Raw genomic sequence first — 58532 nt, forward strand, 5'->3', positions numbered from 1 at the left:
CATGAAGCCATTGCTGTGTTTGCATCTGATGTTAGGCCAATCACAGTACTCCTTGCAGGAGTTTTACACACCCACTGTGTCATATTTATATTGTACAAATATTGAGAGCTTATTCTGTTTCTGCTAAAGTTGTAAGAGCTTTACCTGAGTAACCTTTTAATCTTCACACACTACTCTTATTTTTTTTGGAGATGGAGTCTTGCTCTTGCTCTGTTGCCAGGCTGGAATGCAGTGGCACGATCTTGGCTCACTGCAACTTCCATCTCTCAGGTTCAAGTGATTCTCCTGCCTCAGCCTCCCGAGTAGCTGGAACTACAGGCACTCACCACCACACTGGGATAATTTTTTGTATTTTATATTTTAGTAGAGAAGGGGTTTCACTGTGTTGCCCAAGCTGGTCTCGAACTCCTGAGCTCAGGCAATCCACCCGCCTTGGCTTCCCAAAGTGCTAGGATTACAGGCGTGAGCCACTGCGCCTGTCCCACACACAACTCTTTAGGGGCCATTAATTTTATTTCTCATGTAAGAAAACAGCGACTCTGAGGGATGACAGAATGTGCCCAAAGTCATACAGCTACTAAGAAATCTAGCCAAGTTAGAAGCCAAGTCTCTCTATTCTTAATGATTATGTGACATGCCTCCCCTGGGTCATAGTCTCCTGCATGCTGCACTAGCTGGAACACAGTCTTGCATTCAGTTGTGGATACTGAAAAATTTATAATGTGTCCAGGAGAGCAGAGGAGAGAACTTGGAGGTCTTGTGGCTTCCTAACTCTGAATTAGGAATCAGACTCAGCTTTAATGTTGGCTATGAAAGAAAATCATTATTCTCGAAATCGAATATTATTGGTCAGTCCTACTCCCAATCACTCTTTGTGGTTCTGCTCTCTGAAATCCACCACGACTCTATCTTCTGGAGCATTGCAATAGTCTCCTTGCTTCTGTTCTTACCTCTCTAGAGTCAGATGTCCACCTAGCAGTGACCAGAATCAAAGATGTAAATAAAGTCGTATGACTGTCTTGCACAGAACCCTCTAATAGCTTTGCTTTATGCCCCAAATAATAACCAAAGCCCTCACCAAGCCCACATGATCTGGGTCCTCTTTATCTTTCTGCTGCCTTCTATCCCTGCCCATCTGACTTCCCTGCTCTGGATGTACTGGATTCTGCTGATTTTCTTGCCCTGCAAGCTTATCTTCGCCTGCAGGGAGTTTTTCCTGTTCCTCTGAAGGAACAGGCTTCCCCAGGTCAACATGTGGTCCACTCCCTTGCTTCTTCCATGCATATGCAAAAAAGCCAACTTCTCAATAAGGTATTCCCCAGCCAGCCTATCTCCAAGTGTCCCTCACCCATATCCTAGCCCCTTATTTTGCTCAATTATTTTCTTCATAAAATGCATGTTTCCATGGTTTTGGAAAATGTATTTATCTATTTATTTGTTTATTTATTATCTCCACTACCAAAATGCCAGTTCTGTGGGGCCAGGGAACATGTTTTGTCTTGAGGCCAGAAAACTATGTGCTCAGTGGCGGGAATGGTGCTGACCTCTTATGGGAACTAACAAATATTTTTTGATAAACAAATAAATGTATGTAGTATCTCATGAATAAGAGGAAGACAGGGAAGAGAGAAAGGGAGTGGGATGCTTTGTAGGAAAGGCATCACTTGGGATGCTTGTAGGAAAGGTGAGAGGTGAGTTCTTGACCTCCTCATGGAGAAGGGCCAGGGGATGCTCTCCTATCACATATCCAGGATGGAGCCTCCCAAGAGAATCACTCAAACAGGCAGTGAGGCTGGGAGCTTTGCCCCCATCTGGATGACTGGCGCACCTAGAGGCCCACAGGCTCACCTTGGCTCCTTGGCCAGGGCAGTGTGTGGTGAGGGAGTTCAGGGAGACCCTGATGTGATTTTACTGAAGTGTGGTGTACTCTAGGGATATAGACAAGGCTCTAACCTTCCCAGCACCAGCAGAGCCTAAAGAAACTGTGGGGTCACATTCCTTGGAAGAACTTGGCAGAAACTCCCACCCCAACTCAGAACTTTTAGACACTTAAAGTGTGGAAGACTGAAGGCTCTCATGACTCCGTGCAAAGAAGCCAGTGGTTGGCAGAAGGGTTGGAACCATGAGATTTTCCCCAAGGGATCAATGGGTCAAGTGATAGGATGTCCAACCATGAAAAGAATTTGAATCTGGGAGCTATTCAGGTCCTGAGAGCTCTTCATGATGAAGACAGACAGGGTGACACTGATGGTCAGTCACGCTGTTCAAGAAACTACACACACTGTGTACTGAATAAAAGGAAATCAGACTGTACCAGAAACTGTGGGAACCCCTCCCTCTGCAAACCCAAAGCCATTGCTGCCAGAACTCTGCCTTTCCTATGCTTTTTCTTGGCCCCCAGCATCTCAGCACTGGTAGGGGAACATGATCCATTCACCTATGCCCACCATCTTGAGAAGCTCTTCTGAAAAAAAAAAATAATAATAATAACAAGAAAGTTGTGAAGTTTGGCAGGGATGTTGTTAGAGGACCTGATATCCAGTGAGAAAAAAAGCAAGTGAATAGAGCAACATCGAAAGTAGAAATTAAAGAAGAAGAAAAGGAAAAAACAGAAAAATATTTTGATGTTTATACCTAGATGACTTGATGGTAAATAAATGGGTTAGATAAATAAATGAGTTAGAAAGAGAAATAGATTAAGAAGAAGGCAATCCCAAGAGTGATGGAATAATGGCTTCACCCAGGGAGGGGATGTGAAGATTCCCAGGATGAAGCTGTGTGTCTGGCATAGACAATGCCTTTTCTGACTGGATCAGAGGATTGGGGTAAAAGAAGGGAAGTGGTTGCCTCAGACGAATGGGATTTGGTGGGGAAGAAATGGGCAGGGCTCTGTTGTTTGTAATTTTGCACTCTTTGATTCTTTTTTTTTTTCTTTTGCTCTGTCGCCCAGGCTGGAATGCAGTGGGGCGATCTTGGCTCACTGAAACCTCCACCCCACCCAGGTTCAAGCGATTCTCCTGTCTCAGCCTCCCAAGTACCTGGGATTACAGGCATGCGCCACCACACCTGGTTAATTTTTGTATTTTTTTTGTAGAGATGAGTTTTGCCATGTTGGCCAGCCTGGTCTTGAATTCCTGACCTCAAATGATCTGCCTGCCTTGGCCTCCCAAAGTGCTGGAATTCAGGCTTGAGCCACTGCACCTGGCCTGATTCTATATTGTTTTTAAAGCAATATGCATGTGTTGTTATAAAAAAAGATTAAAACTAATTAGTCACGTTCCATGCCCTTATTTTATTTATCCGAAAACATCTTGCTTTTTTTTTTTTTTTTTTTTTTCATGAAGTGGGTGCTGATTCTCCTTTAAGGAGATAAATATGGGAAATTTAGGAGGGTGTATTCAGACACACCCCATGGCATCTTTTCTCTTTTCGCTCAGAGAGAAAAACCAAATATCTGATGAATGCAGCTGAGGGCACCCAACCCTTGATATGAAGCGCAGTTTTCATTCCCAGGTTGGAGATTCTGCCTCAGTCTCTGTCCTTCCTGGTGACAAAGTCAGTAATGAGCAGGATTTTCCTCTTCCTGCCCCCAGGAAGAACACATTTCTGTGGGTGCCAGAATAGCTTAATTCCTGGATAGTCCAAACTCAGGCCTTCAGAAGCCTGTGAGCCATAGAATGAATAAGCATTTGATCCTGCCCAGAGCACCTTGTCCTGATTCTTTAAGCTGAGAGCCCAGATATTCCTTTCCTGGTGTGAAGGTAGGTGGATGATGTTGGAGGCCCAGCCTTGGTGATTCAGCCAGTCAGAAGGGACTGCATCTGGACCAGACAAAATCTAGGATGGCACTGCCCTATGTAGCCTGCCTATCTTGCCTGAATTCTGCCTGCAGGGAATTTGTGCTGCTCCGATTCTCCAGTCTGGGGAATGTAATAGAGTCACAGTAACTGTGACAGCACAAGTGCTAAGACCCAGTCGAAACTATGGAGTTGAGGGAACTTTGGCTCTGAATTTCTCCTTTGACTCTTAGGTGTGCTCAGAAGTGCTTAAGAACCAGGTGGCCGCTCCCTCTGTACCTTCCCATGATGAGCATGAGCATCTGTGTGGATCAGCGACCACAGATGGAGGTACCTATGGCTCTCAACGTCCATGAGGCTGTGTGTCCACCTATCCATGTCCTTCCCTGTCACAGGCCCCAGGGATGTTCCCAGCATACAGTCACTTTCCTGTTACTTGGAGTTCCCTGATACTCCTTTGTGGATTCTCTGGAACAGAATAGAGAGTACAACTTTGTGGCTTTTTTAGAAGAGCCAGCTCATTTAGAAAATCCAATTGAGGCTGGGCATGGTGGCTCACACCTGTAATCCCAGAACTTTGGGAGGCCAAGACAGGCGGATCACCTGAGGTTGGGAGTTTGAGACCGGCCTGACCAACATGGAGAAACCCCATCTCTACTAAAAATACAAAATTAGCCAGGCGTGGTGGCACATGCCTGTAGTCCCAGCTACTCGGGAGGCTGAAGCAGGGGTACTGCTTGAACCCAGGAGGCGGAGGTTGCGGTGAGCTGAGATCACACCATTGCACTCCAGCCTGGGCAACAAGAGCAAAACTCTATCTCAAAAAAAAAAAAAAAATCCAAATGGTCTATACTTTCTGATTTTGTACAGTCTTTATATCATAATATGAATGATAGAGGATTTTTCTATATCCTTATGATTATCCTTTTATATTTTTTGTCATTTTGTACACATGTAAGTACTTTTTAGGCAATTGGCCTTAATAACCATCAGATTCTATGCTGTAGAGGTAAATTCTCATCAAATTATATACTACATTTTATGTGTTGATTCGAAATTAGGTCAGATTAATTAAAGAAGTGGGTGGCTGATACTACTAAATTTGCATAGATAATTTATGTGTCTTTCTTTAGTTTAATTTATGCTTCACAATTAGGGCAGATCTGAATAACAGGAGTTTTTGATGAGCATTTGACGCTGACATTTGAAGTCTGGTAGTACTGCTCCTCCTTAGGTTAAATTATAGCTTCAAAAGTCCTTCCCCGGAATTTACAAAACCTTAAGTGGGACTGAGATATTTCCGGAGAACAGATTGTACTGATAATTTGGGCCAGGAGGTAGTTTGGGCCAGGAGGTAGTTTGGGATCTGGGCTTTTCACTTTCCAGACAGGGATGATGCTTTTCTTCTTGCTACAAGTTGTTGAAAGAGAGGCCTTCTGAGAACAGGACCCCTGGACCAGATCCTCACTCCCAGTTCCAGAGTGCTCCTCACTGCTGACTGGGCTCAGACATCTGCCCAGTGTCTACTATGGTCATTCTGGGCCAGACTTCATCCTGTTCCACTTCTATTTCTGTGAAGATAGATGAGCCTTTATACTAGGAAGTCTGAAATGGTTCTAGGTTTTCCCATTTGCTTTCAGCAAATCTCTCCTTCATGCTTCCTCTTTAGAAGATCCAGTTCCTAAAAGTAAGTATTTTTCTGGTAGGAGATCTCAAGCGCAGCTGTGATTGCTGGTTGCTCCACTGTGGTAGTTTGTGCAGAGTGAGATGTGTGGTTCTGGGTGACATCCCCAAGTCTCAGTCCAATTTGGCCATGCACTGAGGAGGTTGGTTAATGTAGGGGCAGATACAGAACAGTAATGACTTCAAGCCTGAAGTTCAGATGGCAGCCTGTGGGGTTAGTTATTTTTGGAAGGTATAATCCCAGAGAGCTGAGAGAAGATGTAAACTTCATGGCTTCAAGGACTAGTGGTAGGAGAGGGAGACAAAGAGACAGAGATGAGGACGAAAGATAGAGCTGCAGAGCCAATTATTAATTCAGAGACATCCTGGAGAGAGGCTGTCCTCTCATTGCCTGATCTCCATCTGTGCTTGTTTCAGGTGATGGGTTCTACAGTGAGAGTGACTCAGTGGGAGACTGTCAGTTGCAGACTGGATTAACCATGTTTTCCCATGTCCCTTTCTCACCAGAGTGAAGGCAAGTCGTTGTGGGTTCTGTCCTTTAAGTTTAAGGGATGAGAAGGAAGGAAAAGTAGGTTGGCCTTGGATTTCTGCATCCAGCCTCCTCTCTCTAGATTGGGATATCAGCATAGTCCAGGTTGGCCCCTGGATATGAGACTCACTCTGGTCATCTTGGGAGTCCAAGGATATAGTCGGTGTCTGCTGTGAGGGATGAGACAGGCACAGAGCACTGGAACCTGCTCTTGCTTGACCCCTCACTAAGATCATTATAAGACAAAAAGAAGATCCCCAGTGTGTCCCAGTCACAAAACTCAGGGAACACCCAAAGACGGAAAAACCAAATACTCCAGGAAGTGGCCATTATCCCACCCCTGCAACCACCCTCACCGTGGCACAGTTCCCTGGCTTAAAGTATTGATTAACTTTGTGTTCAGTTAAGTCAAGGAGAACTGATAAAATAGAGTTTACAAATATTACAGTCTTAAGCTCACACTGATTTCTCATCTGAAGAGGCCTAGAAATAAATATACTAGCCATTATGTATCAAATTAATGGAGAGTATATAACTTCCAAACTAGAGGGGAGGATGAACAAAGGAAAAACAAACAAAACCACCTTACTCAATCCAGTTGAAGGCATAAAGGGAAGGAAAAACAGGAACAGAAAAAGAGGTATCAGGAAAAAAAGCAAAGAAAAAATGAAAGCATGGTAGGAATAAATCCACATATTTCAGAAACCACAGTCCATTTAAATGAATTTAATTCTCCATTAAAAGAGACCTTCTTAAAACAGAAAGGCACGAGTTTCTTTTTGTGTCACTCAGTTGGCTTGTATTGGATCAGGACGTTTACAAAAACAGCTATAAGACCTGGGTCAGATAGGGAAGGGGTGGGAAACTGCTGACATCAGTGAATAAGCATAAGACAAGGCATGCAGGCAGACCCTGGAGGGAGTAGTCACTTGGGGAAAATCATCTGCATGGGTCAATTTCCCATTTTTGAAAGTTTCATAAGGTGGGCAGGCTGAAGTTGCACAGTGTAGAAAATCCAATAGTCTTTCTTGAAGAATAAGGGAACAGATGTGACTCTGCATCAAGAATAAAGATCATCAATGAAGACCAATGCTGAAATTGTCCAGACAAGAATTGTAAAGCAGAACTATATTAATGGAATAAAGGAGAAATGCCACCTAAATCTTTTAATAGATAAAGTATTAGGCCAAAGGTAACATCTACTTAGGATATAAACTCCCAGCAAACTAGGAATAGAAGAAAACTTCAACATGTTAAAACAGCGTCCAAGAAAAAAAAGTCTACAGCTCATACTTAATGGTGAAAGAATTGATTTTTTCCCTAAGATTCATAACAAGTCAAGAATGTTTGCTTTCTCCACTTTTGTTCAACATCGTACTGGAAGTCCTAGTCATTTCGAGAAGTCTGCTAAAAATACACAAGAAATAAAAATCAGAAAATAAGTAAAACTGTCCTCAAATAGTATGATTGTTTATACAGAAAATCCTAAGAAATCCACATAGCAACTACTAGAACTAATAAGTGCAAGGCTGGAGGATACACTATTTTTTATAGAAAAGTTAATTGTATTTTTATATACGGGCAGCAGGCTATCAGAAAATGAAAGCAAAAATCAAATCCATTTACATAGCATCAAAAACTTAAAATACTTAGGAATAAATTTAACAAAGTATGTAAAAGACCTGTGCACCAAAAACTACAAAATGTTGCTGAGAGAGATTAAAGAATATCTAAATAATTGAAGGTACATACCATGTTTATGAATTAAAAGACTCAATATTTTTAAGATGTCAGTCTATAGATTCCATGACATCTCTACCATAATAGCACTAGGCTTTTTTTTTTTTTTGGTTGAAATTGCCAAGCTGGCCAGTTATAGTGGCTCACACCTGTAATTCTAATTCTAGCACTTTGGGAGGCCAAGGCGGGAGGATGGCTTGAGCTCAGGAGTTTGAGACCAGCTTGGGCAACTTAGCAACACCCTGTCTCTAAAAAAACACAAAGATTAGTGGGGCATGGTGGCTTGTGCCTGTGGTCCCAGCTACTTGGGAGGCTGAGGCAGAAGGATGACTTGAGTCTGCAGAGGTTGAGGTTGCAGTGAGCCAAGATTGAGCCATTGCACTCCAGCCCTGGGTGACAGAGCAAGACTCTGTCAAAAAAAAAAAAAAAAAAAAAAAAAAAAAAAAAAAAAAAAGGAAGAAGAAAGGAAAGAAAATGCCAAACAAGCTTGGAAAAAGATGATCCAAGAAATCACTATCTGTACCACAAAATGACAAAAATCAAGACAATGTCTTACTAGCAGCATGAGGAGTGATAAATAAAACAATCAAATTGAATAGAAAGCCTATATGCCAAAGTGATCCAGTGGGAGAAAGAGATACCTTTTAAACAAACAGTGCCAGAACAATTAGATATCCATGAGAAAATATGAATCTCAAACCCCACCTCACACATAATACTGAAAATTTAATCAAGGTGAATTACAGACCTAAACATGAAAGCTAAAACCTTAGCGCTTTTAGAGAAAAAAAGGTATTATTTCTTAAACTTGAGGGTGAGCAAAAGTTTCTTAGGCAGATCTCAGAAAGAAATAACCATGAAAGAAAATAAAGGTTAAACTAGACATTGTTAAAATAAAAACTTACTTATTAGGCTCATCAAATGACACCGTTAAGGAAACAAGTAGCAAGTCAAAGACATATATCTGATAAACAACTGATATTCAACATATATAAAGAACTGGTATAACTGACAAATAAAAAGTTAAACAATCTAATTTTTTTAGAGACAGGGTCTCACCTATGTTGCCTAGGCTGGAGTGCAGTGGCTATTCACAGGTGCAATCATAGTGCAAGGCAGCCTTGAACTCCTGGGCTCAAGAGATCCTCCTGCCTCAGCCTCCCGAGTTAACAATCTAATTTTTAAAATGGGCTGGCTTTCTGGGATGATGGTGACGAGGTCTCAGTGCCTGGAAAGGGGGTGGCATTACCCTCAAGGATGCTGGGAGGCTTTTTCCAGGGAGCTGACAGTAGTGAAAAAGGACATCTGATATAGAACATCAGGGGAAAGAGAGCAGGACTTCACCTCATAAGGACAACCACTAGGAGGTGCCTCTGACACCAGCCATGGGTTTCAGCAGCTGAAGTGTTTTGAGGGCTGTATCTGAGGCACCTGTTCATTCACCTGTCACCCTATGTTGTTGTATCCAGAATGGAACCTCTATTAGGGCAGGAGTCTTCTTGCCTTTCCGAGCTTCTCACTATTCAGGGACATATAATAGGTCATTCCTAGAATGCCTAAACTAGCTACATCCCTTAATCCTGCACTCAGAGTTTGAAAAAAATTTAACTTTATTGAGGAATAATTAGCACACAATAAACAGTGCATATTTAAAATATACAATTTGATAAGTTTTGACATATGTCTATGCTTGTGAAACCATCACCAAAATTAAAATCATGAACATATTCACCATCCCCCAAAGAGTCTTCATGTCTCCTGGAATCTGTCCTTCCCTCCCATTCCCCTTCTTATTCACGAGGAATCTACAGATCTGCTTTCTGTCACTATAGGTTTGTTTTCATTTGTTTTGTAATTTTATATAAAAGGGATCCCCCAGTATATAATTGATTTTGTCTGGCTTCCTTCACTCAGTGTACTTTCCTTGAGATCGATTCAAATTGTTCCAATAGTCATTCCTTTTAATTGTTGTCCATTCAGTTTTTAATAGAAATTTGGTTTCTTCCACTTTTTGGCTATTACAAATAGAGCTACTATGAACATTGATGTACAAATCTTAGTATGGACATATGCTTTCTTTTCTCTTAAATTAATACCTAGAAGTGGAATGGCTGGATCATAGGGTTGGTATATGTTAACTTTAACAGAAACTACCTTTTTTTTTCATTTTACATTTTCATCACTATTGTATGAGAGATCTGGTTCTCTAATATTCTCACCAAGACTTGGTATAGCTAGTCTTTTTAATTTTAGCAATACTAATAGGTAAGCAATACTAATAGCTCATTGCTATTTTATTTGCAGTTTCCCAATGACTAATTACATTGAACATCTTTTTGTAGGCTTTTTTTTGGTCATCTGTACATATTATTTGATACAAATATCTGTTCTAAGATTTTGCCCATTTTAAAAATTGTCTTTTTTGTTTTCTTTTTATTAAGTTTTGAGAGTTCTTTATATACTGTGGATACAAGTCCTTTCTCAGATATATGCATTACAAGTATTTTTTCCAGTCAGTGACTTCTCTTTTCATTCTCTGAATAGAACCTTTCAAAAAGAAATTTTTATTTTTAATAAAGTCAAATTTAGCAATTTAAAAAATCATACATACCATAATTTCTCACTGTATCTAAGAAATCCTTGCTTAATAGAATGAAAAAGGTTTTCTTCTATGCTTAATTATGAAGCATTGTAGATTATGTTTTCCATTTTGATTTATGATCAATTTTGAATTATTTTTCCATATGCTGCAAGAAATGGATCATAATTCACCATTTTGTTGTCATTATATGAATATCTCATTGATTTGTCACCATTTGTTGAACATAGTATTTTTTTCTCCACTGATTGTATTTGTTGTTGTTGTTTTTAAGTCAGAGTCTTGCTCTGTCGCCCAGGCTGGAGTGCATGGCGCAATCTCAGCTCTCTGCAACCTCCGCTCCCCAGGTTCAAGCAATTCTCTATCTTCCAAGTAGCTAGGATTACAGGCATGCACCACCACACCCAGTTAACTTTTGTATTTTTAGTAGAGAAGGGGTTTCACCATGTTGGCCAGGCTGGTCTTGGACTCCTGACCTCAGGTGATCCGCCCACCTAGGTCTCCCAAAGTGCTGGAATTACAGGTGTGAGCCACCACACCCAGACACACTGGTTGTATTTGTATGTTTGTTGAAAATCAGTTGTTCATATATGTGTAAGTCTATTTCTGGACTCTATCCTTTTTCATTGACCTATTTGTCTATCTTTTTGCCAATGCCACATGTAATAATCAGCATGTCAATTTCTTTAATAAAAGCCTGCTAGGATTTTGACTGGGATTGTATTGGATCTACGGGTCAAGTTGGGGAAAATTCACCTTTTAATAATATTGAATCCTCTGACCCTTGAGGAAGGCATATCCTTTTGGTTTTTTAGGCTTTTCAAAAACTTTCTTTTAGCAATGTTTTAAAATTTTCAGTGTGTCAGTGTACAGTTAATCATTGTGAAATAACCTTCTTATCCTTGGCAATATTCTTTATTCTGCAATTTACTTTGATATATCTATATCTGTATCTGTGTGTGTGTGTGTGTGTGTGTGTGTGTGTGTGTGTGAATTTAGAAACATTGCTCTGTTGCCCAGGCTGGAGTACAGTGGCATGATCATTAGTTCACTGTAACTTTGAACTCCTGAGCTCAAGTGGTCCTCCCACCTCAGCTTCCGGAGTAGCTGGGACTACAGGCGTGTGATACAGGATACAGCCACCATGTTCAGCTATTTTTTTTTATTTTTTGTAAAGACAAGGTCTTGCTATGTTTCCCAGGCTCACTTTGTCTAATGTTAATATAGCCACTCCAACTTGCTTTTTATTGGTGTTAACATGGTATATCATTTTCCATCATGTTCCTTTTAGCATAATTGTGTCTTTATCTTTAAAGTGCACTTCTTGTTGGTAGCATCTAGTAAGGTTTTGCTTTTTAATTCAATCTGACAATCTTTTAATTGGAGTGTTTAGGCTACTTATATTTAATGTTGCTATTGCTGTGGTTAGGTTCGAGTCTATCATCTTGTTATTTGTTTTCCTTATTTGTCATCTGTTCTTTGTTCCCTTTTTCCTTTTTTCCTGAGTCTTTTTGGATTACTTGAATATTTTCTGATTCAATTTTATCTCCTCTGTTAACTTACTAGTGATTACTAATTATTTTGTTGTTTGAGTAGTTGATTTAGAATTATAGTATCCATCTTTAATTTGTCACCGTCTCCCATAGTGAAATAATATACTCTAATTTCTCCCCTCCTAAACCATATTCTTTTTTGTCATTCATTTTACTTATACATATGTTATAATCCTAATGATACCTTGCTATTATTTTTTAAACAATTATCTTTTAAAGGGATTTAAATATTAAGTTAAAAATATCACATATGTATAAATATAGTTATCATTTCTGGAGCTTATTTTCTGTATTAAAATTCTTATTTCCATACAGTATTATTTTCTTTCGGTGTGTGTCTGAAAAGACATTTATTTCATCTTAATTTTGAAAGATATTTTTGCTGGTTATAACAGCAAAAGCATAATTGACAATATTTTTTTCAGTAGTTCAAATACGTTGCTCTACTGCTTTCTTGCTTGTATTGTTTCTGACAAAAAATCTGCTGTCATCCTTGTTTTTATTTATTTGTATGCATTGTGTCCTTTTTCCTCCAGCTGCTCTTAAGATTTTCTCAGTATCACTGGTTTTGAGCAATTGATTATGATTTTGCTGTTGTAGTTTTCTTCATATTTCATGTGCATGGGGTCATCGGTCTTCTTGAACCTGTGTTTATGGTTTTCATGAAATTTAGAAAATATTTGGCTAAGATTTGAAAAAAATTTTTGTTCCCACTATCCTCTTTTCCTTTAAGAATTCCATATATTAGGCCACTTGAAGTTGTCCCATATATCACTGATTTTCCGTTCTTGTATGCGTCATATGTCCTTTTATTTTTATTTTTCACTTTATAATTTATTTTGGATCATTTCTATTTCTATGTCCTCAAATTCACTAATAATTTCTTTTGTATGCTAATTTCATGTAGTGTATATTTCATTCCAGACATTGCAGTTTTTCCATCTTGGAGTCTGACTTGAGTCTATTTTAAAATCTTTCAATGTCTCTACTTAAACTATCAAATATATAGAATTTAGATAAAACATTTTAATGTGTACTTGTTCATTTTAATGTGTATTTGTTGATTTTAATATCTGTGTCAGTTCTGGGTTGGCTTTCATTAATTTTTCTCTTCATACTGTGTCTGAATTTCCTGTTTCTTTGCCTGTCTTGTAAGCTTTGGATGTCAGACACTGTAATTTTACTGTGTTAGCTGCTAGGTATTTTTTTTAATACATAATAATGTATTCTTACTTTGGAAAGATTTCAAATTTACAGAAAAAGTGCAAAGATTGTGTATTAACATTTTACATTAGTTTTGCATATGTGCTACAATGAATACACCAATATTGACACATTATTATTATATAAAGTTTATATTCTGGTTTCTTTGGTTTTGTTTGTTTTTCTTTTTGAGACAAGAGTCTCACTCTGTTGCCCAGGCTGGAGTGCAGTGGCGCGATCTTGGCTCACTGCAAGCTCCTCCTCCTGGGTTCACGCCATTCTGCCTCAGCCTCCTGAGTAGCTGGGACTACACCACGCCTGGCTAATTTTTTGTATTTTTAGTAGAGATGGGGTTTCATCGTGTTAGCCAGGATGGTCTCGATCTCCTGACCTCGTGATCCACCTGCCTCGGCCTCCCAAAGTGCTGGGATTACAGGCGTGAGCCACTGCACCCGGCCTCTTCAGTTTTTATCTAATATCCTTTTTTTGTTCCACCATTCCATCAAGGATAAGACATTTAGTCATTATGTCTCCTTAGACTCCTCTTTGCTATAAAAATTTCATAGGCTTTGTTTGTTCTTAATGAAAGTTTTGAGGAGTACAGTAAATCGTTTCGGATTTGTCTGATGTTTTTCTTATGATTAGACTAGGGTTATGGGCTTGGGGGAAGGAGATCACAGAGATAAAGTGCTATTTTTATTATATATCATATCTAAGGCACATACTGTCAACATAACTTATTACTGCTGATGTTAATCTTGATTACCTGGCTGAGACAGTGTTTATTAGGTTTCTCCACTGTAAAGTTACTCTTTCACCCCCATTTCCATACTATATTGATTACAGAGAAGTTACTATGTGTAGCCCACACTTAAAGCCTGAAGGTTATGTTGCAATTTCTTGAGAGTTGGATAGCTAAATAAATAATTTGGAATTATTTTGCATGGGAGATTAGTCTGTCTTATTTATTTATTTAGTCAGCTGGTGCTCACTGATATTTGTTTTATATTTCAAATTATAATCCAGTGCTACTTTATTTATTTTGCTACTTAAGTTATTCCAGCTTTGGCCATTGGAAGCACTTTTATTTAGCTCCTGTGTTCCTTTGACGTACCAATAATTGTGGATTTTTTTAGTATTTCCTTACTTTTTATTACAACAACATGCTCTAGACTGTTCTTGTGTATTTTCTGTGCCAGTCCCAAATTCAGCCATTTTGCCAAGGGTGCTGGGTACTTTTGTATTACAGTTTGAGTATCCCTAATCCAAAAATTCAAAATTAGAAATGCTCCAATTAGCATTTCTTTTGAACATGACTTTTGAGTGTCACGTTGGTGCTCAAAAAGTTTTGGATTTTGAAGGATTTCAGTTTTGAATTTTGAGACTAGAGAGGCTCAACTTGTACTATGAATATTCTTGAGCTTAATTCCGGAGTGTAATTAAGGCTCTTGGCAAGAATTTGATCCATTTGGGACTTGATTTTAGGATTTGATAGGTTGAACCTGAGAAGCATTTAGTTTAGGTCTAGTTATTTTCCATTACTTAAGCAAGATCCTTCTGAATAGTGTAACCAATGCCTTGGGAATGATAAGGTTTTCCAGGCCAGACAGTGAGAACAGGTATTGTGACCTTTGAAATGTTTTTATCCCCAGCCTTGTGGATAATGACAATGATAATGCAAAGTGCAGGAAGAAAGAATTGGAAATGTATTGTTGTAAGGTCCTTGTGGTAGACTTAAAGTGGTATAAAAAATTAAAGGAAGGCTTTAATTAAGAACATGTATTGGAAGCCCTGGACTAACCAATATAAATATATAATGGTATAATTAATAAGTCAATAAAAGAGATAAAATGGAATAATAAAAAATGTTAACTCAAGAGAAGACACAAGAAGAAAAATAAATATAAAACAGATGGAACACATAGAAAACAGCAAGATGGTAGATATTAATCCAACCATATCAATACTCAAATTAAATGTAAATGATAAAAACATGCCACATGAAAGACTGAGATTGTCAGACTGGATAAAAATGCAAGAGATAAATATATGGTGTCTATAAGAAACCCTCTTGAAATATAAAGCTATAGATAATTTAAAGGTAAGAAGGTGGAGAAAGATGTATCATGCAAATACTAAACAAAAAAAGTTGCAGTAGCTATAACAATATCAAGCAAAGCAGATTTAATAAAAGGAAGAGTTTCAGGAATGAAAAGGAACATTCCATAATGATAAAGGGGTCAATTCTCGAAAAACATGTAACGATCCTAAATGTGTATGCTTCTAACAAATACATGAAACAAAAACTGTGAAATTGAAAGGAGAGATAGACATATTCTCCAATTATTGTTAGATAATTCAACATTCTTCTTTCCACGATGTAAAACACATAGGCAGAAAATCAGTAGGGATATAGATGACCTGAATAACATGATCAACCAACTAGCCCTGATTGACGTTTATACAACACTCCATCTGACAACAGCAGCACATATTTTCTTTTTCACTGCACACAGAGCATTCACCAAAATAGGTCATATGCGGGGCCATGAAATAAATCTCAACAAAATTAAAAGAATCAACATCACAAAATGTGCATTCTCAGGCTTTAAGTAAGTTAACTAGAAATCAATAACAAAAAGATCTCTGGAAAAAAATTCCACATATTTAGAAATTAAGCAGTGCTCTTCTAAATAATCCATGGGCCAAAGAGGAAGCCTTAAAGAAAGTTAAAATATTTTGAACTAAATGAAAATAAAAATATATCATATTGGCCTGGCACGGTGGTTCACACCTGTAATCCCAGCACTTTGGGAGCATCTATACCTGAAAGTACATAGGAAATAGGGAGGGCAAAGTGGGTCAGGAGTTCAAGACCAGCCTGGTCAACATGGTGAAACCCCATCTCTACTAAAAATACAACAATTAGCCAGGCATGGTGGCAGGTGCCTGTAATCCCAGCTACTCAGGTGGCTGAGGTAGGAGAATTGCTTGAACCTGGGAGGTGGAGATAGCAGTGAACTGAGATTGCACCACTGCACTCCAGCCTAGGTGACAGAGTAAGACTCTGTCTCAAAAACAAAAGCAAAAACAAAAAACATCCCCCAAAACACATTATAGCTAAATTTGTGGGATGCAACTAAAGCATGCTTAGAAAAACAGCATAAATGTTTAGAAAAGAAGAAAGATGTCAAATTAATAATTTGAGATTCCACTTGAAGGTACTAGAAAAAGAGGAGTAAAACATGCTCAAAGCAAGGAGTGGCAAAGAAATTTAAAAGACAAGAGCAAAAATCAACAGAATTGAATGCAGAAAGCAGTAGAGAATATTAATGAAGCTAAAATCTGATTATTAAAAAAATCAAGAAAAATGAGAGGAGATTAATTACCGGTTTCATGAATAGAAGAGGGACATCACCACTGATTACACATGCTTTAGAAGGATAATAAGCGGATACTACAAACAAATTTATGTCCATAAATTTGACAACTTAGATAAAAAGGACCAACATTTGGAAAGTCAAACTACCAAAACCCACAGAAGAAGTAGGTAACGTGTGTAATCCCATTTCTATGAAAGCAATTGAATTTATTTTTAAAACGCCTAATATTTTAAAATGTTCAATATGCTAGCTATTGTTCTTCTTAATGATGATGAAGAGGAAGTGTCACATAATAACGATACTGATGATGATGGCAGTTGTGTTGGTGGGTGACGATGGTGACGGTGGAGCAAGTGGTGATGGTGCACATGCAAAAGAATGAAATTAGACTCTTATACCACATAGAAACATCAGCTCAAAATGAATCAAAGACTTAAATGTAAGTTAAAGCTCTTAGAAGAAAACATAGGGGAAAGCTTTATGACATTGGATTTGGTAATGATTGCTTGCATATAACACCAAAAAATAAGCAACAAAAGAAAAAATGGATACACTGGACTACGTCAAAGTTTAAAACTTCTGTACATCAAAGGACACTATCAATAGTGTGTTAAGGTAACTCAGAGAATGGGAGGAAATAGGTGCAAGTCATATATGTGATAAGGGGTTGACATCTAGAATATATAAAAAAACTCCTATAACTCAACAACAAAAAAGCAAACAACCCTGTTAAAAAATGGTCAAATAACTTGAATAGACATTTCTGCAAATAATATAAGGTAATAGCCAGTAAGCACATGAAAGGATGCTCAACATCCCCAGTAATTAGGAAAGTGTTAATCAAAACCACAATGATATACTACTATTTCACGCCCATTAAGATGGCTGCTATTAGAAAAAAATAGAAAATAACAAGTGTTGATGAGAATGTGGAGAAATTGGGTGGGCCGTAATGGCTTACGCCTGTAATCCCAGCACTTTGGGAGGCTGAGGTGGGCGGATCATCTGAGGTCAGGAGTTTGAGCCCAGCTTGGTCAACATGGTGAAACCCTGTCTCCACTAAAAATACAAAAATTAGCCAGGCATGGTGGCACATACCTGTAATCCCAGCCACTAAGGAGGCTGAGGCAGGAGAAGGCAGAGGTTGAAGTGAGCTGAGATCGAGCCACTGCACTCCAGCCTGGGTGACAAGAGTGAAACTCCGTCTCAAAAAAAAAAAAAAAAAAAAAAAAAGAATGTGGAGAAATTGGAACCCTTGTGCACTGTTGGTGGGAATGTAAAATGGTGCAACCGCTGTGGAAAACAGTGTGGTTGTTCCTCAAAAACTTAAACATAGAAATATCCACATGATCCAGCAATTCCACCTCTGGGTATATTCACAAAGAATTGGAAGCAGAGAGTCGAAAAACTGTTTGAACACCCATGTTCATAGCAGCATTATTCACAATACGCAAAAGGTGACAGCAACCCAAGTGTCCATCGACAGATGAACGAATAAAGAAAATGTGGTACACACATGATACAGCCTTAAAAGGAATGAAATTCTGATACATGCTACAACATGGACGAAACTTGAAAGTAAACTAAGTTAAGTGAAATAAACTAATAACAAAAACAAAATACCGTGTTAATTCCACATATATGAGGTGCCTAAAGCAGTCAAATTCATAGAGATGGAAAGTGAAATGGTGGTTGCCAGGGGCCACTGGGGAGAGAGGAGTAAGGAGTTATTGTTCTGTAGGTACAAAATTTCTGTTCTGCAAAACGAGAAGAGTTCTGGAGATGGATGGTGGTGATGGTTGCACAACAATGTGAATGTCCTTAATTCCACGGAACTGTACACTTAAAAATGGTTAAAATGGTAATTTTTATATTATGTGCATCTTACCACATTTAATAATAACAATTTAAAGATATATCAAAAGAGGCAAATGTGCAGACATCTATCGAATAAATAAGTTATCAAAAACAGCAAAAAGGGACAGATAATAATTAAAAAAAGATAGTGTCTGTTTTTGAGGAGCCCACGAAAGCCACACATCACTGAGAAAGCCCAGGAGAGCTGGGGCTTTCTCAGGGATAGCCCTGGTGCAGCTCCCTTGTCTGGTCTAGTCCTGTTTTAGATGCTCGCTACTAGGGTGAGGGGCTGCAAATCCTTGTGTAAAGAGACAGAAAAAGAGGAAGAGAGCTTGAATTGGAGGCCGTGCATCTCAGCGTGGCCTCCCAATCCAGCCTGGTGGAGAGCGCCCCCTGCCGGGAGATCCTAGCCTGGCACGCTGAGAGTGACAGGCCTCGCCGGAGGGGCCCAGCGCAGGATCAGGGAGAATGGAGCTAGGCCAGTGCGTCTTTTGACCTGTTGGCTTTTCCCTTACACATTGGGTTTATTTCCAGTTTCCTGCTGGAGAGCAATGGTCAAACTACACAATCCGGGGGAGGTGAGTCGGCAGGCTCTGGAGGCCTCTGAGACACAGAGGAGGAAAGCGCCTGAATGTGGATCTGGGGTACGGAAGTTGCCGGTGGCTCTGGCCCTGTTCTTGGGACTCAGTCAGCAGAAACTGTGGGTGTGACACACACCGGAGCCTCACCCGCCCTGTGGACTGCCCACACGCTCTCTCAAATTCCGGCCTGTGCACCTGGCCCTTCCCCAGCCTCCCAGGCAGAGGGTGCCACGGGGCTGAGCGCCGGCAACAAAGCCACTGGCCTCTGGCTCGGCACCCAGCTGCAGCGCTGTGGATCCTGGCCCACAGCCTCCCCATGACTTCACTGGCATCCAGGGTTTCTCGAAAGCGCTATGAGACAAGTGGCACTCTTCCCCTCTGATGTGGCTGGGTTGGAGAGGGAGTCCTGGGTGCAGCTGGAGGTCCTCTTCTGCTCACAGCTCCCTGGAGGCTGTGTCTGTGCATGCACACCATCACTCCTACTCCAGGAAGGACTTTCACGGATGTCCTCAGCTACCAAAAGTCACTCCAGGGAGTGATAAATTCCGTCCAATCCAAAGTGTGCCACACTCTGCCATGGGGCACCCGTTTGTCTCTGCACCAACTCTGTTGGTTTCTATTATCTTCTCTCCCTCTCTCCGTTTTTTTTTTTTTTTTTGAGACAGAGTCTTCTCTCTTGCCCAAGATGAAGTGCAGTGGCATGATCTCAGCTCACTGCAACTTTCACCTCCTGGGATTCAAGTGATTCTCGTGCCTCAGCCTCCCAAGTAGCTGGGATTACAGGTGTGCACCACTATGCCCAACTAGTTTTTGTATTTTTAGTAGAGACGGGGTTTCTTCACGTTTGCCAGGCTAGTCTTGAATTCCTGGCCTCAAGTGATCTGCCCACCTCTACCTCCCAAGTTACTGGGATTACAGGTGCAAGCCACTGCGCCTGGCTGGTTTCTATTATCTTCTTGGAAGCCTGTTGGTCCTTTTTGCAGACTCCTTCATTCCCCCAGCCTCCAGCTCTGCCTTCTATTCCAAATGTGTGAATTTATAAGCATTACACAGCTTATTTTTTCATATTGGGGAATGGGTGTGAATTAGTATGAAATCAAGCTGCAAGGGTACCAATACCAGGTCCATCTCTTACTAGTTTTGTGACCTTAGGTGACTTAGCCTCTCTAATTTTCATTTTGTCTTATCAGTTAAATGGGAATAAGCATAGCACTTACCTTAGAGGACTGATTTGGGAATGAGACGACATAATAGCTATATTGCTGTTAACACTGTGCCTGACACAGTGAACGTGTAACAAATGTTAACCTTTCTTGTCAGCAAATTTAAAACCTCACAGCATATTCTGCACTCATTAGGCCGGGCTGTTGGAGCTGAGTCCATGCCTTTTTCTCTCTGGGTTGGGAAAGCCATGCTAGCTACATGCATTTTTGGTCGTGAACCAGCCTTAGATTTAAGTCAATGTAAATTTGGCCTTTGCTGTGTTCTTAATGTCTTCTTTACATACCTAGAAAAAGTGAAGGAGAGGTGAGAAAGACACAGTGGGGAGGAACCAGTGTCTGTGGGTTTGTGCTGGATGCCAACCTGGCTCTTCACATCTTCTGTCTCATCCAGTCAAGCAGGCACACTGAGCCCCCCAGCATGAGAACAGCCTCCACAGAGCAGGAGATTCTGGGTCTGAAATGAGGAGAGAGCTCCAGTCCCATCAGTGCCCCAGAGCATACCTCAGAATGCTCCTTTCTCCTGGTGGGATCCGTGGAGTCTGCCTGCTCTTCCAAGGATGCCTCAGCCTTTTAAGTAAGGCCTAGGGAGGGGCCCTGAAACTACCAGGACCTGAGGAGAAGCAGGATTCTCAGCGTGATTTCACACCACCCTAAGCTGCCAGGAATACTTGCTGCTCATTATCTCTCTATTGGAGTCTCATAGAACACATTGTGGGAAGTGCTATAGAATTCTAGGGACATAGTGGGCACCAAGTGAATATCAGTTATTTTAATTATTACTAAATTTATCTCCCTAACAGGAATTTACTATCTTACCATAATAAACTCTGCTTACATACTCATATACGTGAATACGCCTGCCCTAAGTCCTCATCTCTACAGCAAGAGCAGAGGCCACATCTACCTCCAGGGTTATTGCCATTCTCAGAAAGGTGAGGATAAGTCACCATGGGGAACATTGCTTCTCTGCAGACTGTGACACTTTCCAGGGCATATGCCTTTCCAGGGCATATAAAGCCCATGAAGAACTGAGACGTTTGCTGAGTAGAAACTTCCCAATAGTGATGTCAAAGTGTATTAGTTACTAATTGCCGTGTAACAAAGTATCAGCAAACCTAGCAGCCTAAAACCAAAAAAAAATTATTTAACAAAGACAGAGTCAGGAATAAGAAAACTGGCTTGGCTGGAGGGTTCGGCTCAGGGTGTCTGATTAGGTTGCAGGAAAGATGTCAGCCAAGGTTTTAGTCATCTGAAGGCTTGACTGGGGCTGAAGGATCTGCTTCTAAGATTGCTCACTCAGACCATTGGCAGGAAACCACAGTTTCTCACCATGTGGGCCTCTACACAGGGGTGCTTGAATATCCTTATTACACGGCAGCTGGCTTCATCCAGGTGAGTGTTCTAAGAGCAAGGAGGAAACTGCAATGCCTTTTATGACCTGGTCTCAGAAGTGACATGCTGCCATGTTCACCATGTAACATACTCATTAGAAAAAAGTCACTAAGTCCAGTCCATACTCAAGAGAAGGGCAGTTAAACTGCCTCTCTGTATCAGTCTGTTCTCACACTGCTAATAAAGACATACCTGAGACTGGGTAATTTATAAAGGAAAGAGATTGAATTGACTCACAGTTCCACATGGCTGAGGTGGCATCACAATCATGATGGAAGATGAAGGAAGAGCAAAGTCACATCTTACATGGCAGGAGGGAAGAGAGCTTGTGTAGGGGAATGCCTCTTTATAAAATCATCAGATCTCATGAGACTTATTCACTATAATGAGAATAGCACAGGAAAGACCTGCCCTCATGATTCAGTTACCTCCCACTGGGTGCCTTCCATGACATATGGGAATTATGGGAGCAAAAACTCAAGATGAGCTTTGGTTGAGAACACAGCCAAACTATATCATTCCACCCCTGGCTCCTCACAAATCACATGTCCTCACATTTCAAAATCAATCACGCCTTCCCAACAGTCCCCCAAAGCCTTAACTCATTTCAGCATTAACTCAAAAGTCCACAGTCCAAAGTCTCATCTGAGACAAGGCAAGTCTCTTCTGCCTATGAGCTGTAAAATCAAAAGCAAGTTAGTTACTTCCTAAATACAATGGGAGTACAGGCATTGGGTAAACACAGCTATTCCAAATGGGAGAAACTGGCCAAAACAAAGGGGTTACAGGCCCCATGCAAGTTCAAAATCCAGCGGGGCAGTCAAATCTTAATGCTTCAAAATTACCTCCTTTGAGTCTCTGTCTCACATCCAGGTCATGCTTATGCAAGAGGTGGCTTCCCATAGTCTTTGGCAGCTCCACGCCTGTGACTTTGTAGGGTACAACTCTCCTCCTGGCTGCTTTCATGGGCTGGCATTGTCTGTGGCTTTTCCAGGCACACAGTGTAAGCTGTCGGTGGATCTACAGTTCTGGGATCTGGAGGACAGTGGCCCTCTTCTCACAGCTCCACTAGACAGTGCCCCAGTGGGGACATTGTGTGGGGGCTCTTACCCCACATTTCCCTTCTGCACTGCCCTAGCAGAGGTTCTCCATGAGGGCTATGCCCATGCAGCACACCTCTGCTTGGACACTTAGACATTTCCAAACATCCTATGAAATCTAGGTGGAGGCTCCCAAACCTCAGTTCTTCACTTCTGTGCACTCACAGGCTCAACACCACGTGGAAGCTGCCAAGCGTTGGGATTTACACCCTCTAAAGCCATGACCCAAGCTGTACCTTTGCCCTTTTTAGCCAAAGCTGGAGTGGTTGGGACACAAGTCACCCCAAGTCCTGAGACTACACAAAGCCGCAAGGCCCTGGGTCTGGCCCATGAAACCATTTTTTCCTCCTGGACCTCCAGGTCTGTGATGGGAGGGGCTTCTGTGAAGACCTCTGATATGCCCTGGAAACACTTTCCCCATTTTCTTGGTGAAAAACATTTGGCTCCTCTTTCCTTATGCAAATTTCTGCAGCCAGCTTGAATTTCTCTTCAGAAAATGGGTTTTTCTTTTCTATCTCATCTTCATGCTGCATATTTTCCAAACTTTTATGCTCTGCTTCCCTTTTAAATGTAAGTTCCAATTCCAAACCATATATTTGTGAATACATAAAACTGAATGTTATCGGCACCCAAATCACCTCTTGAATGCTTTGCTGCTTAGAAATTTCTCCTGCCAGATGCCCTAAATCATCTCTTTCAAGTTCGAAGTTCCACAGGTCTCTAGGTCAGGGGCAAAATGCTGCCAGTCTCTTTGCTAAAGCATAACAAGGGTCACCTTTGCTTCAGTTCCCAACAAGTTCCTCATCTCCATCTGAGACCACCTCAGCCTGGACCCTACTGTCCATATCACTATCAGCATTTTGGTCAAAGCCATTCAGTGAGTCTCTAGGAAGTTCCAAACTTTCCCACATCCTTCTATCTTCTTCTGAGCCCTCCAAACTGTTCCAACCTCTGCCTTTTACCCAGTTCCAAATTGCTGGGTAACAGGCAAAGTGTTAAAGTGCCAAAGCGCCAATAGCGATGTCAAGTGTGTTAGTTATCAATTGTTGTGTAACAAAATATCAGCAAAGTTAGTAGCTTAAAACAAGAAAAAATTTAACAAAGGCTGAGAGTCAGGAATGAGAAAACTGGCTTGGCTGGAGGGTTTGGTTCAGGGTGTCTCATTAGGTTACAGGAAAGATGTCAGCCAGGGTTGCAGTCATATGAAGGCTTGACTGGGGCTAGAGGATCTGCTTCTAAGATTGTGCATTCACAGACTGTTGGCAGGAAAAAATAGTTTCTCACCACGTGGGCCTCTCCATAGGGCTGCTTGAGTGTCCTTATCACACAGTGGCTGGCTTTGTCTAGGTGAGTGATCTAAGAGCTAGGAGGAAATTGCAATGCCTTTTATGATGCTGCCATGTTCATCGTGTAACATAGCATCCCACTCCCAGTATCAATTTACTATATCAGTCTGTTCTCATGCTGCTAATAACAACATAACCAAGACTGTGTAATTTATAAAGGAAAGAGGTTGAATTGACTTAGAGTTCCACATGGCTGGGGAGGCCTCACAATCATGGTGGAAGATGATGAAGGAAGAGCAAAGTCATGTCTTACATAGTGGCAGGCAAGAGAGCTTGTGCAGGGAAATTCCCCTGTATAAAACCATCAGATCTTGTGAGACTTATTCACTATCATGAGACCAGCACAAGAAAGCCCTGCCCCCATGATTCAATTACCTCCCACTGGGTTCCTTCCATGACATGTGGGAATTATAGAAGCTACAATTCAAGATGAAATTTGGGTGGGAACAGAGCCAAACCATATCACCTTCTTAAAGATGAAGTTTCCAAGAATTTATGGACTTATTTTAAAACAGCCACACATGGTTTGTGAATTGGCGGCATTGTCTTTAGGTAGTGCCAAAGTTTATTTTTCAGAAGTTCAAAACTTGACTCTCATACAAACATATAGTGAGCATGTGTCAAAGATTTACTATTTTTCATAAGTGAGGGAATCAGCAAGATTATAAAGCTGATTATCAAAAGATAATTCAGGGAATGGAGGCTTATACCATCAGTCAAGAAATAAAGGCTGAAATAGGTTGGCTAAGTCACGTTTTTAAAGACAGCTTTATGACTTGTGAGGCATTAAAACTGAACCCTTTGGAGTTATCTTTTCTATCAGACAGGAATAATGTGTAATTTATCAATGTTCTCTTATTTCACAGCTAATTTCACAGAGTCTGAGACCTAGTTAGTAAGTCAAGCAAAGGGATAGGTCCAGAGAAAACTTATTGTTGGTGAGGCCTGTTTAATAATGTTTTCATATGATATTGACAGTATATACAGTCATCGTTTCATTTTATTTATTATTTATTAATTTATTTATTGAGGCAGAGTCTTGCTCTGTCTGTCATCCAGGCTGGAGTACAGTGTCTCAGTCTTGGCTCACTGCAACCTCCGCCTCCCAGGTTCAAGCAATTCTCACATCTCAGCCTCCTGAGTAGCTTGGATTACAAATATGTGCCACCACCCTGGCTACTTTTTGTATTTTCAGTAGAGATGGGGTTTTGCCATGTTGGCCAGGCTTGTCTCATTTCATCTTATTTCAACTGTCATTTCTATTTGGTCAATTTGTAATTTAATAATTTTTTACAAGGCAGTTTCTACATCAATTTTATTTTTCTGAAAAGTGTCTATCATATTAGTGGCATTATGAAAATCATAGATTATTTTCTGTCTTTTGAACAACTTGATATTTTATTTATTCTTGAACATTTGTAGGACCTCTTGGCTCTTATGTCTGAATAACATTTCTTTAAAATGTATGCTTTAACATGTATACATATGTAACAAACCTGCACGCTGTGCACATGTATCCTAAAATGTATCCTAAAATTATTATTAAAGTATAATAATAATAATAAAAAGAAAAAAATAATAAAACTTAAAAAAAAGTATGCTTTAACAATAAATTATTAATAAATACTTATCTGTGTTATTCAAGATATAACTAAATTGTTTTTTGTGCACTGACCCTTACCTTTATTTCAGATCCAACACAGAGAGTGCAGGGAGACATTTAAACTGCATTAACTGTTTCACAATTACATATTATCTTATCAATTAGGTATTCAAGAAAGATCACTTACAGAATTATAGATGGCATGAGCTAGATTTTACTTTCTAAGGAAATAATCAGATACATGAGCAAAGATGTTAATACAAAGATGTTTGCCACAACATGGTTTTCGATAGCAAAAAAAGAGAGAAAAATATATAAAAGACAAATAACAGTGGATAGGTTTCAATAAATAATGTTACAGTGATACAATGAAATACTATACAGCTATTCAAGCATGTCATTATTCATATTTGTATGGAAAGATATTTTGCTATTTTGCTACATCAAAAAATGAGGTTGGAAAAAGTATAGGTTTTGTGAATCTGTTGTATGAAAGCTGTCTATAGTTATATGTGTATGTGTGTGGAGGAAAAAGTGTTGTCATTGGTTTTCTGACGATGCACTCAGAAAAGACAAGTATTCACGTTTTTCCTTGTGGCTGATCTGGATTTTCAGGTTTTTCTACAATGAACATGTAGGCTGAACATTCCCTAAGCAGGAGAGTCCCACCTCCAACATCTCCCATAGGCCTGGCAATGGCAGGCAGGAAAGACAGAGGAAGGAAGGAGGGAGAAGGGAAAGAGTGAAGGAAGGAGTGAAAAAGGTAAGGAAGAAAGGGAATAGGGGAGGAAGGGAGGAAATGGGGAGGGAAAGAAGGAAAGGAAGGAAAGAGGGAGGGAAGAAAGGAAGGGAAAAGGGAGGGAGTGAGTGAATGAAAGATGGAGAGAAGGAAGAAAGGGAGGGAGGCAGGGAGGAAAGAAAGTTGTGCTTCCCTTGAGCTGCCATGGGCACTGACTCTTAGGATCTGAAAGCCCGTGAGATGCAAAAGCTGAGTGCTCACAAAGAGCTGGAAAGCCTCAAGGAAGTTCTTCAATATTGCTGGAAGGAAACTGTCTCCAGAGGCTTCCCTCCCAACGACAGATAATGAGAAGCAAGTGTTTCCGGTGACTTAGGGTGATGTGAAATCACACTGGGAATCCTGCTCCTCCTCAGGTCCTGGCAGTTTCAGGGCCCCTCCCTAGGCCTTACTTAAAACGCTGAGGCATCTTTGGAGGAACAGGCAGACTCCACAGCTCCCGCCAGGAGAAAGGAACATTCTGAGGTATGCTCTGGGGCGCTGGTGGGACCGGAGCTCTCTCCTGACCCCAGACCCAGAATCTGCTCTGTGGAGGCTGTTCACATGCTGGGGGGCTTGGCACGGCTGCTTGCTCCCCAGACCCCAGCCAACTCAGCCTCTCTCTCCATGATTTTCTGTTGTTTATTCCAAAATAGGGGAGTCTACACCCTGTGGAGCTCAAGATGGTCCTGAGTGGGGCGCTGTGCTTCCGGTAAGTGTATGAGGCCCTGGTTTGGTGGTGTCCTCCGAGGGAAGTGAGTTCTGGATAGACCCGTTGTCCAGCTCTGAGCAGGAGGGAGGAAGGGAGGGGCTGCCATTGCAGCTGGGAAATTGTGACCAGCACCTCACTGCTCTTAGAGTTTTCCCAGCCTTTTACAAATAGGGGCAGGACTGGGGCAGGCCATCTCACAAGGGTTCCCTGATGCTGAGAGGGACAAGTGAACTGCCCAGTCTAGAGCTGCAGCCAAGTCTATCCAAGGTGGGAACAGGAGCCAGGATCCCTGCTCAGAGCTCCTCCATTGCCCCCCAGCACAGTGAATGGATGTAAGCTCACCCACTCTGTGCCCCTACCTCCCTGCTGCTCTTTGGGGATAATAATAAAACAAAAACCATGACCATCAGTTAGCCTGTCCACCCACTGGCGTGTACCAAACCAGACACTCTGCCGTGCTCTGGGCTTTACAACAGAGGATGAGAGCGGTCGTTTCTCTCAGTCTAATAAAGCACTTCCCACGATGTGTTCTGTGGGACTTGATTAGAGGAGTCCCATAGAGGCATCCAGGAGATGCCTAACACAGTGGAGCTCTCTGATCAGGTAAATGCAGGGAATTATGCTTTCTATATCCTCTCATAAGAGAACCACAGCCCAGCTCAGCATATGAGTGACTTTGAGGTTTTCTGAAGTAAGGCAACTTGTTGAATCGTATTTAGCCATGCATCGACCCAATTTTTATACTGCATCCTTTTCCCCCATATAACTTTTGGAGAAACCCACTTTAGGATACATCTTCCACCTCATAGGATGCCAGGAAATCAACTGAGTTCAAAGATGAGAAACAACTTTGAAAAGTAAAATAAAAGAAATTTAAATTTAAAGAAACTCCTCACTTAGTAAGGAATATATGACCAAATAGAAATACATGTATCTTGAAGAACTGAAGAATCAGGCTTTAATCTGGAAGAGGCCTGGATGTTATCCAACCCATCATCTTAGTGTAGCAATGAGGAGGCTCAGGCCCAGAGTGGGTGAGAGAGTTGTCTGCTGCGACTCAGCAGCATTGGAGGCAGAGATGGGGCAAGAACCTAGGGCTCTGACTCACTGTGCAGCTTCTCTTCCAACAAGAGATGGGTTGGGGCAGAAAAGGTTGAATAAGGTGAAGGAGCAAACCACAGACTCCAGTGGGAGGTTGTGGGGTCATCCTCCTGGTAGGGCATGAGCCCAGCAGGGCTGGGAGAGAAGGCTGTGCTGTTACTTCTGGCACAGTAGGAAGAAAGAGAGACAAAATGCCTGAGATCAGGGGGTTCTCTGGACCCAGGGCATGCTGGAGTGTACACCCTCCCCCTAATGTAGTCCTCACCCCTTCCTGATGTTTCAGAATGAAGGACTCGGCATTGAAGGTGCTTTATCTGCATAATAACCAGCTTCTAGCTGGAGGGCTGCATGCAGGGAAGGTCATTAAAGGTTGGTGACTAAACATGACCCACTTTCCTTGGTCTCTATACACTCTCAGGGGAGGGGGCCAGAAGAGGGCTTAGAATAGTCATACAGATTAGCACAGGCCTACAGAGCCCAGGCATTAGGGCAGCACAAACCAGGCTCTAAGCAAAGGCAAATAAAATACCACACCTCTCAGCAAAGTGAAGACACAGGCTCTGGGGCCACCTGAAGCTTCTATGCAGAAGTGGGAATGTTTTCCAAGAGGCATGTCTTGTCATTCCCTTACAGGTAGATTTAGGTCAAGCATTGCATTCCCTGGGAGCCAGTACCAAGGAGAGAACTAACGTAGATTCTCTATACCTTTTTTCCCATATGGGAGTGGGTTTCTGCCTCTCTACCCTGGGTCCCCTCTGCTCTCTGAAGATCCTCAGTCACTTAAAGTGGAGGGACCCGAAGAACAGGTGGCATTGTTGGACCTCCTGCTTGCTCACTCTGCCCCATGCACTGCAACTGGTCCCTCTCTAAAATAGTTCGCACCTGCCCACCCGGGGCACGCTTGCTGAGCACAGATGCCAGGTAGATCCTTCAGCTAGGCCATATGTGTATGTGTGTGCTTACTGGTGTATGTACGTGTGCATGCAGACATATATGTGTGAGCATATGTGTGCATGCATGTATCTGTGTGTAACCATGTATGTGTGAGTGCAGGTATGTATGTATGAGCATGTGTGTGTATATGTATATGTGTGTATGCATGTATCTGTGCATGTATGTGTCTGATGTATGTGGGTAGTGAGGGGATGTACAGAGAGGAATGAGACCCTCTTTTGCTCTCAGCAACCTCACAGGGTGTAGAAAGTTGTCCAAACAACTCCAAAGGAGGGCTTATCAAGACAGGTTTCAGAAAAAGGCCTGAGACCCAAGGGGCATTAAAGGAGGGGGTTGAATCTATTTTGGGGTATAGAGGCTTGAAGATTTGACCCTGAACTAGAGGGTGGGGTGGAGGTGGTACAACGTGCTTCCATGCCTTGATGTCCACTCTGGGCCAGTGGACAGGAGAGGCCATGTCATGACAGCTGCTGAGAGGCCTCCCTTCTGCCCAGCCTGGGGGCAGGCCATCTCACAGCAGTCCTGTGCCCTAGAGCCCAGGACAGGGGGAGAAGGAGGGAAAGGCATCCAGGGCCCTGCATCTGGCCTCCTTCCCACAGGTGAAGAGATCAGCGTGGTCCCCAATCGGTGGCTGGATGCCAGCCTGTCCCCCGTCATCCTGGGCGTCCAGGGTGGAAGCCAGTGCCTGTCATGTGGGGCGGGGCAGGAGCCGACTCTAACACTAGAGGTGAGACTTGGGGCATCCTCACTGGGGACTGAGCCACAGATGCTGAGCCCACTGAAGCTGGGCAGCCCACAGCCCTGGTGCTGTGGGACACCCTAGCAGGATTCTGTTGATGGCAGCTTTGCCTCCTCCCTAAGGACCCTGCCCAGCCCTCCCTCTGCCCCTGCTTCTGCCCTCACCTGCCCTGCTCTCCTCTGCTGGCAGCCAGTGAACATCATGGAGCTCTATCTTGGTGCCAAGGAATCCAAGAGCTTCACCTTCTACAGGCGGGAAATGGGGCTCACCTCCAGCTTCGAGTCGGCTGCCTACCCGGGCTGGTTCCTGTGCACGGTGCCTGAAGCCGATCAGCCTGTCAGACTCACCCAGCTTCCCGAGAATGCCGGCTGGAATGCCCCCATCACAGACTTCTACTTCCAGCAGTGTGACTAGGGCAACATGCCCCCCCAGAACTCCCTGGGCAAAGCCAGCTCGGGTGAGGGGTGAGTGCAGGAGACCCACGGCGGAAAATCACTCTTTCTGCTCTCAGGACCCCCACGTCTGACTTACTGGGCACCTGGCCACTTTCTCTTCTGGTTCCCAGTTTGGGTAAATTCTGAGATTTGGAGCTCAGTCCACGGTCCTCCCCCACTGGATGGTGCTACTGCTGTGGAATCTTGTAAAAACCATGTGGGGTAAACTGGGAATAACATGAAAAGATTTCTATGGGGGTGGGGTGGGGGGAGTGGTGGGAATCATTCCTGCTTAATGGTAACTGATCAGTGTTACCCTGAGCCCCGCAGGCCAACCTGTCCCCAATTGAGCCTTATAGGGTCAGTAGCTCTCCACATGAAGTCCTGTCACTCACCATTGTGCAGGAGAGGGAGGTGGTCATAGAGTTAGGGATCCATGGCCCTTGGCCCAGCCCCAGCCCCTTCCCTTTAATCCTGCCACTGACATATGCTATCTTTTCTATCTCTACCCTCATCTTCTTGCTGTGGGCATGAGGAGGTGGTGATGTCAGAGGAAATGGCTCGAGCTCAGAAGATAAAAGATAAGTAGGGCATGCCGATCCTCTTTTAAAAACCCAAGATACAATCAAAATCCCAGATGCTGGTCTCTATTCCCATGAAAAAGTGCTCATGACATATTGAGAAGAGCAACTTACAAAGTGGCATATATTGCAATTTATTTTAATTAAAAAATACCTATTTATATATTTCTTCATAGAAAAATGTCTGGAAGAGTTTACTTCAATTGTAGCAATGTCAGGGTGGTGGCAGTATAGGTGATTTTTCTTTTAATTCTTTTAATTTATCTGTATTTCTTAATTTTTCTACAATGAAGATCAATTGCTTGTATAATAATAAGAAAAGAAATTAATCTTGAGGTAAGCAGAGTAGACATCATCTCTGATTGTCCTCAGCCTCCACTTCCCCAGAGTTAAATTCAAATTGAATCGAGCTCTGCTGCTCTGGTTGGTTGTAGTAGTGATCAGGAAACAGATATCAGCAAAGCCACTGAGGAGGAGCCTGTGATGAGTTTGTGTGGCTGGAATCTCTGGGTAAGGAACTTAAAGAACAAAAATCATCTGGTAATTCTCTCCTAGAAGGATCATAGCCCCTGGGATTCCAAGGCATGGGATCCAGTCTCTAAGAAGGCTACTGTACTGGTTGAATTGTGTCCCCCTCAAATTCACATCCTTCTTGGAATCTCAGTCTGTGAGCTTATTTGGAGATAAGGTCTCTGCAGATGCACTTAGTTAAGACGAGGTCATGCTGGATGAAGGTAGACCTAAATTCAATATGACTGGTGTCCTTGTATGAAAAGGAGAGGACACAGAGACACAGAGGAGACGCGGGGAAGAAGACTATGTAAAGATGAAGGCAGAGATCGGAGTTTTGTGGCCACAAGCCAAGAAACACCAAGGATTGTGGCAACCATCAGAAGCTTGGAAGAGGCAAAGAAGAATTCTTCCCCAGAGCCTTTAGAGGGATCACGGCTCTGCTGAAACCTTAATCTCAGACTTCCAGCCTCCTGAACGAAGAAAGAATAAATTTCGGCTGTTTTAAGCCACCAAGGATAATTGGTTATGGCAGCTCTAGGAAACTAATACAGCTGCTAAAATGATCCCTGTCTCCTCATGTTCACATTCTGTGTGTGTCCCCTCCCACAATGTACCAGAGTTGTCTTTGTGACCAATAGAATATGGCAGAAGTGATGGCATGCCACTTCCAAGATTAGGTTATAAAAGACACTGCAGCTTCTACTTGAGCACTCTCTCTCTGCCACCCACCACCCCCAATCTATCTTGGCTCACTCGCTCTGGGGGTAGCTAGCTGCCATGCTATGAGCAGGTCTATAAAGAGACTTACGTGGTAAAAAATAAAGTCTCCTGCCCACAGCCACATGAGTGAACCTAGAAGCAGAGACTGTGAGATAATCAATGTTTGTTGTTTTAAGTTGCTCAGTTTTGGTCTAACTTGTTATGCAGCAATAGATAACTACTATGCATAGAAAGAGAAACAAATGCATTTGTTTTATTATTGCAATTTTCTCCAATATTTTTTATTTTCCTTCTCACAATGAACAACTATCCTTCATTTACCCAAATATTCTATTTAAAAGCTAATAATACAACATTTGTTGAGTCATCTGGTTCTGCAAAGTTGAGATCCTCTGGTCCTATGTGCCAGGAATGAACTCCAGTGTCCCCACCCAAACCCTGGGGAATGGGAGCAGAAGCCAGAGGAGGAGCCCATATCTGAGCCCCAGGTATTCCACCTGCACCTCACCTGTTGGACTAGCTTGGTGGTTGAGAGTCCATTGAGGCACTGGCAAGGAGGTGGTCAGGACAGACAGGGCTGGCTCTATGGACCTCACAGCTCCAGCCCAGATTCAGCTGAAGTCCTCAGGCAACAGGCAGCACAGCTCCTACCCCAGGCCTCTCAGGGCTGCCAAGAACATGAGCTCCGGATGCTAGGCTGTGTTTCAGACCCTGTTCACACTCTCTTTGTCCATGGGCCCAGACACAGTCTTGTGTTGCTCCCTCTGCTTTTGGGTCCTCCATCCATCCTCTCTGCCTAGATAAATCTCTCATCTTTCAATACCCTGCTAAGATGTCACCTCCTCCAAGAAGCTTTTACTGAGTTGAGACACCCCCAGCTATCTGATCTGGCAATGTTTTGTATGCACCTCCCTGCACTGTAGTACCTTAACTTGGAGTCTGTGGCCCCTGGGATGACCTTAAGGTTAGGGACATATAAGTTTGTCTCTCAGCACCTTGCATAATGCTTGGCACATAATGGAAACCCAATGAGTATATAATGTAGAAACCATTTCTCCACCCTGGAATATTCTCTCCCTCTCTTCCACCCATCTAAACAGGCCCACCCCTAAGGGAGCAGCTTAAATTCCACCTCATTCTTGAAGGTTTCTCCAGCCTGAATTTGTTGCTTCCTCATTTGTAGGATGACAGAACTCAGAAGAGCTTTAGCCATGATGAGCCGACGCAAGTCAGTAGTAAAAGAAGGAATATAAAATGCCTCCTTCAGGAATGTACAGGCTGGACATCATGACTATACAAGTGAAAAAGAGTGGCTTTAGATTTCTGCAATTTTGGTATAAATCACTGGCCTGGACCTGTATTTACAGAGATGCAATACTCACATCATGTGGGGTTTGTACAAATTGCAGACATTGAGGAACAGAGAATGTTCCAAGGGCAGGCTGTAGGGAAGAGGCTATGATGTGGGAGGTATTATCCTGAAAAAAGCAATGCACAGGGAGCCCTCTTCAAGCACTTAAAGGCTTGCCAAGTAGAAGAATATGCTTGTTCTGTGTAATTCCAGAACACACAAGCAGAACCAATGGGTGCAAATTATGTGGAGGCTGTTTTTCCTATATGACCCCCATATTTTAACCACAAGGACCACAAACATTGATAGTGTTTCTTCAAGAGGTTGTGTGGTCCCTGACCCTGGAGATGTTAAGGCAGAGCCTAATTAACCAATTTCTCAGGGATGCCATAGCACAGATTTCTCCAATTGGAGGGTGACTATGATTCCATGTCTATGAGATGGAGTTTCACTCTGTCACCCAGGCTGGAGTACGGTGGTGCCATCTTGGCCCACTGCAACCTCTGCCTCCCAGGTTCAAGTGATTCTCCTGCCTCAGCCTCCCAAGTAGCTGGGCCTACAGGTGCATGCCACCATGCCTGGCTAATTTTTGTATTTTTAGTAGACATGAGGTTTCACCATGTTGGCCAGGCTGGTTTGAACTCCTGACCTCAAGTGATCTGCCTGCCTTAGCCTCCCAAAGTGTTGGGATACAGGCATGAGCCACCACGCCTGGCCTAAAGTCCATTCAATTCTAGGATTTTTTTTTTTGCCCAAGGAGCTTCTCTGCCACTATTGTTTCCAATATGTCCTTGGCCCACAGCTTAGAGAGTCTGGTCTTCTTAATTATCTTTTCAAGTGTTTATGACTTAATTCCTCAGCTAGACTGTAAAACTACTTAACAACAAGGAGTGTGTATTGAATGTCTGTGTCACACAGCAGTGTAAATGCTGGGTAAACACTCATTGGTTGCCTGACATAGTAACTCATGCTTTAAGCCTTCCCATAGAAGGGTGAGAGATTGGGAGAGTGGAAGAAGAATGATCACTGGCCTTAGAAAGCAGAAATCTGGTCCCATTTCTGCCCATCTTTTCTCATTTCTCATCCTGCAGGCATCTGAGTCTTAGACCCACCTATCCCACTTCCTCAAGAAGCCCTTGGTGGAACTTTGCAAATGACCAAAGAGGGAGAATTATAATAAGGTTGTTAGTTTCCAGAGAATATTACACCTAAGCTTCTCCACCCTTGTAATGGATGGATGGATGGATGGAAGGACAGAAGGGTGGATCGATGGGCAAATGGGTGGATGGATGGATGGATGAATGATGGATGGATGGAAGAATGGACAGATGGGTAGATAGATGGACAGATGGGTGGCCAGGTGGGTGGATGGATGGATGGACTGAGTCAAGTAATGTCAATTAGAGACCTGAGTGTTCTTTCCTCTGTGCTCTACTCACACTATCATATTTCCTAGCAGTCCATGGCACATGATGTCTGCTCATTCTCAGGGTGAATCTGAGGTCAATATCTTTGCAGTTGGGTTTTCCTAGATGTTCTGTCCCATCAAGCTGGTACCACTGAAAAGCAGAGACTTCCTTCTCATCTTTCCAAACAGAGCCACACTCACAGTGCTATCAGCCCCTTCTCTTACTCTGGCTGTCTGGCCACAGCCTGGATTCAGACATCAGAATTTGTTCTGTCCTTGGGCTTGCCAGACATACTCTCTCTTGCATTCACCACCTCTTGAAGCCTAGGATGGAGCCCCACGGGGCACCAAAGATGTCTGACCCCAGCACTGTTTATCTGGCTGCAAACCCACTAATAACATAGTCAATGACAGTAGGTACAGAGCAGGGGCCCCATACCTTGTTTCTGCCAAGGCTTTATGGATGACTCTCTCCCCCTTCAACAAATGCTCATTAATGTTCCCACCGTCTTATTATTCATGCTGTACAAAAGACATTGTGAAATGCCCAGGCTCTTCTTCCTTCATGCCCTGCAGCCAATTATAGAGATTGGTGCAGGCCTGACCCACCCTTACCAGATGGTATAAACACAGTGCAATGCCCTGGAGAAATCAGTTGGAGTCTTCAGGGATCAGGGTTCCAGGCACTCAGGATCTGCAGGTCAGTGATGGACAGGCAATATTCTCTCTCTCTTTTCTTTCTTTTCTACTCTCTCCTGTCAATATCTCTGATATGCCCTCTGTCCCTTCACTCCTCCTGGCAAGCTGTCTAGGTAACAAGGTATTCCCCTCATAGAACATGGTGGGACATCAAAAACATTTAGGAGCACATAAAGAGATTTGAGGAGAAGGAATAGGTTAAGCCAAATCAAGATTTTTGAACTACTTAGAACAACTGACTTTGGAAAGTAATCTCAAAAGAAACCATCTGGGCCAGTGGTATTCAAACTGTGTTTGGTGGAAGCTTCAGAGTTGTGTGTGTGTGTGTGTGTGCTCCTTGGGAGCTCCTCAGTGTCTTCTTTGTAGCCAAGAGAAATATTAGCAGGGTTCCAAAGTCTCCATTGCTTCCTGTGTCAGCAAAGCAGTTGCCCTTTATCCTTTTTACAATCATTAGAATTCTGCATAAAATTTTATTGTGAAACTTAAAACAGTTTTGAAAGATACCTTACTCAGTCTTTCCATCCAATGATGATAAGTTGAAGGCCCAGGAATAAAAGGTGGCAAAATAAATTGGTAGCAGAGCTAGGTCTAGGACTCAGCCTTTCTATTCAAAGTCTGCTCTGTGTGTTTCTGTGTCCTGGCCATAAGGACCAGGGTAGTTCAATTAGGGTGGTTGGAGAGAGCTTCAAGTGAGCTGTAAGCCATGCTTCATGACTTCACGATCTTATTAACTTTTATAAGGGAAACAAATATCTTTATGTACAACAATAAATAATACAGTAAAATTTAATAGGAGTTCAGAGTAGAGTTACAATAGTAAGGGAAAGATTCATTAAACTCTGAGTCATGGAATTATAAATAGTTTGGCCTAGAAAGAAACTTCATAACCACATAATTGAATCAAATGAATTTGGCCTAGAAAGAACCTTCATAACCACATAATCTGATCCCATGAATGTATAGTGCTGAAACTGAGGGTTCGAGGTTAAAAGACATAACCCTGTATGTCTAAGCTGTAACTCTACACTGGTAATTAATTTGATAGAACTGGGTACTGAACCCATCTATACTGATACTATCTCCAGTAATCTTAATATTAAAAGATCTGAATGGATAACAATGAGAAGGGATGACTTTTGAGGCAGGGAGAACAATGGGACACCTGTGAGTATGTCCACTGAGAAGATAAGAAAGGAATTATGTTGCCAGGAGGTGTGGTTTAGTGTCCATGAAGAAGTGAGACGCTATCACACAAGAAAATCAGTGCCAGATGGTGGCAAAACAGTCAGTCACTGTAGATTCTAGAGCTGGGCAAGGATGTGGTGAAAAAAATCTGTAGAACGTGGGTCCAGATTCCTCACATAGGTTGGAATGAATGAAAGGCAGAAAAACCGGGAATACAAGTACAGTAGTAATGGCAGTTAAGAACACAAAGTTATATTTTAAAGAAATAACCTGTAGGGACTGGATAAGTTAGACACTGAGTCAGGAGAAGTAGGAGATATTGTCAATGAGTCTCAGGTTTTGAATATCACTGGTGAGAGGAATATTACGACAGTGAGAGAAATGAAATTGGGAGGAATGTGTGGGCTGGGAGGAGAAGATAATTAACTTAACCTTAAATATATTTGGCTGGATATCAGCAGGATGTCCAAAGTGGGCTGTCCTGTAGGGTGCAGGAGGTAAAGTGGGATGTGCAGTCTACATTTGGGAGCCATTAGCCCAAGATGATCATTGCAGCTGTAGAAGTCAATGAATTGCAGCTTAATATGATGTGAAATAGAAGTGCTTAGGACCTTGTTAGCCTTAGGGGCAGTCCCAGAAGGAGGTGAAATCTGCAGTGGGAGAAAGAGGTGTGAAGGGAGTCATTCGGTGTCAAGGGTTCCAAGGAGGCAATGACCAAATATCAAAGGAATCAAAAGAATCTTTGGATCTGGCTCCACAGAAGTTAATATTGGTCTTGGACAGAACATCCCACATAGATACTATGCAGGAGAATGATGAAGGATAGGACAGGGTGCTGTGCAAAAGAACATGGGGAAAGCCCAAGTTTAGCTGATGGTGGTGTTTGAGCCAGGACAGGTGAATTGCGGAAGTCTGAGAGCCAGATGCCATGTCCAGGGAGAAATGAGAGGAAGAAAAGAGGGATATAGACTGAAGTTCAGTGAAAAGTCATTTGAGGACAATAGGGAGGGGGAGCTTTGGGGGTGAGGCATGTGGCACACTAGGAGGGGCTTGGCACACAGCGGAGGCTCAGCACCAAGACCCAGGCTGTCTGATGGACCAGACGCTAGCTTCCTACTCTTACTCACTTCATCACAATCTATCAGAACCCAGGCAGAGGGAGCCGAATAGGGGAGCCTTTGGGAAAGACACTGTACATTTTGGCTGTGCCAGAATGGGAGGTTTCTAGGGCCCATGGGATCCAGCTGGACTGGACCAGCATTGAATTTCTTCCAGCTCTTTGAGCTGACACTGACCCAGAGTGGGAGTCATCAGCTTGCTGTCTGCCTTCACCCAGGGCCCTCCACTTTGTTGCCCCACCTAGATCTTGGCACAGCTACCACACTGCCCACTGTCCTGCTGCCACAACCAAAGAAGCCCCAGTGGTTTGGCCAAGGGGAGCCCATCATCAAGTGGGCTTGCACTGAGGCCATGATGCAGTTATCTGTACTGGGGGATTCTCTAGTCCTTTAGGACTCAAAGTACTGGCCAGGAGGAACCAGCAGCATTGACATCACCTGGTTGCATATTTGAAATGTACAGTCTCAGGCCCCATCCCAGGCCTGGAAAACCAGAATCTGTATTTTAATAAGACCTGCAGGTGGTTTATATATTTATTAATAAGTGCGAAGAATGAAAGTACACCAGTTCCCAAGCAGCCTGGCTGATTGCTGGAATCACTCCCAGTCCTACTGAATTAGAACCTTCGGCCCAGGAAATAGTAATTATACAGAGTCCCCCAGGTGATGCAGATGGGCAGGCACATTTAGGAGCCAATGACTTTAACTGAACACTTCATTTAAAAAATGTTGAAACTTACTTGATACTACAAAGGAAATTCATGTTCATTATAGAAAAATATTGATATGTTTAAAAAATTACTCATAAAGCCATAGGTAAGTGGTGCAACAACACGAGTAACATTTCTATGTATGTGTCTCTATGTGTGGATTTAAATAGAATTACAATGTACACTTGATTTATAATCTGCATTTTCACCTAATATATTTTGAAAAATTTTATGTCCTAAAACAGGCTTCTACAATATCATCTTTAACAAACACATACATCCTTATTTATTGAATTTTGCCATAATTTCTTAGCCAATTACCTATTACTGAAAATTTAGATTTTTTTCAACTTCTTGCTATTGTAAAAAATTATGCAGTGAACATTTTTGTAAGTAAACATTTGGGCAATCCATTATTTTTCCTAAGAGTAAGGGAAACACATGCAATCACAAAGTATACAGAATGCTTTAAGACTTTCATTCACAGCACCAACATACCTCCAGAATTTGCACTTGTCAGTCCCTATTATCCTTCACTCTAAGTCTTAAAGTCATACCCCAAGGCCTGGGGACAGAAAATGACTTGTCCAAAGTGACAGTGACAGACCCAGTACTAAAAGCCACCTTGGCTACAGCCGTTTCTGGAACTTGAGTGCTGAGGTGGTTGGAAGCCATATCCTCAGCACCCACCTGTTCCTTCTCACCTGCCTCCCCAAGGTCCCTCAGCATCACTTTATTCCTCCCTGAGCCCTATTACTTTCTTCCACCTGCCTTCTTCCTTTCTCTTCTCTCATTTTCTGCTTTCTTATATTTTTTCTTCTCTATTCCCTTCTTATTTGGTGAGAATCAGATCTACTTGGTAAACCTCAGCCCTAGTCATACTTGCATTACTTTCCTGAGCTAATTTCCAATTCCTGATTAGCTCTGGGTTTATTTCCATGTTAAATTCTGGACTGGCCTTTCCAATGGGTGGTCATTTTAGGGAAGAGCTCTAGGACAGGATAACCCATCGGGAAGGAGCAGAGTCATGTGAAGCTGTGTGGCCTGGCATTTGTACAGGGCCACTATCTTCACTGTGCCATTTTCCATCTGGAACAGAATGGGGGAGTTTGGATGGGCTGTTTTCAGCAGTCTTGGCCAAGCACTTCTAGTCGCTAGGAATGATGTTTTCCCACTCTCTGGGGGGACCCCACAAGCCTCACTGCTGCTGGAGACCCCTTCTAGTTGTGCTCTCTTCTTTCAGTCTGGGCTCTAGTTATCTAACCCTTGGCTAGTTATGGGGGTGGGGGTGTGGTGCCCTGTTGGCCAACAGGGCAGTGGGACTGGGTTTGAGCTGGGCTTATCCTCCAACTGTGAGGGAGGCTACAGCACACTCCACCCCACTCTCAGGGCTGGGAAGTGTTGTGGCTCAGCTATTTGGGGGAATCTGTTTTCCAGTTTCTCAGAACCAGCGCAAGCACACACATCCCAGGCTCACATCCCTGGTGGCTGGGCTTGCTCCCGGATAGCCTCAGTCAGGGAGAGGCAGAGCTGCCTGGAGCCTGCTGGGCTGGTGGAAGCCTTGGTGGATTCTGGCAGGCCAATTATAGATGAATGGCCTGGGGGACCCGTGCAGCCCATGGCTGAGTGGTTCTAAGCCCCAGCATGTCTGCCTCTGGCTTCACCCAGCCTCCTTTTCTAACTGCCCTTCTCTCCTCCCCGTCAGTGAGGACCAGACACCACTGACTGCAGGAATGTGTTCCCTCCCCATGGCAAGATACTACATGTAAGTTGTCCTGGCATGTCCCTGCTTTCCCAGCCAGGGGGTCAGGGTGGGAAGAGGAAAGGAATGCTGAGTCAGAGGATGAGGCTCCTTCCCACCTTAGAAATTGCAAGTGCCCCATAATTAAGCTTCATCATCACCACAGTAGCAACAGCTCTTTCATGAACGTCTGCAAGATGCCAGCCAATCTACTGCCTCATCTCTGTTCCAGAAAGTCTATAAGTGGAGTGTTATTAACCCCATTTTACAGATCTGGAAGCTGAGGCTCAAAGAGGGTAAATAACTTCCCCCACGTCACACAGCTACCAAAAGGCAGAGCCAGGAATCAGACTTCATGTCCTCTATGCTGCTCCATTTGTCTCTCTGAAATCTCAGAAAGTTTTGAATCTCAATGACAGCATCTTGATGGTGGTCCCCGTGGCCTTTACTCCCAGTGTGGGCTTCTAACACTTACTTACATTTCATCTCATTTGAGATTTGCATCCTTCCTTATCTTTTACTACTTTGTTGTCTGTGATTTTGTCATAAGCTCCTTTCAGGAAGGAGGTGAGGCATGAGAAAAATAAAAGACTACTCTGGGATACATTTCCTCTGCTCCTCCCATGGACCCTGTAATGTCCAGGGCTGCGTCCTGGACAAGGTGGGTGGGGAGCAGTCCTGGTCTCAAGGAGGTGACAGCCTGGTTGGGAAGCAAGACACATACATAGGAAGCACATAAATGACAAAGCAGATGTCAGCACTTCAGGGCATCTAATCTGGGTTCTGGTCTCCAAATAGAATGCTGCTGGCATGTGAGTTGTCACATCTGCGTTATCAAGGTGGGAGGGGGAATGCCAGTTAGCAAGCCCAGGATCTTTCCGGAAGTTTATTTTTACTGTACAAGTGAACCTGCTTTAAACATGTACAGTCATTAGCTAAGGGTATTATCATTAACTGTTATTGAGATAGCAAAATCCCCTGGAGGTGGTGGAATTTGTCCAGAGGTTCTGCCCTAAAAGGTTAATGAGAGCTCTCCAGCTCTGACAGCAGCTGACAGGCATCTTTGAAACCAACTAGGTGACTGAGCTAATAACCTGCATGACTTTGAAGTCTTTGAAATATCTGAAAAGCAAATCACACTTCAGTATACACTCAATTAATCTCTGTACTAAAGAGAATAAACATTTATAAACAATTAGGGCAGGCCCAAAAAATTTAGGATAAGGTTCACTGTATCCCAAAGTCATCTGAGCCTCACTAAGAAATTTCTCAGGAAGCCAGGAACATTTTCTTTACCCCTCTGTCAGAGGCCATTGGCTCTCCATTCTCCTCTGAAGGCCTCCCCAAGCCATGAGAAGGCAGGAAGCACAGCCTCTGAAAAGCATGAACACAGGAGACCTTCCTTGTTTTAGGGCTGGCCTGGTCTTTACCTGCTCTTGGGAGTGATCATTCCCCTCTTACCACCTGTGAAGGAGAGAAAATCGCCCAAATGCTCAAGGTGGTGATTCAGAGCATGGAGGTGGAAGGGCTTGGGGGCCAGTGGTGCATAAAGGGAATGGGCCATCAGCACTGTCATACTGTTTCAGAATTAAATATGCAGACCAGAAGGCTCTATACACGAGAGATGGCCAGCTGCTGGTGGGAGATCCTGTTGCAGACAACTGCTGTGCAGGTGAGCTTCTGGGGCCTCCACCTCATGCTCCATCTGCCATAGGCCCTCCCTTCTCTTCTTCCCTTTCCTCCCCAGCAGAGGGTCAGCAGCTGCCCCCAGTGACAGTGAGAAGGGCCAAAGAGTAGCTGTGGCCTCTCCTAGTGAGGGGGTATGACTCCTGCAGAAGTCCTGGCTCATCCTCCAGTCTGCATGCAGGGCCAGGCCAGGTGTGCCCATGCCCAGTTCCTTCCTACCTGAGTCTTTACCTGCCAAGAGCCTGCGACATGGGGTTCCTTTGTCCCTTGACTTTTCTCTCTTTTCCCTCCTAGAGAAGATCTGCATACTTCCTAACAGAGGCTTGTACCGCACCAAGGTCCCCATTTTCCTGGGGCTCCAGGGAGGGAGCCGCTGCCTGGCATGTGTGGAGACAGAAGAGGGGCCTTCCCTACAGCTGGAGGTGAGAGGCCTCTCCCCATTCTAGGGGATACTGCAGACCTGGCCTGACCCCTGGGATGCTCTGGCATCTTTGTGCCTATCTGTGGATTCCCAGCCAGGTCCACATGTCCTACTCCCTCAGGTTTCCACCATCTCCCTCTGCACCTAGCACCAAGACCCTTGCCCTCTAGAATCTGCAGAAGGCAGTCCCTTGGGTAAAAAACAGCCCTGTCAGGTCCTTTTTTGGCCAAGCCCCAGAGGCCTCCAGGGCTAACACCTCCATCAGCACTCTCATTCTGCAGCCATCCACCTTGCCCCCACAGGATGTGAACATTGAGGAACTGTACAAAGGTGGTGAAGAGGCCACACGCTTCACCTTCTTCCAGAGCAGCTCAGGCTCCGCCTTCAGGCTTGAGGCTGCTGCCTGGCCTGGCTGGTTCCTGTGTGGCCCAGCAGAGCCCCAGCAGCCAGTACAGCTCACCAAGGAGAGTGAGCCCTCGGCCCGTACTGAGTTTTACTTTGAACAGAGCTGGTAGGGAGACAGGAAGCTGCGTTTCAGCCTTGTGCCCCCAAACCAAGCTCATCCTGCTCAGGGTCTATGGTAGGCAGAATAATGTCCCCCGAAATATGTCCACATCCTAATCCCAAGATCTGTGCATATGTTACCATACATGGCCAAAGGGGTTTTGCAAATGTGATTATGTTAAGGATCTTGAAATGAGGAGACAATCCTGGGTTATCTTTGTGGGCTCAGTATAATCACAAGGGTCCTTGTGAGAACGAGGCAGGAAGGGAGAGTCAGAGAGAGACTGGAAGATACCATGCTTCTAATTTTGAAGATGGAGTCAGGGGCCTTGAGCCAACAAATGCAGGGGTTTTTAGAAGGTGGAAAAGCCAAGGGAACAGATTCTCCTCTAGAGCCTCTAGAAGGAACACAGCTCTGTTGACATGTGGATTTCAGCTCAGTGACACCCATTTCAGACTTCTGACCTCCACAACTATAAAATAATAAACTTGTGTTATTGTAAACCTCTAAGTTTGTGGTAACTTGTTATAGCAGCCATAGAAAACTACTACAGAGCCTCATTTGATCCTGTATCCAGTGTTTGATGCAAGAGACTTGGTGAGTTCTTAGAAGGCTACCTGCAGCTTCTCCTCCAGTCCATCTGCTATGGAGCCTCTAGAAACAACCAAGAAGCCCCAGGTAGAACTCAGTGTCCTCCGTGCAGGTACAAAGCCCTGGGCTGCTTCCAACTTAAATTCTAGCTCAAATCTTGTGATTTTCTACCAGATACTTCACAGTGAATCCACAATTCCATGGTTGACTGTTGGTACAGTCCACTATCTGCCAGGTGCCTTGAGTGTGCAAAGCAAGAAGTAGCAAAGGCCAGGCAATGTGTGTGTCCTGGATGTGTTGAGTTTAAGGTTACAGTGGAGTCTCTAAGTTGAGGTGATTTGATATAGCTGGGAGTACAGGGCTGGAATTCAGCTGAGAGTTTGCAATTGGAATTCATACTCATCCTCAGAGCTCAAACGCTTCTCTGTTACATGGAAAATATTTGACCAGGCTCAAGCTAGAGCAGAGAGCCCATGGTATCAGGACTCAGAGAAGGCATAGGCTGTTGGCACTCTCCCTCTGTTGTATGACTACTCAACATTCACCTAGCATGTTCTGAGTTCGAACCATGGGGCAGCAATTTTAAGAACGTTCTGTTGTCACCCTCAGAATGACTCTTCAAGGCAAGCATTTTCACCTCCATTTGACAGATAAGGAAACTGGACTAAGAGAAGTGAAATAACTTGCTGAAGTTAATACGGGCTATCCGTGTTGGAGCTCAATATAAAACTTGGTGCAGCTGACCTCAATGCCATTTTGCAAATTTTTATTCCACTTAAGGAGCTGAGGATAGAATGGTGAATAAAACCAAACTTCCTTGTAGCTGATAATTGAAAGGGAGAAACACTAAACAAGCAAATAAACAAACAAGAAAACAGAAAGGGCACTTTTCATGATTAGAAGGTGAGGGTAGCAGGTATTCAATGGAAATATTAGATGAGGGGTCAGGGGAGGTTTTTGTTGTTGTTGTTGTTGTTTTTTACTTTTTTGAAGAGGTAACATTTGCACTGAGGTTATGGACAGGAAGGAACTGTGACTAGAAATAATCAAGGCAAAAGAGTAGAAAATGTGTTGGCCCTGAGACAGAAAGGAGCTGGTATGTTCAAGTAACAGTAGAAGGCTGGGGTGGGGGCTGGATCCTGGAGAGCAAGGGAGGAGTAGGCAGTGAGCAAGACCAGCAGGGTTGGGTCATGTGTGGCCTTGAAGGCAAAGTACAGGCTTCTAAGTATTAAGTGTGAAGGGAGCTACACGATAGGCTCTGATAATGTTTAGGTTCTTTCTCTCAGCTGCTTCTCCACAGCCTGTATGTGCCCCGGGAACTTGATCACCTGGCTAGCCCATTGTAACTATGTGTTTACATGGTGGGACTCAATTTTATGTCAGCCGCGGCCAGAACAGCTGCTGGTAAATGCAGAAGAGGCTGAGTAAATGCAAAATCTTAAACAAGTTAATGGATAATCACACTTGATTCCTATTCCTCCTCCTCCTCCTCCTCCTCCTCCTCTTCTTCTTCTTCTTCTTCTTCCTATTCCTCTTCCTCTTCTTCCTCTTCTCCTCCTCCTCCTCCTCCTCCTCTTCCTCCTCTTCCTCCTCTTCTTCTTCCTCCTCCTCCTCCTTCTTCTCCTTCTCCTTCTCCTCCTCCTCCTCCTCCTCCTCCTCAGGACAGGGTCTTGCTCTATCACCCAGGCTGGAGTACAGTGGTGCAATCATGACTCACTGCAGCCTTGACCTCCTGGACTCAAGCCGTTCTCTGCCTCAGCCTCTTGAGTAGCTGGGACCACAGGCATGCATCACCATGCCCAGCTAAGTTTTTTAAATTTTTTGTAGAGACAGGCTCTCATCATGTTGCCCAGGCTGGTCTTGAACTCCTGGGCTCAGGTGATCTTCCCACCTCAGCCACCCAAAGTGTTGGGATTACAGGTGTGAGCCGCTACATCTGACCAATCACTTGGTTCTTATTGGACATTCATGATACTGTGTGAGAAGAGCTATGGTACCAGGTAGAGACGCCATTGTAGCCTAGAGGTGGAGCTGGCAGGGAGGGCTGGGCAGGGCTTCACAGAAGAAAGAGCATATAATCTGGGCCTCAGAGAAAAAGCAGATGTTTTCCAGGCAGAGAATGTGGGGATGGGCATCCCAGGCAGAAAAAGCTGCTCAGGAAGGTGTGATGATGGAGAAGAGCTCCCAGCACATCTGAGGTGAGTCATCAATGTGGCTGGGACCCAGGGCTTGGACTGAGGAGTTGCTGCAAATTCAGATGAGAAGATGGGTGGCTCCTGATTGCTAATGCCTTGCAAAGGAGTTTTTATCTGGGAGGCCCCAAGGAATCATCCAGGTATTTCAGGCAGGACCCAGATTTTAATCCTGGGCCCCTCAGATCAACACTGGGCCAACACAGATGCTACTGGGTCCTCAGCTCTTCTCAGCCACCCCCTCCCTCCCCTTCTCCCTCCCTGACTTCTGTTTAGCACCGCCCCCGGGGTCAGCTTCCATGCTGTGATTTCACAGTCAGCCTGACTCCTGCTTCATCTTCCCTGACCAGTTCATCTCCTTCATGCATGTGTTGAAAGACAAACTTTGGCATATTAAAATTTTAAGGAGTTTATTTGAGCAGAGAGTGATTCATGAATCACAAGGTGCCAAATTGCAAGTGATTCAGGGCTCCACCCAGGGGGTACCGGAAAAATTTTATAAGTTGTTCAGGAAGCAAAAGGAAGAAAAAAAATCATTGGTTAAGTGGAAAATCTTTAGTTGCAGGTTAGTCAGCGGTTCCTGATTGGCTAAGCTTAAGTTTCATTTTCTTAGTCAATGACCATTCACTCTGGGTTGGGTTTTAGTTTACTTAGGCAGGAACCCAACACGCTGGAGTCATCTCAGCCTAATACCTTCCCAATTAATTATTTTAACACACGGTAACTCATTTCTGCTGGCCCTTCCCTTGTGAACTGTGCCCATGGACCACCCAGGCAAATGCAGGCCTCCTCCTACTTACTAGTGGTGCTGTTCCAAGTTGAATCATGTTCTCTATATAACTAAAAAAAATTTTCAGCATGTAAAATATGCCAATTCTGTATCAGTGCACAGAAGAGGAAGAGGACATAAAGACTTAGAAGACACGTCTCTATGACTGAAGGACACATAGTGCAGATGGGAAAACCAGACCTTGTGAATAAAAGCTCATATTTATTGACTGCAAGACACTCCAAATAGCACTTGGAATCAAATTCTGCATGACTGTGGTAGAAATAGTGACGGGACTTTCTGGCACTAGGGATTTAAAAGTAAGGAATGGAGGCAACTTCTGACAGGTGCAGTTCAGAGATGACAAGAGTATTCTCCCACGCCCTAAGGCTCATCCCTTAAATTCCTTCTCCTCCCTGGAAACCACACCAAAGTCTTCACTCCAAAACCTAACCAGGCTAGAGGGTTATTATTATGTGAATTCTAGGGAGAGGTACACTTTAGGTCTTATCCACTATTTACATCTCAGAATGAACTGGTAGGTCCAGAGAGAGAGTAAACAGGCAATTAAACACAGTGTGGCCAGCTTTCGGTCAGGTAGCACCAGGAGCAGGGTGGGTGGGGAGGGTGAATGTGTGTCTGTATGTGCATGATGTGTCCATGTATGTGTATGTGTGTGCATACGTGCTTACAAGAGACTCCAGATGTAGGCAGCAGTTGAGTCACAGAGGGCCTAGTCTTTGTTCCAGGAAGCTATGGAACAACTTCACACAAGAGGGCGATGAATCCAGGGTCTCCTATAACCTGTATGTCCTAAGTCATTCCACCAGGATTCAAAATCCAGTCACTCTTCCCTTTGACCCAAATTTTCATCTCGCAATCCTAGGCCCACATCTCACATCACAATAGCCCCTACAAATACCTGCTCAAAACATTGTACAGAAAACTCCACAGGACACACAACGCATGTCTGTTCTAGGGAAATCTAAACTCAGATTTAGGGAGTAAACAGTAAAAGTGAAGAAAAATGAAGACAACTTTAATGGATACTAACTTTTCCTTGATATAATTCTCTAAAATATACAACTACTTAATAAATGAACTTGACAGAAACAAGTGTAATGAACATAAACAGTAAAGTTAACATCTTGGACTGAAGCACTGGCATTCGGGTTACCTGACTTTATTTCTGGTTGGATTTTCCATTTGCATAACTAAAAGGGTTCACCAGAATTCTACCAAAACAGAGTCTATCCCCAGAGCAGATTCCAATCTCCGCCCTCAAAGGCACAGACTCCACGCTATCTAGAGACGTGAACCCCCTGCCAATTTCTGAGGCTGGGAGCCTGCAGTGTGGCCTTTGGGCTAAAGATGGCGACAGAGATCAATGTTGGCACTGCCTTTTTGGGGCTAGGTTCTGAATGAGTTCTAACATTTAATTCTTCAAATACTTAGCAGCTACTGTGTGTCAGCCCTTGTGCCTCAAATCTCCACCTCACTTACAGTAGATGTATCCTTCCACGCAATGCGTGAGAGTAGAACTGGATCCTGTGATGACTTCAGGAAGTCCGGGTGCCCATTCTGTTGGGTAACAATTTTTGTTAGCTCCCCCTTGTCACGAGGGACACAGCCCCTGCTCTCTAGGATTTTAGAGCTTAGGAGGGAAGGTAGATATTAGACACATACTCACTTCGACGTTTTTTCCACCTATGTGAAGGAGCACCACACAAATGCTTGATCCCTTCTCCCCATGACAGAGACGTTGCTGTGAATCTGTCTCCTTTACACTCATTCCCTCCAATTCCCTTGGATGTCCTTGCCCAGGCTCTGGTCACAGAATTGGGTGACAAAGGATGCTGGGAGCCTTGAGTTCTAGCAGAGGCTCTTCCATACTGGAATATTTCTCATAGACATTTTCTGAAGGTCCACAGTCACAGGACCCATGATACAAAAAGTAGCACTGGTTATGTAAGTTTGTCTGCATAAAGGACAGCAGACATAGGTATCAGCTAGTTATGCATTTTGTAGACTGGTTCCAGTGCACACATTCCAATGAGTGCTTGTAGGTTTATGTGAGAAAATGTGTTATTTTTGATACCTTCTTCCACATGCCTCTCCCTGTTCACACCCTCTGCTTCAGACACTGGTCTCCTCACGATTCTCCAAAGACACACTCCAGGCACGATGCTACTCCAGAGCTTCAGCAGTAGCCTTGTGTTTTGAACACTTGTTCCCCAATTACCTGCCTGGCTTGTTTCCTCAGTGAGGCCTACCCTGGTTACCCCCGTTAAAACTGCAATATGCACCCCCTCAAATCTCAGCACCCTTAGTTTACCTATGGTATTATCACATTCTAATACACTCTATAATTTATTTTTTATTTATTGTACTTTTTTTCCTTTATCCTCCACTAGAATGCAAGACCCACAGGGCAGAGGATTTTCTTTTTGCCTTGTTTGTGTATTACCAGCATGTACAAGCATTTATGATGTGTCAGACACTCAGCAACATTTGCTGAATGAAGAAAAGAACGCAAATAGGATTCCCAAAAGGGTCCTACTTAGAGGTCATGCTCTGTGGAGACTAGCACCAGGACCCCTGTCCAGATTTATTAGGAAAGATTGTGGCACTGGGTGGGAGGAGTGGGAAGAGGGTCTAGTCCCTAGAAGGAGGGCTGGTGAGGGGTGGACAGGATATCAGGGCTCCCAGTCAATGTCTGAATCACTTTGCATGGTGTCTCAGTTATCTATTGCTGAGTAACGAACCAACCTACAATGCAGTGATTTAAAACATCAATGATTCCTTGTTCCTTCTGATTCTGTGAGTTGACTAGGTGGTTCCTCTGCTGATCTTGCCAGGGCTCTGTTGCACTCAGCTGGAGGCTCAACTCAGCTGGAAAGTCCAAGATAGTCTCTCCCATGTCTGGCTGTTTGTGCTGGCTGTTGGTTGGGGGCCTTAGCTCTTCATGTGTCCGCCCATCCTCCAGTAAACTGGAATGACTTTCTTACATGGCTTAGTGGTGCTTCTCAAAAAGAGAAAGGTAGAAGCTGCAAATGCTCTTGAGGCCTAGGGTCCAAAGCTCACATTTGTCAGGAAGGACTGTGGCAGTGGGTGGGAGTAGTGGAGAAAGGGTCTAGTCCGCAGAAGTGGAGCTGGTGAGGGTGGATGGGATACTGGGGCTCCCAGCCAATGTTGGAAGCACTTTGTCATATCCTGCCTCATGTTATTCACTCCTACCATAGCCTGTTGGTCTAAGCAAGTCCCAAGGCCAGCCCTGATTTATGGAGATATGGGTAGAGAAATGGATTCTTCCTCTCAAGGGGAAGATCTGCAAAGAATCTGTGCCCAAAGTCACTGTAAACAAATGGAAGAGGAGGAGGTAAAGCACAGGCTGACTGATTCCTGAATGTGCACTCCTGACCATCATGCTATGCTGCCTCCATGAGAAACTCTGACATGGCTGTGTAGCCAGCAATTCATTCATTCATTCTTTCATCAAATGTTACTGACCACCTGCAATGTTCAAGTGCAGAACTGGGCAGGGGGCATACAGAATTGAATGGGGTCCAAGATTTGATGCTCCTAAGTAAGATGAGAAAGCCAGCCTTACCCAAGCTCTCTCAAATCTTCTTCATCTTGCTCAGTGGTTTTAATGCTAACTAGGAACCCAAGGGAGAGGGTCAGCCCTTGGAAGGACTTCCAGAGGAAGGTGAAGCCCAGCTGGAGTCCCAGTCTGTGGCAAGTAAACTGGGAGAAGCAAAGAAAGGCTTAAGGCTTAGCTTCTGTGCCAGGGGCTAAGTGTAAGGTTTGACTTCCTAGCCTTCTCAGGTTCGCACACTACTCCTCATTCCTTCATGCCCTCCCAAGCCCTGAATTCAATGTTGAGCAACAGTGAGAGCTTAATCAATGGCTTTGAAAGATTCTTATGCAGGCTGAGAGGAATATCAACAAATGTTTTATCAGATATTCCCAAGAGTAGCCTGACCCAAATCCAAGATTATCTCCATGGCCTGCCCCTTTACATCAACTCAGAGGATGCTGCTGACATTATATATTTGCATGCTTACTATGTTAAAAATGTACTGTCAGGAAACCAGAGGCTCTCAAATTATCTTAACCACTTATATCAGGATCAGTTGAAATGCTAGTTAAAAATGAAGATTTCTAGGCCTCTACCCCTTACTGGCTCATACAAAATTGCAAAATTGTGGGGCTGAGCCTAGAAAGCTGAATTTCTAGGCAGCCTGTGGGTTATTCTTATGAAGAGTCTGAGGATCTCCAGCCTCTACGGAATGTCACTTCTTCCATGTCCATTTCTGCCACTGATGCTGAATAGACAGAATCCCTCCTTACTATCACCACCTGTAACATGTGCTTGTCACATGATTTAAAAATAAAGTCCCCTGTTGTAAGTCGCAAGTCAGACCCACAGAAGTTAGATTCCAATCAGGGAACGTGACGCTTGGTACGTTTATGTTCCTATGACGAAAAAGGGAATAACTAAAACAGGAAGTTGAAAATCAAACTTTGACTTTCCTATATGGAACCATGCGCCAAATTCTGACCCTCTCTGTCGCTCTCTGCTCGTGTGCGTTAGTCATAGGAGGTCATGGAAAATCATCTTCATTATGAGAGGTTGCTCATCAGTCATTACCCCCACACCCTGGTGGGGAGGCAAAGTAGGTGATCACGCATGCAAATTCAGGGAAGTTTGGCTCAGAGAGTTCACATCTCCTCCTAACACAAGAGACAGAGACACCAAAGGTTTGGAATCCAGTAGGGGTGGGAGGTGCTTTGCCCAGGGCTGTCTAGTGTGGAGTTAGGAATATGTTTTTTGGGGGTGAGTGTTCAAGGTAGATGATGCTTCCTTCCCTGTTCTGGAGATTGGGTCCTCTTCCATAAGGTGTTGTCCTGTGGTACAGCTTTGTTATACCATATAAATGGTACCCTCTGGGCCTGGCCAATCACTTGACCAAAGGGATGGGAGCTCTTGCTCTGAAGAGATCCTGACAAGAGAATATAGGTGTGGCAGAGCCCATTCCTACTCCCTGCACACCCTACTGGCAGTAGGTAGACATTTACCCCTTTATCGGTGTTCTTATATGGCACCAGACTGTGAGCTCCTAAGGGGTAGGGGCCTTGGCATTTTTATTTCTAGATAGAGTCTTGCCTTACAAAAGGACAGAGATACAGTCTAAGAAATGTGTCATTAGGCGATTTTGTTGTGTGAATATCACAGAGTGTACTTACACAAACGTAGATGGTACAGCCTACTACACACCTAGACTATATGGTATAACCTCTTGCCCCTAGGCTATAAACCCATACAACATGTGACTGTACTGAATACTGCAGGCAATTGTAACATGATGGTAAGTATGTGTGTATTTAAACATATACAAGCATAGAAAAATATAGTAAAAATATGATATTATAATCTTACGGGGCCACCGTTGTGTAGACAGTTCATCATTGAGTGAAACTTCATTATGTAGCACATGATTATTCTCATAAATGAACATGAAATGATTGGGCCACCTTATATAGAAATGCAGGGTTTCCACTATGTAACTCTAGAGGGCACCACTCACATGTTGATATCATAGAATTGAATATTTACTATAACAATATTATGACAGTTGGCTATAAAGTGCCTTGTATTAAAAAAAAAAAGGCCAGCATTTCTAATAACTTTCTAACTGTTGGGAATAAAATCAGAATAAGCAGCCTATTGCTAATTCACTCCAAGGAGACACAAGTTGTTAAAGCAAAGAGCACAGCCAGATCAGGAAATCCATTAAGGTGAGCTACAAGCCGGGTCTTTATCAGGAGGGCAATATGGAGTCACCACGGATGATTTCAAGCAGCGGAGTGACATGATCAGATTGACCTTCTAAAATAGTTGCTTCTGGCTGCCGACTGGAGCATGGATTATTGGCACAGCCACTCAAGTGGTTTCCTGCAAGAATTGTTAGACACTAATCATCTCTCAATTCTTGCAGGAGATTTGAGAGAAGTTAATAGATTTAAGGCATCTTTGGGAGGTAGAGTTAGTAGATTTTGGTGGTTTATTGTAGGCAGAGTGAGAGAGTCATTGCGAAGGTTTCCTGTTTTGGTGTCCATTGGTAGATGTCTCTACTAATGAGTGGTGATTCTATTGATGGATGATGATTCTATTCACTGACATAAGCAATGCTGGAAAAGAAAATGGTAGTTTGGGGGCAGAGAGTGTGGAAATGATAAGCTCTGCTTTTGCCTATGTTGAATTTTGAGGTGTATGTGAGCATCCAGGTAGAAGATTTCAGTGGGCAGTTACATATGCAGACATGGAGTGCAGGAGAGAAATTTGGAATGGAGATATAAATTTCAGAGTTTTCAGCACAAAGAAGATGAACTTATGAGGTGAATGAAATGAAGAGAGAGGTTAGTGTAAGAGAGGAGATGGCCCACGAGAGAGAGATATTTGAGAGGCAGGCAGAAGATGAAAAGCCTTCAATGGAGGTTTAGAAGGAGAGACCTGAGGAGGCAGAACAAAAATCAGGAGAAGCGGAATCATGGAAGTCTATATAAGAGGGCTTTAGGGTGAGAGCCAACAGTGTCGGATGCTAACAGTAGATCAAGCCCAGAAAAGTTTGAAAAGTGTCCATTGGATCTAGGAGCTAAAAACTCCAGAGTGCATTCAGAAGAGTGATTGTGCAAAAGTCAAGATGAAGGGTCTTCAGGAGTGAGTGGAAAGTGAGAACACAGCGACAATGAGTAGGGAGAATTCTTTTAATAATTTTGGCTGTGAAGGGGAGGAGAAAGAGAAGGGTGTAGCTAGAGGGAGTCATGGGGCTAAGGAAAGAAACTGTTAAGATGTGGCAGGTTTAAACAAGTGTGAAAGCTGATAGGAAGGAGCCAGTGAAGGACAGGTTGGAAAAAACAGGGCGAGGTTACAGTATGAGTACATGCATGAGCTCTTGAGCAAACCTGCCTGGATTCAGATTTCCACTCTGTTATTTCTCATCAGAGAAAATTGAATGAAATTGATGTACTCAAATTACTGAAAAAATTATGAGTGTAGGAGAGTCATGCTTTTCTTATTTTCTAATGAATCTGGGAGCAAAGAAAAATGTCAGTGTCTGGCTGGGCGCAGTGGATCACACCTGTAATCCCAGCACTTTGGGAGACTGAGGCGGGCTGGTCACCTGAGGTCAGGAGTTGGAGACCAGCCTGGCCATGTTGGTGAAACCCCGTCTCTATTAAAAATAAAAAGTTAGCTGTGTATGGTGGCATGCACCTGTAGTCCCAGCTACTAGGGAGGCAGATGCAGGAGAATCACTTGAACCCGGAAGGCAGAGGTTGTAGTGAGCTGAGATCATGCCGCTGCACCCCAGCCTGGGTGACAGAGCAAGATACCATCTCAAAAAAAAAAAAAAAAAAAAAAAAAAAAAAAAAAAAAAAAAAAGGCTAGGCACGGTGGCTCACACCTGTAATCTCAGCACTGTGGGAGGCTGAGGTGGGCGGATCATCTGAGGTGGGGATTTTGAGATCAGCCTGACCAACATGGAGAAACCCCATCTCTACTAAAAATACAAAATTAGGTGGGCCTGGTGGCACATGCCTGTAATCCCAGCTACTCAGGAGGCTGAGGCAGGAGAATTACTTGAGCTGGGCAGGTGGAGGTTGCAGTGAGCTGAGATCATGCCATCGCACTCCAACCTGGACAACAAGAGCAAAACTCTGTCTCAAAAAAAAAAAAAGTGTCAGTTACCTTCTTCAAAATTAGCAATAAATCTTTTCAGTATTTATACCATGAAAAATTTATATCATGAAAATAATTTTTCAGTATTATTTCCATTTATCTATTTATCTATGTTTCATGTATCTATTGCTGTGGAATAAACCACCCTTAAACTTAATGGCTTAAAAATAGAAATCATTTAATCTGTGCTCACTTCGGCAGCACATATACTAAAATTGGAACAATACAGAGAGGTTTAGCATGGCCCCTGCACAAGGATGGCATGCAAATTCATACAGCACTCCATAAGAAATAACTTTTTTTTTTTTTTTACAAAAGAAAGTATCTATTCTCCTTTGTGAATCTGTAATTGGGCATGACTCAGTAGGGACATAGGGACATCTTGTCTTCACTCCATTCAACATCAGCTGAGAGGAGTCTAAGGGTGGGAACTGGACTTGTCAGATGACTGCCTTACTCACAGATCTGGAGATTGATGCTGGATCTCTGCTGGGACCTCAGCGGGACTGTTGGCCAAACCACCTTTGCTTAGCCTTTTCATGACACCTGGGCTTCCCCACAATATGGCGACTGGGTTTCAAGAGTAAGGGCTAAGAGAGAGAGAGAGTCAGGCAGAAACTATATAACTTTTGATGACTTCGCTTCAGAAGTCATTCAGCATAACTTTTGCCTCGTTCTATTCACTAATGTCAGTCTGCATTCAAAGGGAGGAAAATCATACTCCACTTCTTAATGAGAAAAGTCTCAAAGAATTCATGGGCATGTTTTAAAATCAGAACAGCAACAAGTTGCCAGTTAAGACAACAAATTACAGGTTTCATTTTCAGGGTTGTTTCTACAATACGTTGAAACATTTTCTGAAATCTTCAGTGTCTTACACTGATTAGTAAACATAAGGAATGTACGTTCATAATAGATCCCTCTTTTGTTCAAATCTTTGCAATGACATATTTATTTTAACTAGGAACAGAAAAGTTGGAGGTGGCAGCCAGGTGCAATGGCTCATGCCTGTAATCCCAGCACTTCAAGAGGTTGAGGCAGGCGGATCACGAGGTCAGGAGCTCGAGACTAGCCTGGCCAACATGGCAAAACACTATGTCTACTAAATATACAAAAATTAACAGGGCTTGGTGTCGTGTTCCTGTAATCCCCGCTACTCGGGAGGCTGAGGCATGAGAATCACTTGAACCTGGGAGGCGAAGTTTGAGCCGAGATCGTGCCACTGCACTCCAGCTGGGCAATAGGATGAAACGCCGTCTCAAAAAGAAAAAGAGAAAAGTCTGTGACAGCAGTGGATATTTGTACAGGTCTTTATAATGCACAGAAAAAAAGTGGTAGTCTTGCGGCTGTTCTCAGTTTAATGCCTCTCAGATGAATTCTTTGAAAAAGTTTATGTTGCAAAACCACTGAAGCTGTGAGGGAGTGGGGGCACCTGTATCAGAGACCTTTTTGTTTGTTAATTCTGAAGACTAGAAGCACTATAAGCGATATTATTTGTATGATAAGCAATAGCTCAGGCCTTTGGGCTCTTAAGATTTTCTCAGCCGAAATGAAATAAGAACTAAAAGTAGTTTCATTTAATAACAGTGGGATAAAGAATATAGAGCATTTTTCTTCCCCTTTGTGTAAACATGGTTAAATAAAGTGGGTGTAACAGTAATAAGAACCACCGCTTCACAGGCTTCTATGGGGAAGATTGGGTTCACTCATGCACTCCAAGCCCTTAGCACAGAGCCAGGCACACCGAGGTATGACTAAGTGACTGAGGATGACTGATGATGTGAGAGCCTTGAGGAGGCTGAATGGGACACAAAGCAAATGCAGAGGGACTGGCCTTGGGTAAGAGTGGGCTCCTGCTTCTATTGAATGAGAGAGAAGAGAGAAAGCATAAAGAAAGTTTCAATAGGTTTTAATGTGGGTTAATGGGGAACTGAGAAAGTGTCCTTCTCCCAGCTTCTATTACTTTGCTATAAGTGAGGAAAATGGAGATGGGCTAGGAGATTGAAGTCAGTGGAGTAGGCTGGAAATATTTTCTGTGGAGATGGGTCAGCCAGCTCATTATAGAAACATGAAAGGTTTGCTAAGCAAACATGGGGCCAGTTAGTTTTGGATATCATCAATGTGCGGCAGTGGCTTTGGCTTAGTTTGGGAGGGTGGACCTTGGACAGATCCAGAGCTTTCCACACAGTGCAACGGGAGGGCAAAGGAGCCAAACAGTGGAGAATATTGACAAAAGAATGGTCCAAGTGAGCAACTGAAGGAAGTGAAGACCTCCAAGGAGGAGGTGGTAAAGCAAAGTTGAGCAGGTTAAAGGTTGGAAGGTTTCTGTGTGGTTGAAATGCCTGAGCAATGGGAATAATGAAGAATGAGAGAGAGAGAGAGAGAGAGAGAGAGAGAGAACAAGACTGCTATCGGTTGTGGTCAGAGGGTAGTATAGTAATTTTTACAGAGAGGTCATGGTGTTAGTCATCCAAAGGGACATTAAGACCCCTTGGGGATTAGGACAAAGAAGAGAGCTAGGTTCCAGTGCCAAATATTTAATAAATAGGGGAGAATGACTAGGCAGTCAGTAGTTGAAAGCTACAAAGAGAGATATAGGATGGTAAAAACGTTAAAGGACTGATGCTTTTGTTTGTTTTCGTTTTTGTTTTGTTTTACAAAGGCTGGAGAAGTCACAATCTGAAAACGTCAGTAGAGAGATGACCCCATGCTGGCCCTGTGATATCCAGATGGTAGGGGCATGAGCTTCTTCTCCTTGAGAAAGATGCAGGGGAAACATGGTCCCAGAGGATAGCCAGGTCTCAGCCAAGGCACAAATTGAGAAAACAGTTAGAAAAGAGAATGGAAAAAAATAGATAGGTTTATTCATTTAAAAAGTAACTATCAAGCACCTGCTCTGTGCATGATACTGTTTTGGGCATTGAGATGCATCTGTGAATAAGACATAGTAAGGAATTTACATTCCAGTGGTAGGAGACAGAGAATAAATGCCTGAGCAAATACATACTCAATATAATTTTGGATAGTGATACAGGCTGTGCAGAAAAAAAAATGTGGTATTAGATGAAGAGTGAAAGTGTGCAGAGAAAGTGGAGGTTTGCTACAAATTGTGTTCTCCAAAGGAAATGGAGAGTGCTGTGGGAGTTGTGTTGACAGTAACCCTAGATAGATTTTATTGTATTAATGCTTGCTGGAATAAATAGCTCTACTGAATAGCAGATGGAAGAAAGCACACTGGGCTTTGCAAATCATCACTGTGATGCGTGTAATTTTGCAGAACTGCCAGGGTTTCTCACAGCAACTCATTCCCATTGCGGCCCCTTAGGGAAAGCTGTGACCAGTGCAAGATCTCTCCTACCTGCATGACCTCAGGGCCAGCAACAGACAATTGCAACTTCTGCCCACAGACTCCATGGGTCAGGGAACCACTGGAAAGCAAAGCAGACACTTCCTGTATGAGGGTTGGAGGAAGCCTCTGAGGCCCTTTGCGTGCAGCTCAGAGAGCAATGGCATTCTTAGGTCGAGCAAAGGGAAGTGGCTAGCACTTCAGACATGACACTCATTGAAGCTTGGAGGAGACTTTTTTAGGGCAAAGAAAGGGAAGTTTTACTTCACTCATGGTTAGTAAACATAAGACAAGTACATTCTTAATAGATCTCCAAATAACATTAGAGGAAGACCAGGAACAATACTAAGGGGATAGAGCTATAACCGACTGGGGTGAGAAGTGGGGACATTTGGGAAAGAGTCCTCATTCCAGGTGGCCTCAAGGTCAGTATCTGGGCTCCTGTGATTCTCTCTGATGCTCTGATTGGCCACTGCATTGGAAATGCCACTCAGGCTCAGATTGGTGCCCCCCTTGTGTGGTTTTTCTTTATCACATATCCTATAGTCCTCTTTCCTGATTCTCTCTTAACCTGTGTCTCTTCTTGAGATCAAGAGGAAGATATTATTTTCTAGTTACAGTTAAAGTTTTTCCTTTTTAAAATGACCAAATTAATTCATTAATGCCTCATTTATTCCCACCTTTTGAGCTCTCATTATATTCAAGACACTATTGTAAAAAATAGAGGCTTAAAGATAAAAATAATGTTATAACTCACCCAGCAGGAAGAAGAGATAATTTTTTTGAATGATGCTACAAAATAATGTAAATGTTGGGTTTCCCTTTACTCCACATTCTCTCCTTCAGGCATCTCCAAGCTTCAACCATAAATGACAGATCTTTATCTTTAGTTCATTTTTCTCTTCTAGCTTCCAGGTTTGTACATCCAGTTTCCAACTGGACACTCCA

General features: G+C 43.3%; 2 protein-coding genes and 1 pseudogene across 3 annotated transcripts; all 3 read left to right on the forward strand.

The window, feature by feature from the left end:
- The first annotated feature begins 26246 nt into the window (after positions 1–26246).
- Positions 26247–32357, forward strand: IL36RN (interleukin 36 receptor antagonist). Of its 2 annotated transcripts, none has more exons than XM_009237087.3 (5): positions 26247–26352; positions 27021–27076; positions 28461–28546; positions 29731–29858; positions 30060–32357. In XM_009237087.3, exons 2-5 carry the CDS (start codon positions 27048–27050, stop codon positions 30282–30284), a joined length of 468 nt encoding a protein of 155 aa, XP_009235362.1. In that variant the 5' UTR covers positions 26247–26352; positions 27021–27047; the 3' UTR covers positions 30285–32357. The 2 variants fall into 2 exon arrangements, with proteins under 2 accessions (XP_009235362.1, XP_002811839.1); XM_002811793.3 differs by lacking the exon at positions 26247–26352 and adding an exon at positions 26807–26850.
- Positions 32358–39901: 7544 nt separating this feature from the next.
- IL1F10 (interleukin 1 family member 10) lies at positions 39902–43445 on the forward strand. Its single transcript, XM_002811796.2, has 4 exons — positions 39902–40354; positions 41917–42002; positions 42311–42438; positions 42740–43445. The coding sequence occupies exons 1-4, from the start codon at positions 40179–40181 to the stop codon at positions 42950–42952; spliced, it is 603 nt and encodes a 200-aa protein (XP_002811842.2). The 5' UTR covers positions 39902–40178; the 3' UTR covers positions 42953–43445.
- Positions 43446–54423: 10978 nt separating this feature from the next.
- On the forward strand, positions 54424–54542 carry LOC112132252 (U6 spliceosomal RNA; annotated as a pseudogene).
- Positions 54543–58532: the final 3990 nt, after the last annotated feature.

The sequence above is a fragment of the Pongo abelii genome, chromosome 12 (assembly GCF_028885655.2).
Source record: "Pongo abelii isolate AG06213 chromosome 12, NHGRI_mPonAbe1-v2.0_pri, whole genome shotgun sequence".
Lineage (NCBI taxonomy): Eukaryota > Metazoa > Chordata > Mammalia > Primates > Hominidae > Pongo > Pongo abelii.

Bases quoted from the DNA above. Each gene is read 5' to 3' on its own strand.
- IL1F10 (XM_002811796.2), top strand. From the start codon at position 40,179: ATGAATGGCCTGGGGGACCCGTGCAGCCCATGGCTGAGTGGTTCTAAG. The intron at 42,003-42,310 runs GTGAGCTTCTGG...TTTCCCTCCTAG, and splicing joins TGCAGACAACTGCTGTGCAG to AGAAGATCTGCATACTTCCT. The intron at 42,439-42,739 runs GTGAGAGGCCTC...TTGCCCCCACAG, and splicing joins GGCCTTCCCTACAGCTGGAG to GATGTGAACATTGAGGAACT.
- IL36RN (XM_009237087.3), top strand. From the start codon at position 27,048: ATGGTCCTGAGTGGGGCGCTGTGCTTCCG. The intron at 27,077-28,460 runs GTAAGTGTATGA...CTGATGTTTCAG, and splicing joins AGTGGGGCGCTGTGCTTCCG to AATGAAGGACTCGGCATTGA. The intron at 29,859-30,059 runs GTGAGACTTGGG...CTCTGCTGGCAG, and splicing joins AGCCGACTCTAACACTAGAG to CCAGTGAACATCATGGAGCT.